We start from the raw sequence: 72,089 nt of genomic DNA, 5'->3' as shown, positions 1-72,089 counted from the left end.
ACACATGAACCTGACTTATGTTTTGTGCTGTTTATAAACATAAGGAACACTGCTACAATTGAGCAGAGGGGGTTAAGGGTTTTGCTAAAGGGCCAGGAGTGGCTGTTGCTTGTGGTCCTTTGTGGATGAGATTGGACAGCCCTGCCCCAGAGAGGTAAAGGTTAAACTTGACCCTGAAACACATGGAATGTGTTTATATTGAAATATTTGTGGTGTGCTTAGTGATTCTGTATTTTAGTTATTCCTATGGCTAGGATAAGAGATGACAAACATGATGATGCATGAAATTTGAAGCTCTGGAACTCTTTGTTTGAGGAAAGTGTACAGATGAGATGGTTGAGTTGGACAGAATAAAGAACGAAAGCACTGCTGCAACTTTAGGTAGAGATGAGGTAAGGGCTAAATCCCACTGACACCTTTATCAACAGATAGTTGAATGGAGTTGTGAGTAATGTGGGGAAATCGTTAACCAAACTAAAAATAGACTAAAATGTCATGAAATTACTTTAAGCTTAAAAAAAATTTTTAATTAGAAAGTAAATCTGAAGCCAGTGAGGATTATGGTTAATTTGCAAGTCATTCAGAATGGATTTTTCCTTTAAACTATTAACTGTTTATCTGAACCTACTTTAAGTCAACTCTGCTGAATTAATGAACCGTAATAGTGTCCCGCAGAGAAATCTGGAGATTATGCTAAATCACTGTAGTGGAGCTTGGTACTGCATACTGAGGCTCCAGAATCTCCTCATGTCCTTAATCAGTATTTACTCTGAGGAAATTCTCATTAAGAATTTAAACATACTTTTTTCCCCTTTTACTTTAGAATCTTGGTGCATGTACACATTTAAATGGCTTATTGTTCAAATCCTATTTTTTCTCTCAGATTGGATCTATCTGCCTTGCCAGTTCCCATTTATGTTTGTGTATTCACTGTATAAAATGACTTTGAAAGCAATTTAGATTTGAAAAGTTTTTAGAAGTCTTATAGCAGGCTTTATAAACCTCCTATAATTTGACTGCCATCTTTGTTTGTAATGTTTGATCCATGGCATGCTGGGGCTGATGTTCAGCACTTCCAGCTTCTGCAGTGTCCATCAATCTGTGTGTGTTCGGTATGCTCTGGGTTTTACAGGCCGATGCTCAATTTCTGCAGTCAACCTTCCCAAACACGTGGACTCTGTTTTAAACAAGCGTCTCTCCAAATCCTCTGCCACCCTCTGGAACTCCCCCAGCAGAAGTAAGACAACCACCTGCCTGGACTTGGTCTCTTCCCCTCGTCGTCTCTGGCTCCTCCCCTCACAGTTTATGATTTCCATTTTCCTCATTCATTTTTTTTGGCATCTAATCACCTACCTTCTCCTGGCAATCACAGAATCATTCCCCCTGCCCAACTTGTCCACCTGATTTGGGTCTTGAGTTTCATAAATCCTGACATATGCATTCTTACCCCGATTTGAAATGTATGAATTTTGATTCCCTGTGTCTTCATGTACTGTTTCTCCATGTTCCTTCGATGGATATCACATTGAGATTTCATTTTCTGAATGGTTCCTTTTTGGTGGTGGGTTTTTCTGTCTCTTTTTCATTCTTTTATGCATCATGTGCCAGATTTCATAAGTGAAGCCTATGCCAGAGTGTCCTTGTGCTCCAGATCCAATGACATTACCATTGAACCATTTGAGAGAATGGATTAGCTGCCTGCATAATTGTCTCTAAAATCACAATATGATAAGAGTAAGGATTTGTTAATTCTTGTAAACTGGTCATTGGAAAAGACAACTCCTTCATCTTTTCTGAAAATGGGCTTCTTTCTCTTCACTACACTCTTAGAAAAAAAAGGTTCCTATAATATTGTCTGGGGAAACTCTTAAAGTTTTTGTATAGATTCTTACAGTAGAGAGTTTCAAGCAGAACCTTTCAAATGGAGCCTTTCCAAGCAATAAGCCATTAATTAGTTAAAGGACCCTTGACAAACCCTGTCTTTCTAAGAGTGTACTCCGCATGGATGCAGACACATTACATTAACATGACATTAGTAAAAGTTATTATTTAAAGGTACACTTTCATTCGCATGCATATTCACACCTAGGGCGAAGTTGTGGTTTCAAATCCACTGAGGGAAGAAAGTGGAGTACTCTGAGAATGTCCAAACACATTTTTTTTGAAAGATTAAATGTTACAGAGAATGTTTTATGTCACTTAAGAAAGGAAGGTGTTATATAAAAGTCCACTTTTCAGATTAAAACTTGATTGGGATTATTTGCAGAAACCGAATCAGTCTCCAGAAGAACTCTGGCAAATTCTCCAAGATACTTTCCAATTATCCAATCCAGTAGCCAATTCTCCTTTCACAGTGTACTCAAGAGGACTGATGTAGTTTTAAAAGTGAATGTTGTTCAGACCATGTATTCATTTGATTTAGTTTTTTACCATATTGTATTATCCAGAGTAGTTTATTTAACATATAGGACCTTTTCATTTTCTTACAATGATGGTAAATGTGTTAATATTTCTGCTTTTCTGCAGCCCGTCGATTGGAGTTAAGTCCTTGGGAAAGTAGCATTGTAGACCGCCTAATGACACCCACCCTGTCCTTCCTGGCACGAAGTCGCAGTGCTGTCAGTGTGCAGAGCGGTGGCAAAGACTCTCGTGAGTAATGAACTGATATTTACTTCGAACTAGGGTTATTAATGTAAGAGCTTCTGAGTGGTGTTCCCTGATGTTGGCCTAAATCATTAAATCTGTATATGACACTTATTTATTTTTTTACATATTTATTTGTAGTTTCATGTGTGTTTTGTTGAGTGACCAGTTTAATTTTCTATGCAAAGTGTTGGAACTTAATTCATTCATTTAAAAAAAGGAAAAAAAAAATCATTGTAACCATGGAGACGCAGAAATAGGATCCATGTGTGTGAGGTTTATTCACAGAACTTTTCACAGATTCAGCATGATTGATGCACAAATTTTATCAACATAGCCAGAAATGGTTTTCCAACATACACAAAATTACAAACACTAGGTAGTTGGCAAAGCTTCGCAATGACACAAATGGTTTCATGTGTATTTATAAACTCAACAAAAAAAAAAGAAACTTCATCTCACATTCACCTGCTTTTATTTCCAGCAGATTTAACATGTGTAAATATTTGTATTAACATAAAAAGATTCCACAAGACAGACATAAACTGAACAAGTTTCACAGACATTTGTCGAACAGAAATGGAATAATGAGTCCCTGAACAAAGGGGGATTCAATATCAAAAGCCACAGTCAGTATCTGGTGGCCTCCAGCTGCTTTAAGAACTACAGAGCATCTCATCCTCATGGACTGCACCAGATTTGTCAGTTCTTCCTGTGAGATGTTACTCCACTCTTCCACCAAGGCATTTACGAGTTCTCGATCATGTCTGGGGGGGGTACACATGGTTACCCCCCAGACATGTAATTTCACATGTAATTCACATGTAAAAAATCACATGTAATTTTGCACTGCAAGGACGATCAGCTGTCCTTCCTGTCTCCCTGTAGCACTGTCTTAGGTGTCTTACGTTACAGACATTGCAGTTTATTACTCTGAACACATCTGCAGTCCTCATACCTCCCTGCAGCAGGTCTATGGCATGTTCATGCAGGTGAGCAGGAACCCTAGACATGTTTTTCAGAGTCAGTAGAAATGTCTCTTTAGTGTCCTAAGTTATTGTAACTGTGACCTTAACTGCCTGCCTCCTGTAAACTGTTCATGTCATAAAGACTGTTCCACGGGTGCATGTGCAATAATTGTTTATGGTTCATTGAACAAGCATGAAAAACATTATTTAAACCCTGTCCAATAAAGATCTGTAAAGCTTATTTGGATTTTACAAAATTATATTTAAAATACATTCTCCTGAAAAAGGGGCGTTTTTTCCCCTCTTTTTTTCTGCTGAGTATATGGTGAGAACAGGAATAGATGTGATTGAAGAACTGCTTTACTATTCAGGATGTGGTGTTTCTCTGGGAGTTGCTGTAAAAATATCTTCACAACAAAACTTTTTAAACTGTGTTTACTATTATTATAAAGACAAAAAAACAACAACAAAAAGACACCTGCTATCAATCAGTATTAGGCATTGGGTGATTACTGCTATCACTAGTTTTAAATGGCAATGGAACTAGTACATTCCATAACAAATGGAGAGACTCTGCAAAATGGTTGTAATTCCTAAACGGTTAATGCAATGTTTTTGTTAAACCCCTTGAAATAAAGCCGAAAATCCTAGGTTTTAATCGCATCTTGATTTCTTCATTTCAAATCCATTGTGGTGGTGTACAGAGGCAAAATTATGTATATTGTGTCACTGTCCAAATACTTATGGACCTGACTGTCTATGCAGACAGTATTACTTTTTTTTTTCTCATTATGGCACACTGTAATTAATGTACAGTATGGTCAGAAGCTTTAAAATGGAGAGGTAATAGCAAAAATAAAAGTTGATAAATAAACAACAAACAAAATGGAAACTTCATGAGTCATCAATCTGTGTGTACATGTATAGCATTCAGAAGAATTCTTTTAAGAAGATGATGTTTAAATACATGTGTCTGTGTAAATGAACTCCTACCCCACAGAGTCACCACTGTGCCCTCGTTCAGCCTCGGCGAGTCCGCTCGCAGTGTGCTCTCACCGGCCCCATCGATGCTCTGAACGCTGGAGGGTCACAGCCAGCACCCCAGACATCACCGAGCGCCCACGCAGACGGGACATCACTCCTGTACGCTGCAAAACTAGCGCCACAGCTTGTTCTTTGATACAATGTTCAATAATTTCTCTTCTTTAACTCTCTGGGGTTTCTTGACAGATGGATAAGAATAAGAAAGAGAAAAAGGACAAGGAGCGGGAGAACGAAAAGGAAAAGAGCGCCATCACCAAAGAGAAGGTGCTAAAGAAGAGACAGTTGTTACCATCAATGCCAACCAGATGTGAGCCCAGGTAACCTGGCCATTACTTACTGATGTCTAATTCAGATGAAGAATGGCTCTATTATGGGAGGTTTTTCATGTTAAGATTTGTTTTTTTTCCTTCTTTCAGTCCCAGTGCATTGATGAAACATCAGGCTTCCTCACCCAAACCTCCATTAGCCCTTGTCAGCCCCAACCCCCCAAAATCTCGACCTAAGAGGGCACGAACGCCAATCCGTTTGGAGGCAAAAACCAAAACACCCACTGCTACAAAACAAGCCCGAGAGCGCCACAGTGAGTATCTCGGCATGCACAAATGCTCAGAAGCTTCAGCAGTTTACCTGGAGAGCAGATTGCTGATTATATGCAAAGGCTTATTAAGAGAATGACTGTGCTTTCTGCGCTCCACTTGAATTATGGCAATTATGAGTCATTGCACATTAATCACAGTGCTGTTCACTAGCCCACTCACGTTCCAGCTGTCCAGCAACAGCATCTTGGCATTGCCTGAGGATCTTTTCTTCTCTTTAATAGTGTGATATTATAGGTAGATTTTTATGCAGGATAGGATATACAAGATAAAAATGTTGACATTTGAAAGCTAATCTCATGAATGAGTCTCTTTGTCCATGATCATTTAGAGTGTACTTCCTTTATTCAACTATTATAGATTTGCATGTTGTTTTTTTGTTTGTTTTGAGCAAAAATTATAAATAGGTCACGTTTAAGTGGAAATAAGTACACTCAGTCTCTTATCTACAAACTACAAGCACATGACCCTCCCCAATTGATCATATCATATATCTTTATAAAGAAAGATAGGCTACAACTACCAAACACTGATATAGAAGGAAGGAGAGAAAAATAAAAGAACATAACAATGTGCCTGGTCCACACTAGAGGATAATCAGGCTGATTTTGAGGCCAGGTTGCTCCTACTAATGATCGCAAAATGTATTTCGATGTTAGGCTGATTTTAAACAGTTAAGATGATTTTGTGGTGTAAATTCTAAAATAAAATTTCAAAAAACAGTTCAGGCGTATGCAAGCATGTTCGATATTTACAATTCATCATCATGTATTGGTTTCTGAGGTAAAGATGTTGCCAGTTTGATGTGTCTGTCATACTGTCTATCATATTTTATACCATGGTCTGACTGACCACTTGTATTCTGATTGGCTGGAAGGTGTGCATTCAAACCACTGAATGCCCAGGTAGTTCCAGTCAGTTTAAACACCGTTCTAAATTAATATTGCATGCCTATAAACAATTGTAACATACAGTTACATACAGTAGTTAAACGCTTCATTATTAGTAGACTCTGCACAGAAGCAGGTAATTCTCTCTCTCTCTCTCTCTCTCTCTCTCTTTAAGTACTTAAAGTGCTTTAAGTTCTTCTATCTTTAATTAATCTACTTGATTCAGTTGGATTTAGATTCTCGATTTCTTCTTTACAACTTCAGAGGGATTCGTCCGTTTCTATCCATACAGGCCACTCAGGTGCTGGTTCAGTTTCTTGTCATTTTGAGACTGGACTACTGCAATTCACTCTTGGCAGGTCTTCCTCTGAGCGCCATCCGACCTCTGCAACTGATCCAGATTGCAGCTGCTTGACTTCCAACCTTCCTAAGTTCTCCCACACCACCCCGTTGCTTCGCTCCCTCCACTGGCTTCCTCTAGCTGCCCGCATCAGATTTAAAACTCTGATCCTTGCCTACAAAGCCAAAAATGGACCAGCACCCACTTACCTCAAATCACTTATCACACGCCCGCACTGCCCCACGCTCCCTCCGATCCTCTAGCACTGCTAGACTGGTGCCAGCATCTCTCATGGTACAAGGAAGGCATGCATCAAGACTCTTCTCAGTTCTGGCACCTAGGTCGTAGAACGAACTTCTCCTAGATGTCTGAACAGCTGAGTCACTGGCAGTCTTCAAGCATGTCTAAAGACCTACCTCTTCCTAAAGTACTTAAATTAGCACTTTTCATTAAAAATAAAATTAATTCTGTGTTTTCTTCTATATTGCCTCCAAACAGAGTTTTAAGACTGATTGTATTCTTAGTCCATGACCTAGTGAACCTGTATCGGGATGTATTTATTGATGGAGACTTCAAAGCACTTCTCTAAGTCGCTCTGGATAAGGGCATCTGCCGAATGCCGTAAATGTCTCTAATAACAATTTTTTTAATTAATTCAAAGAAACGTAATCTTATCACACTACTTTATATCTGTGTATGATTTAGACCAGGCAGAATTCTAGATCTAACAACCCATATATAAAATAACTTTTTTTTTTTTTTTTTTTTTTTTTTTTTAAATCCTTTCAGTCAAATTTTGCACTGCATGTGTCAGTGACATCTTTAACTTGGTGCTGGCAGGTGACCACGATATAAGCAGGATAATCCACAACTGGGTGTGGAGGCAACCACGCCGTGCATTAAAACTGTGTAATGCACACCTATCCATAGATTATACCTTACATATAATATATTGACTCTAATTTGTTAGCATAATCTGAATGCTTGTAGTGTATTAGTCCTGGGGGTTTGCTATCCAAAGACTGAATTTCTCTTCATCTGTGGCCTCCAACAATTTCAACTTTGGTTAGGAAAGTATAAATCTTGTTGTGGTCCGGGTATAAAATAATAATTAATAATAATAATTAATTACCATTCTATTGGCAATATTTAATTTTCTGCTTTTATTCATGTAATATTCATATAATAAAAGTAAGTGTATCAGATTTGGTTGTTTGTGCCTTTGATGAATAATGTTCATTGTCTCTGTCTTTCTTGCGTTCTCTCTCTGTCGGTCTTTTTTTCTCTTTCCCATTTAGTCTCGTCTCCCATCCCTCCAGTTGTCATGCTGTCCACCCCTGGCACGCCCCCTCGTGCAAATACACCAACCACAGCCATCTGTCCCTCCTCTGTTCCTGAACACTCCTCGCCCAATTCCAGCATTCCACTAGCTTCTCCAGCCCCGTCCCCTGCCAAGCCCATGGCTGGAACAACTAATCCAGAGGAAGCCGCCCGCATCTTGGCTGAGAGGAGACGACAGGCCCGAGAACAGAGGGAGAGGGAGGAGCAGGAACGGAGGGAGCAGGAAGAGAAAGAGAGGTCAGCTTCACAGCTTAAGTCGTTAAGTTGCTTCGGAAGTTTGGTATTTCATGCAGTAACATTTCAAGCACAACTGAGAGGCTTGCATGTCACACACATGCTCTGCGATGCAGCTGAACAAGATGTGCTCCATCTCTATGTGTGCAATGTAATTGCATTTGGTGAGGAGCTGTCGACATTATAAGCAAGCAGCCCAATCCTGCGTGATGGCGTTTATAAGCTGGGAAGACCTTTGGCAGGAATGACGGTGCCAGTCAGGCCTGTAGCTATCTACTGATGACTGCCCAGTTATTTTAGACCCATCAACTGAATGGCATATTGTGTGCATCTAGTTATTCCTCTTTATAATGCCCTCCGTGTATGTGTGGTTCCACTTAGTTTTTCATTATTGGATGTTCAACGAGATTTTCATTTCACTCATGATCTGAGTATGGTAATACTGATGATCAGGTGCATGTGTAGGGTGGAGCGGATGGTGCGGGAGGCAGAAGAGAGCAGGCGTAAGGAGGAGGAGGCACGGCTCATGGCAGAGCAGCAGAGGCTGAGAGAGGAAGCTGAGCGTCTGCAGCAGGAGAAGGAGGCCCAGGAAAAAGCCAGAGCTGAACAAGAAGAGAACGAGCGCCTCCAGAGACAGGTTAGAGTCATCTCTCTGAGTCATGGAGCTGAAGTGTCCAAGTTCTGGACTTGCTTCTGTTAAACAAAAAGTTCACGGATCATAATGCTCCACTGTCCCAGAGCCTGAATGGTTTAATGTGTTAAAGCAGTGCTCACCAACACTGTTCGATGAGATCAACCTTCCTGAAGGCTTTAGCTCCAACCATAATCGTGCCCACCTGACCATCTAATCATTGCCTTAAGAAGTTCTTGATCAACTAAAACAGCTTGATCTCAGTGAAGAAGGTTGGTGACCACTGGTTTAAAGTACCATGTCATATTAAACTATTCAAATAATCTATGTAGAATAATGATTTGTTTGTTCAGCTGTTGCTGAGCTCATGGCTCTGTGTTGTGCACATACAAAATGAATGAAAATGAATTGGTTTATATTGCTTTGTCACTCGATAGTGGGTATCAAGGGTTAATTATATCCTTGATATTTATTTGGAGACACAATACATACATTTCTTTGATCTCTTTCTCTCTCATTCATTCATTCATTCATAGTTACACACTGTCTTTCTCTCTCTCTCTCACACCAACACACTGAATAATAGAATAATACTAGAATAATGGAGAATAACTCGGTGAAAACACTGATACGTCACATGATCTTCAGGTTAGCACTGTTTTATTAGCATGAGGACCACACACACACAGGAAAACCCTGACTGAGTCATTCCTCTGGCCTTTATTCTCTGAATGCAGCTGTCAGGTTGTCTCAGATGTGCCAGTATTTTTATGACACTGGCACCATCTTGTGTCCAACACAGTAACCTTAAAAAAAAATAATAAATCATCAGTGTTAACTACACAAGACACTACATTACATGCAGGAGTGAGAACTCCTGAAGTAATCGATATGTTTTGGGGTCAGCAGCAGCTCAACATCTGTTCCATCGGTCACAGCTGTGTGTTTTGCAGAAAGAGGAGGCCGAAGCCAAGGCCCGAGGGGAAGTGGAGAGGCAGCGTCTGGAGAGAGAGAAACACTTCCAGAAGGAGGAGCAAGAGAGGCTGCAGAGGAAGAAGGTAGGACCAAAGCCACTCATTTCAAAGAGTGTTTTGACCATAAACAAATGTTTAAATATGTGTTTTAGCCTCATGACACATTCATCCACTAGTGACTGGTCACATACTGTAGCACTTACGTGCCTTTTTGTGAAAATAGCTGTGCATAATTACTGGGTACGTACAGGATTTTGGGACCAGCATGCCCACACCACACACACACACACACACACACACACACACACACACACACACACACACACACACACACACAGAGTGTTTACCAGAGACAGGCTCCCTCTCTACACTGGCTCCAATGCTGTTAACCCTCATTGGAAATGCAATCTTACTCTAAAGTTCCTCTAATCGGATCCGCTCACTTTTTTGTAGCAGCTTAGCCTCCAGTCAGATTATATAAGTGTCTGCACATTGCTCTTCACTAGCCTCGGCATAGTGATTTGGAATAGAAGATAAATATTATTGTTACTTTTATAATAAATGATATTCATATTCTTCTGTTTTCTATATTATATTTAGTAATATTATTGTTCTAAATCCATGTAAATTTGAAACTGCCTTATAAGAGTAATATAACACAAGAATGAATGATTTTGGTTGAATTTGGTGGTTTTTTTTGTTTTTGTTTTTTTGGTCAACCTCCCCCCCAGCGCCTGGAGGAAATCATGAAAAGGACACGCAAAACAGACACCCCAGAAAAGGTAGACTTCTGATTCAAATCTATTACTCTGTATGATGTGGCCATTGAGTCAAAAATTCACAATTTAATTAAACTTTCTACTTCCTTTTCCCTCTTTGCACAGAAGGACGTAAAATCTTCTGCTCCTCCGCAAGTTAACGGTGGAAGTTCGAAACCCGAATCAGAGAGCAATAAAGGTAAAAGAGTGAAATGTTTGCTTAACAATAATGCCATTATTGCTTATTGAAAAAAAGAAGTTGGAAGGCTTTTCCTCCAATACAATTGAAAAGTGCCTTTATTTCATTGTCTAATGTATTTTTTTTTTCCCCTCTCAGCACAGTTTTCTGTTCTTTGGCAGGCTGGTCTATGAGAGCAGCTTTTTATTTATTTGTTTGTTACACAACATGAAATTACTGAGAACAAGAGTTGCTATTGTGAGGGAACTGACCACATGGTGTGTGTTCTCTGAAAAGCCAAACCTCCATTATACACATCCTCGATGGCCACAGAGGCTGTATAATACAGAGTGTATCTGCAGTAGTGGATCTCTGCTCAGTTATTGGTTATTTAGTCAATATGATGTTGTACACATCTAAAATTTTACAGAAGCACACCAGATGTTATTAAAGTTTATCAAAGAAATCAATTCGCAAACAACCAGCACCACATGTTTATTATCTTCGTGTTTAAGCTAATAAGTTTAAGTTCTACATTTTCCAGTGGTGTGTAATGGTCTTATTGGTGTCTCACATCCTATATCATTATGTGGGGGTAGAAATAATTTCAAATAGTTGCTTCTAAACTTTTGGTAGTGTACTCTAGTTGTTTTCAAACCAGTCCTCAGGGCCTCCAGATGGTCCCAAGTTTTTGCCCTGTCCCTCTGTTGTGTAGGTTGGTATAGAGCAAAAATCTGGACCAGCATGTTTAGCTATTATTACTGGTTATGACTGCCAGTGAAAAATCAGTGCAAAAGATTTCATTTTGTTAATCAATACCCTTTTGAAAATAACCTGCCATCTGTCAGTGTAGCGCATCCATATAGTTGCCTAGATGTGAGCCTTTCAGCACTGTCCTTATTATGGGTTTACTGTCACCTAGTTGTTACAATCTGACACTACATCATCTTTATTGTTCATCAGGTTCATATTATTTTCAGTTTGTCTCTATGCTTGTGCAAGTGCTGCCCATGAGTGATGCCATGAGCCAGAACAGACTTCACCAATCAAGCAACAGTATCTCTGTCTTAGCCTGCGTCCATGTGTTTGGAGTAAACGGGAATGAATGGTTCCAGTTAATTACGGTTGTATACTAATATCCGTCTTCAGTCTGAAACTACAGCAAACGCAGAATATCATAAAAGAAACCAGATGGTGGAAATGCTTATAACAAACTGGCACAGTAGTGCAGTTCATTTTGGGAAGTGTAATTATATGGTATTTTCTCTCACAGCATCTGAGGACTACCTTCCAAGCACAGAGCTGAAACAAGATAGCCAGTCACAAAGTGGAAGGAAAGAGAGGTGAATAACAATACACTTTTTTTTGTTGAAACTTTTATGTAATACAAGAAGAAATGGCAGTGGAGTGTCTTTGGACTGTCACTGTGAAGCGATTTCTACATGGTGATTGGCAAAATAAAACTACAGCACAGTATGGCTTATTAATGAAATCCTTATGGGTTATACTTCTAATTCTCTGGAACAAAGGATCCTCTACTGAGTTACAAATGCCACTTGCTATGGTTCTGATGTACACTGCCAGTATTTGTTTTTTTTTTCTGACTATTTGTTAGATTAAACAATTTAATTTTAAATACTCTCAAATTTGAAAATCTAACCAAAGAAAAGGTATACAGTGTTGTGAAATAGTAGAAATTAAAACAAAATCTAAGATAAAACAAATTCTTTTTCACAGCACTGTAAGTGAATAGAATAGTCTTTTTTTTTAAAAAAAAGAAAAAAGCCAAGATCTCTGTAATTAGATACTTGTAGCTCACCATATATTTATGTGTTGAAGTTAGTTCCTTGTTTAATTGCTATTTTTTGCTCGGTCTATGGCAGTAGTGATTTATGTAAGCCCTGTAGATTATTTTCCAATAACAGCAGATCCTGAAGTGTTGCATTCGTCTTGTACCACAGAAATTAGTCAATTATTACGTTTTCTAATAATTAAAGAGCAGCCTGTCATACTTTTTATCACTTTCTAATTATATTTAAGGTTGTGGAATGTGCAGAACACAAGTTACTTCCTGTTATGACTAATGTTTTAGCAGTTATTCCTTCATCAGCCTCTGTTTTTGTTTGTATTAACTTCTCTCTTGAAGTTCATACAATGCAAAAAAAAATGCAACTTGTCATGTTACAGTGAAACCAGCCGAGAAGTGCAAACTCCTCTGTCCTGAAGTCTTGTGGCAGCAAACATACTGGTTGACACACTGGAGACTCCTTACAGAGATGTTAAACAAATGTCTTCATTCAGAAACTTATCCAAATCAATGATAATACTTTTTGTTGATGTTAAATAAAGTCTTTTTAATCCGTTTATTATTAGTCTTAGATTAGTCTTAGATTATGTGGCACGACCGCCCCATGAATGATCTGTTATATTATATTAGAACGAGTGCATTAAGATAAATCAGTGATTATCTGGCACGCAACTTTTATAGAGCTGTAAAACAATAAAAATGCAGGAGGAAGCACTGATTTGATAACGGCTGTCTAGCTGTGTAACTCGTACTATTAACTCATTTGTGTTGTGTTTTTAGTTCTTCAGTCCTTGTGATCAATGGTATCCAGGCTCCTACACACAAGAATGGACTACCAGGTGGTGAAGCGTCCCATTTTGAAGAGATCATTCAGCTGTCCAATCATGGTGGTGCTAATGGCAGTGGGCTGGAGAGGTCAGAGTCTGACATCCCTAATGAGCCAATCGTGGCCTTTGATGGTGGGAGCACTTTTCTGAAAAAAGCAGGCCCCATGAAGCCTCAGCATGTTGCAGGTGAGCTCAGAGGTGATATAACCTTATATATGAGGTGAAGAAAAGAAACAAAAATTAAAAATGTAAATATTTGTGTGATTTTAATGCAAAAGATGAAGCTTGATTGCAGATGGTTAATCTTGCTGCATCAGCATTAAGATGTTCTTTGTCAGCTTGTATCTGTATGAATTGCGACAAGGGGGGGTATAAGGCAACTATTGTTGTGCCCAAAAATGTTATTGTTCTTGCAAATTGATGAAGTGTTGAATATGAATAGTCTTTATTGTGGTCAATATGATAATACGATGACTCAATAATAGGACACTTAGCTGTTTGAATAAGAGGTCACGAATACTAATATGCATATATATGCCGGGTGCAAAATAAAGGGAAACTAATGACTGTTAATTCCTGGGAAGCGGGTGACAGTGTAGCTATTGTCCTAAGCCTCTCCTGAAGTTTATGGGTCTGACCTCAACATGTTAACTGTGAAATTCTTGCTTGTTGTTAAACTTAATAGTCCACTGGGCAACTATGAAGAAAAAACAATTAGTGTGGACATTGTTTCTCCTTGGCACTCGGGATACTAAGTTGTCCACCTCTCACTCTACTGAAATGAGTTGTAGAGATTTTATTTCTTAATTAACCGCTCAATTTGATAATCATCAATGTGAACTACTTTCAGGCCTTTTCACATAGGGCAATCTTTTAATTCCTTTGACTTCTGATAGTAGAGGCACACGTGCGCGCGCACACATACACATGCACTCTTTTTTGCCTCTGTCTTTGTGCTGCATTTGTGCAGGGTCATTTTCTTGCTCCACCACATTTCTTTGCAGATCTCGGGTGAACACAGCAGGTCAACATATACAGGCTTAATCCTCTGTCACTTGGGACTTTTCCTGAGTGAAGGGGTGAAGTGCCTGGCAGACGTTCACTGCAGGATCTGGCATGTGCTGAATTCCCTGAGGGGTGCTGAAGAGGCCCAATCTTTCCTTTCTTGTAGGCGAGGCCAGAAACTAGAGCCTGGCTCTCCATGTGCCCCCTCTCATTGGCCTGGTCAGCAATAGTGACGGCCATTTCCATGCTCCCTGCAGCACACAGCTCCACCTGCTACCCTGTAGACAGGCATAGACCATAAATTATTTCCAAAACAAACATGAAGAGGTCACACCAGCTCTACATTTCCAATCAACATTTATATGTGGTGTGTGCATTGCTATACTGGTTTTTGTATGTTCTTGTTAAGCCAGCCCAGGCTTAATGAGAACAGATAAAAACCAATATAATTGCCGGGATATTAACTTCATAGCAAGAGCATTAGCCTAAAAAATGATCGCACATTTTGCTATAATTTGAAATTATGTCCTGTATGCTTGCTTTTTCCCTATGTTTTTTTTTAGTGTAACTGTTTTGGAATGAATGGACCATGCCCAACAGGCTGTGGTACTTTTTTTTAGTGCTATGCTCAGAGTACTTTCTGGCACTTGTTAAATGCTGCTTTTGTCCAATAAAGTTTCTCCTCTAACCACAGTGCTATCCATTTCTTTCTCCTCTAGAGGTGCTGTGAGAATCAGGGCTGTTAAACAGAGGTGATGTCAGATGTCTGCCTCACTCCCAGCTCTCTGCCGGAGGGTATTGTGTGATGAAGCACAGCCTGACCAGACCTGTGCCAACCCAATCACTGACTGCTGTTTAGATTGTCCAGAGCATCATCATGGTTAGAACCTGCCCTGTGCAAAAGGGTGTGATTACAAGAAGCCACACTGCTGTCAAGCTTAACTAAACAAACCCTCACCACCCTCCAAGGTGCATTCTGTCACTATTTATCCAAAGCCCACTCAGCAGTCTGACCTCACACCTTAAGGCAGACCACTCCATGCGTCTCCGTGATCACCAGAGCAAACACAAACGTGAAAAAAAACATGGTTTATGGCTGTATTTCTTATCATGAGTTAAAAAGAGAAGTGCTTTTGGCTAGTTTGTTTTTAATGTTTAGTTATTTAATGTGATGAAAATTGTAACTACTGGGTACAGCTATATGTGAATAGTGTAAATTGGAATACAGGTGGGAGATCTTTGTGAAATTAAAGTGAATGAAGGGGAGTAGCATGTCTCTGTTTTTTTAATCTTATCTTTTTTTTCCCCCCATTAATGATTAACTTGGGGTGCAAGGATGTTCTCCATCATGGGTATTCACTTAAACATTTACAAAGGCCTTGTTACATAAAATTCTGGATAGCAACCAACACTACTGAATGGAGACAACAGTTATCTTTTAATACATAGACATTAATTAGTTTGTGTGATAAATAAGACAATTCGAAGTGGTTGTTTCATTTCATAGTGCTTCCATTTACCACTTTTGACTAGCGACATGGACTCTGAACTGATTTTGTCTTCTCTGAATTTCACATATGCTTTGTGCACTTTAAACATTCTATTTTTGTTGTCAGCTTTATTTTACCCAAGCCACGTTGTGTTGGTTTGCTAATCAGACCGGACGGGTCAAATAAAATGGAAAAATCTATCAAAATCTGTGAAAACCTACCCCTTTCTGAACTAATGACTTTAACCATGCCTGGTCTGATGAGCTGCTTTCAGCTGCAACAGGGGATCTGCTACGGAAGTCGCTAAATGTTGGCCATTTTTCCCCCCAAATGTTGATTGGCTCTACTACAGTACTTTTTGCAGGTACATGGTTTAGTCCTCTGAAATACGTTGCTGGGTCTGCATCTGGACTGCGGTCTGCCAGTTGACAATCCTTGTTCCATCCACCCATACCGCTTATCCTACACAGGCTCACGGGAAGCCTGAAGCCTATCCCAGGGAACTTGGGGCACAAGGCACACACATTCACACACCACGGATAATTTTGAAATGCCAGTCGGCCTACAACACGTCTTTGACATGACTGGAGGAAACTGGAGTACCTGGAGAAAGCTCCACAAGCATGTAAGCTCCACACACACACACAGGGCGAACACACAGGATTCAAACCCCCAACCCCAGAGGCGCGAGGCAAACATGCCAACCACTAAGCCACCGTGCCCCCTGACCCCTTGTTCTTGATACCTTTATCAAAGTCTGGTTTTCTCTGTTAATCAGTTCACCTGATGAAGTGATGTCTTCTGCCCTGTTTTTTTTTGTTGGAGAAAGTAGGCAGCATATCACACTCACAAGGCTGTTTTGAAAATACAAAAGCAATAATATAAATGATTAACTTGTGTAGAACTAGGCTTAGTGTAACAATGTACCACATGCACATGAAATGCACAGATGATTTTTAAACGGAATGTGATTGTAACATTCTGCTATTAACACATCAGTGGTGGGTCCATACCTGTCTCAGGCCCTGCGTTCTGAATACAGATATAGACAGCAGCCTGTGAAAGACCGCTATACCATCATCATTACTGTCACAGTGTATGTCTACAGTGTGTGTGTTTCTGGCTCTTAAAGCCACACGCGGTCATCTCACTGAAGTGACTTACAACCACTTTCATCACATTAGTTCCTTATGTGTGGGATATATCCACAAGACACCCTTATCGACATTCCACTGCAATCATTTACACCAATGCTATATAACATTTTGGTAGATTTAGTATCATAGTCATGTTCCCACATCAACCCGTTTAAAGGAGGAAATAAATTTCAAATGTCCTATGGATGCATAGTGGTCCTTTATGAAAAGTGTTCAGGCCTGCTCAATCAGACGCAGCTTTATGTCAGTAGTTATTAATGTATTAAAGTGACTTCTCACACAGTAGAGGGCAGTACTACCATAACACCACTACTTCCTGGATCAAGTCAAATCTTTTATTGTAGCTAGTATTTAATTTTCTTTGTTTTGTAGAATATTATGTATTTTTATAGTTCACATTTTGCATGACTTTCCTGTATGTTCATTTCTGTCATTTCTTTGTGTCAGCTTCGTGTCAGTAGTAGGTACCAGTAGAGACATGAGTGGGAAGGTAAAAGCAGGGTTTATATTTAGGAAGGTGTCTGTCACTATGCGATGGTGATGAAACACTGCCAAGACACTGGATTACTTCACAAAGAATGAATGGGGGGGTTGTACAATTTACAAGGCTCTGATGTATATACAGCAGGACAAAGAGCCTGCCAATCTAGAAAGGTCCTGTCACTCAAGCAGCCCTGGAATTGTTGGGTGTTGGGTGATGGGACATGCCGGCAGTTTGGTGCACAGTTTATCTCTTCAGGGCAGCCGAGCTCACAGATCACTTTATTTATTATCCTATGAAGCTTGCGGTCAAGCCAAGCCAAGCTGACTTTATGTGAATATATATTTTTTTAATTTCCACACTGTAACTGCTGACCAAGCACTACAGTGTGAGAGAATGTGGAGGTTTATTTTGGTTTGAAGTTTGCTTGGATGTTTTCTTTACCCCATGAACATCCTGGGTGCAAATAATCCTTTTGAACTTCATATGCCTTGTCTCCGTGGCTCAGCTGTTTGCCTTTCTTAAAAAAAAAAAAAAGTATTATAAACTGAGTCAGCCTTGAAACTCCTGGATTCTTTGACCTTGTGGAATCCCAAGCATTGTGTAATTTAATCATGACAATTCTTTTGGCCATGCATGCTCTAGTAAAAGGAGATGGTGAAGTCACTCTATAGATTGAGACGGTTGGATACTCAGGCACAGAGCTGCACTGAACATCGGCACCATCAAAAGGCTTCAGCCAAAATGCTGCCCCTTTTCAACACCAACCTCTCCCTCTCCTTCACACTCACTCTTGCTCTTATCTCCCAAGCAACAGGCCCCTTTTTCACAAATGTTATCTGATGACGGCACATTAATAGGACTCCACAGCCTAGCTGAAACTCTAAATAAACCTGCTGGAAGTTGTTGGTTTTCTGTCTGTGGAGGGTTCTTTCCGACTGAGTGTTTTCTATCTGTGCTGGAGAGGTTGTGTTCAAAGATTTGTCCCTGAACATGCTGGCTATCACTCTTTATCTGTTGTGTTGAAACCTTAAGGAGATTACTAGTTGTGACTGAGAAGGTGGTCACAGTTTGTAGGGGATGACCATTAATATTGCCATCAAGAAGATGGTGTTGGATTGGAAGAAGCTGGGCAGTAAATTGGACTTGTTGAAATTTGTGTCCTTTTCACAAAGAACCATGAGGCCTAATGTAATTTAAGCTTCATATGCTGTTCGAAGCTCTAAATAAAGATGTGCTCATATGACAAATCAGTCTTGTTGATTTGTTTTCCATCTGCAGATGCAGAAATACAAAATTTGTGATGCATTCTGTTTGTGTTCTTGCTTGCATAAATCATCCTATATCCAAATAATATGTGGTCAGTGGTGGTCACTTCCTTGTGATGGATAAAGTAGTGGGGGATTGTACAGAGTAAAAGATGGGCTACACTTAGTATAACAATGTATACCTACTGTGTGAACCTACAGTCTTAAGTTCTGAGCTTCTTAAAGAGATTCTGCTTGGTACATTTTCTGATAAGGGAACATCATTTATATGGCTATTTGAGGGTTCCCTCAGAGAGAGACAAGGTTGTATGAGTGTAAATGGTTTGCATACCTAATAGAATGGCCAAGGTACCATATAAACTGGCAAGGCTGTGTTTGTTAAATCTCAATTTCAACCAGTGTAGATAAAAAATGAGCCAACTATCCAACGAATTGGCAGTTTTTTTAATTAAATGTTTTCATGGAAAACTCAAAACAAGCCTCTTTCAAAGAAGAGGAATTGGAGTGGGGGGGGGGAATTGAAATGAAAAAGAAGAAAAAGAAAACAGCAGTGGATTAGAAAGAGGAAATTGAATGGGGCCATCAGGGATGTGTGTACAGAATGTGAGTGGCTTTCTCTCGCTTGCATGTAAATGAAATACAGTATGTGGCTTCCTGTACCCCTTGATGCATGTCTTTGCTATTTGCCACACAACTCTAAAGCAGATAATATAGTATGTTGTACAGCTTTTATTGGTTGTTTGTATTTGTCTCATAATTTTGCACCTAACAGTAAAGTTTTTTGAGCAAGCCACTGGCCAGTGATGCTTTTGCCAGTTTTCCGTTTGGCTATTTTCAGAACAGGATGATTGTCTTCTGAACAGCATCACTGCACACCATTAATACTGTAGCACAACTTTCATAATAAATCTCAACTTAGTCTCCACTAAGAAGAGGTTATGCCTTTGGAGAAACCTCAGATGCAATGAAGAGTGTCAGTTTATTGGAACCCAGGGTAACTTCTGAGCAACTGAAGGCCTCTCTCACATTGGCTAATGTTCATGAGTCTACCATCAGGAGAACACTGAGCAACAATGGTGTGCAAGTCAGGGTTGCAAGGACAAAGCCACTGCTCTCCAAAAAGAACGTTGCTGCCCGACTGCATTTGCTAAAGATCACATGGACCAGAAGGCTACTGGACAAATGTTTTGTGGATGGATGAGACCAAAATAGAACATTTTGGTTTAAATGAGAAGCGTTATGTTTGGAGAAAGAAGAACACTGCATTGCAGCATAAGAACCTTATCTCATCTGTGAAACATGCTGGTGGTAGTATCATGGTTTGGGCCTGTTTTCCTGCATCTGGGCTGGGACGACTTGCCATCATTAATAGAACAATGAATTCTGCAAATTCTAAAGGTAACTGTAGGACATCTGTTCTCGAACCGAATCTCAAGAGAAAGTGGGTCATGCAGCAAGTCAATGACCTAAGCACAAAAGTCGTTCTACCAAAGAATGGTTAAAGAAGAATAAAGTTCATGTTTTGGACTGGCCAAGACAGTCCTGACCTTAATCCAATAGAAATGCTGTGGAAGGACTTGAAGCAAACAGTTCATGTGAAGAAACCCACCAACATCCCAAGGTTGAAGCGGATCTGTACTAAGGAATGGGCTAAAATTCCACCAAGCTGGTGTGCAGGATCAACAATCTATACTAATCAACAATTGCACATACATTTGCACTCACAGATATGTAATATTGGATCATTTTCCTCAATAAATAAATAATATTTTTGTCTCATTTGTTTGTGTTCACTTGGTCTACTTTTAGGACTTAGGAAAATCTGATGGTTTTAGCTCATATTTATGCAGGAATATAGAAAGTTTTAAAAGGTTCACAAACTTTCAAGAAAAAGTGTGTGTGTGTATGTATATATGTGTATATATGAATATATATATATAATATATATATTACTTACTTTTTTTTCAAATCCACAGAGAGTTCTTTGCCATGAGGTGCCATGTTGAACTTCCAGTGACCAGTATGAGGGAGTGTGAGAGCAATGACACCAAATTTAACACACCTGATCCCCATTCACACCTGAGACCTTGTAACACTAACAAGTCACATGACACCAGGGAGGGAAAATGACAAATTGGGCCCAATTTGGACATTTTCACTTAGGGGTGTACTCACTTTTGTTGCCAGCAGTTTAGACATTAATGGCTGTGTGTTGAGTTATTTTGAGGGGACAGCAAATTTACACTGTTATACAAGCTGTACACTCACTACTTTACATTGTAGCAAAGTGTCATTTCTTCAGTGTTGTCACATGAAAAGATATAATCAAATATTAACAAAAATGTGAGGGGTGTACTCACTTTTGTGAGATACTGTATATATATGTTGTGTGTGTGTGTGTGTGTGTGTGTGTGTGTGTGTGTGTATATATACATGTGTGAAGAAACCAGAGAAAACCCATATGGACACTTCAAGAACATGCGAAAGAACAGACAGTAACCCGAGCTCGGGATCGAACTGGGGACCTGCCAGTGCTACGCCTGTACCACCATGCTGCCTACGTAATATTTTATATAAATGTTTATAATTATTATATAAATAATAGTCCATACATTTATAAAGCTCAGTGTACTATTACCCTTTCTTTTCACTCTTGAATTTGGATTAACTGTTTAAAAGAGATTTTACAGATGTTTTTGGTTATCCATTCTTGCACCATGTTTCTCTCTCTTTTTTGCCAACCTTCTTTCTCTATGAGAGGAGGCCATTACAATAATTAATGTTTCTCAGATATCTGAGCCTTGGGATGTGCAGTTATCTGCCAAGTATAAGAATTTCTCAAAATCCAAATATTAAATAAATGCCACCTGTATGATCTTGATAATTTACTGCCTGGAAAGACAGTAAAAGATGCATCAAATGGCCACGACTACAGAATATTCAGGTCTCAGTGATATTTTTTACTTTTCAGTTTACTCAGCATGCTAAACACACTTTACACTGGCTGGTTTGGGGGCATCTTGCCTTTTTTTTCCCACTTTTGAAATAATGTTTGATACTTAACCTCAGACACAACTCAGAGTTCTTCAAGAGACATTTGGAAAGGAGAGGAAGGAGACCGAGCTGTGTGTAATAGAACATCATGTCCTGCCATCTAACATTCCTCCCAGAGCAACTTGGGTTAAATGGTCTGTGAGTTTGCCAACCAGTTACACAAACCACTGCTAATAGAAATCATTGCCAAAATATTTATGTGATGATCTTTCTTAAAATAAACATGATTAGTCCTTAACATAAGTTAAGTGTAAACCAGTAGGAAATATTGTTTATTAAAAACAGGTAGATGTGTAATGTTATATATATATATATATATATATATATATATATATATATATATATATATATAAAATATATATAGCCATACATCAGGCTTACTTTGTAACTTGGAGACCTTGTTCTGACCTTTTGTATATTAGAATAGATAATGATTTCTTGCTGAATTGACACCCAGTAGAAGAGTAATATGAGCTTATCATTCCAGGTTATAGTCAGACAATGTATTATATTGTCGTTTTATCTTTTTAGGCAAATGTGAGAGTCTTCTTGTTTTATTAAAGGAAAGCTCTACAGTGAAGGACTTTCCTATTAATCCTTTAATTAACATATGATCTTAAATAGCCTTAAAGATTTATTTTGACTTTTTTTTGCTTAAACTTTGTTGGTCTATTTCACTTTCCTACATTACCCCACCATGCCATTCAACTACCTGCTGATAGTGGTGCCAGTGGGAACGAGACCAGTCAAAGTGAATCCTACTTAAAGAGACCAATGCTGCAGCACTAATACTTTAGTGTGTTCACCTCTCTCATCTGTTCACCCTTTTAAACAGGTTCCAAAGCTTCAACTTTCATGCTAATACTGCTGTCAGCTCCATTGTGCTCGTCACCACGCAAATTGCGAATCTGACAAACCAAGTCTTCTGTAACTCAGCGCAACTGTCATGTAGCTGCATCTCTGTCCAACATTTGCTGTCTCCAACAGTTTTACATTGGATTTCTCATTAATATGACATTGAATGTTGCTGGAAAATGTGAAGTTGAGAAAGAATCTCTTGCTCTTTTTTCCTTAGGTGCTCCCCCCACCCCTGGTCTAGTTTGGGGTTGCCACAGCAGTTCACCTGTCTGCATATTTGTGATTCTGGCACAAATTTTATGCCGGATGCCCTTCCTGACACAACCCTCCCCATTTTCCGGGCTTGGGACCGGCACTGAGAGTTCACTGGCTTGTGCAACCCTCCAGTGGCTGGGGTTGGTTCCCTGACTAGGAATCAAACCTGGGCCACAGGGGTGAGAGCGCCACATGCTTGCCACTAGTCCAAACTTTTGTTCTTAAGAGCTAACAGAAATTTAATTGCTACCATCTTTAAGATCATTGAAATATTTTCGCCCCCTGTGATAGTACAGTGGCAGACAACTGCTAACTTCTTTTGGGAATAATGAAAATTAATTGAAGAGCATCAACCAACCAATTAGCACCAGAATCACTAAGCACATAATAACTAATTTAATGTTTAATCTAAACATGTATACTGTGTTTTTGGGTGGACTTTTATGCACCCTAATGGCTGCCTCTTTGGTCAGTTATTGTTGAGTAAAAAGTTATTGTTGACTAAACATACATTAGTCATATATTAATTCCTTTTTTCTTAAATGTGATAAACTATATTATATTAAGATAACATTTATATTTTTAAGCCATACTGTATCAAAACCAAATCTTAAGTTTTTACTAGCATTAATACACATAATCTCAGAGAGGGTTTGTGTTTGCCTATGTCATGATTTCCCCTTGAGTCAGTGCTGCAATGTTGCAGCGTGCTCGGAAAACCGAAGAGCATGCACAAGCCAGATGCTTGAGTGCTTGGCGCCTGGTGAACGCACGTTTTTCGGCCTTCAAAGACAGTGACTTTGTGGATTGTGTGACTACCGGAGGCAGTTCTTGTTCCACAGCCAAATGTTCTTTTCTAGCCTAGTGCACCCCAAGCCGGACAACAGACATTGGCTTGGGTTCATGGTGTCCCGGTTTTATGGCCCGGCCCGTGACTGGGCGAAGCATCTGGCCAGTACAGGGTCCAGTGCCCTCAATAACGTAACTCAGTTTGTGGAACTATTCTTAAAGGAGCTTGGGCATCCAGGGCAGAGCAACGACCCAGATCAACTTTTGGGGGAGTCAGTGTGACGAACAAGGCTGACCTGCCATTCCACACCTATTATGAGTGGATTGACAGGGCAGCCTCCACAGCTCAGCTTCAGGCCCTGGCCGACAGGGCAATGGTGGAGGTGACGCCGACCTGCAAGACCGAGGGCTGCTATAAAGAGGCCCAGCTACAGTGTCCCACATGCAGGAAACTTGGGATACATTAATCATATTACTGCTCTCAAGGATGTTTCAAGAGCAGCTGGCGTACTCACAAATGGCTCCACAAGAGATCACCTACCGAGCTCCAGCTGGAGGTCAATGTGGTGACCTCCTCTCCAGAGCTCCAACCTCAGACCCATGAGGTGGTCTCACCTGCCGAGCTCCAGCCAGAGGTCAATGTAGCGGCCTCATCTCCAGAGCTCCAGCATAAGTTGCTCAAGGCGGTCTCATCTCGAGAGCTTCAGCATAAGACCCACGAGGCGGTCTCATTCCCAGAGTTTTAACCTGAGACCCTCAAGGTGATCTCACCTGCTGAGCTCCAGCCAGAGGTCAACGTAGCGACCTCGGTTCCAGAGCTCCAGCTCGAGACCTACGAGGTGGTCTCACTTGTAGAGCTCCAGCTTAAAGTCAGGTCCCTGCTAGAGGTCAACGAGGTGACCTCTCAAGCCAAGTTCCTGTCCAAGGTCAAAGAGATGACCTCTCAAGTCAAGTTCCTGTCAGAGATCGAAGAGGCGACCTCTCAAGCCCAGTTCCTGTCCGAGGTCACAGAGGAGACCTCTCAAACCCAGTTCCTGTCTGAGGCCGAAAAGGCGACCTCTCAAGCCCAGTTCCTGTCCGAGGTCGAAAAGACGGCAAACCCAAGCTCTGCTCATGCCAAGTTCCTGTCCGAGGTCGAAGAGACGACCTCCCAAGACAAGTTCCTGTCTGAGGTCGAGGTGGCGACCTCCCACGGCAAGTTCCCATCTGAGATCGATGATGTGACCTTTCACGTCACATTCCAGTCTGAGATTGAAGATGTGACCTTCCAAGCCACATTCCAGTCTGAGATTGACGATGTGACCTTCAACGCCACGTTCCAGTCTGAGACCGACGTCACGACCAACCAAGTTATGCTCACACCAGAGTCTGTTAATATGACCAACCAAATTTTCCTTATGCCTAAAATCCTGCTCATGCCTGAAGCCAATGTCACGAAAAACCAAGTTCTGATCACACCCGCGTCTGCTGACCCGGACAACCAAGTTCTGCTCACGCCCGAGTCTGCTGACAAGGAAGACCAAGTTCTGCTCACGCCCGAGTCTGCTGACATGGACAACCAAGTTATGCTCACGCCAGAGTCTGTTGATACGACCAACCAAGTTCTTCTTATGCCTGAGGACATTGCTCTGCCTTCCTGCTCCACTGAGGACGCCGTTCAGTCTTCCGTTTCAGTTGAAGACATTTTGGCCAAGGGGCCAGGACTGCCAGGGGAAGGGAGTGTGTTCTGGTGCTCCGGGAGGAGCGCCCTTTGGGGGGGGGTTTCTGTCTTGATTTCCCCATGAGTCAACGCTGCAATATTGCAGTGTGCTCAGAAAACCGAAGAGCATGCGTGTGCACGAGCCAGATGTGCGAACGCATGCTTTTCGGCCTTCAAGGACAGTGACTTTGTTTATGATGGACACGTGCCTTTGTTATGGTTATATTCGGACTCCACCCCGCTTGGTCATTGGTTGTTTCCCGAGTGTGTGCCATTATTGTTTTCAGCTGCACGTGTTTAACTTATGATTACGTTTGTCATTTAAACCCCTTGTGTCTCTGTGCAAACTGCATAGTATTGAGTTTATCTCCTTACCAAGCGGTTCTTAGTTTCTTGTTTCTCGTTTCAATTCTTGCTATTTGACCTTGTTTCTCGTTTTGATTCTAGCCTCGCCACATTTATGCCTGTTTGTAGATCGCCTGACCTTTTGCATGTAATTCAACCACGCTTTAGATTACTGTTTTGGATTTGTGTGCCTATCGCTCTAATAAAGTCTTTTACTGCAATTGCATCCGTCCTCAACTCCATCACATTCTGGAACGTGACAGCCTAGAACAGTCACTCAAATTAAGGGCGCAAAAACAATCCATTAATTTTCAGATGTCAGCACAAGATAATCAAAGAGAATTAATCTCACTCCCACATAAAACTTTAGATATCCCACTATGCACTGTGTTTTCAGGTATTTTACTGTAAACCAATACACTGCTCTAATTGCCTAATTGTTTATAATACAGTCCTGTAAAATATTTAAACAGTATTTTGCTGTAAAACAAGTACTGTAAACTTATAGCAATTTTATAGTGCTTTTATTGCACCCATTGAGGCTTCAAGAACATATTCATTCAGTGTGCAGTTACAGCATAACACTACCATGTGGTATATAACCAAGCCCAGGAGATTTTCTCCCCTTTCCAGGTCTGGCCTGCAATGCTTTATTACAAATAATCTGAATATGCACTGCAGTAACAAGGTGTCAGGCCACAAGCCATTTTTTTCCCACATTGCCTGGAGAAGTGCTGTGTCCGCCGTGTTATGCAAATGCTATTTCAATCAATGAGAAGAACTTTTGAACAGAAATGTCAACATGTTTCCTTGACCCATGACCCTGGGATTCAGTGTCCTTGCTTTTTTTTTTAAATAGAAAATTGCACCTGTTGTCTTTTTTTATTCTTTGGAGATTTACAGAGACAGTTAAATGAAGATCATTGCTGCATTCTGGGAATCTTTACAGCTTTAGTCCATTGTGTGATAGCTGTTGTCTAGACTGGAGGAGTAAACAGCTTAAATCTAGCATTGCAAAAAGAAACCTAAGCACAATATTTAGTCTTAAGCATTTAAAACAGCACCTTGCTTTCTATGGCCTGCCCTGTGGATAGCTTAGCCAAGTGCTAGCTATAGCACAGTTTGGCATGGGCTAAGAAAGGATTTGATGGCATTTGTTTCTGATTTCTGAGTGAGCAAAATACATCAAAAACTATAGCCAGGTTACTGACCCCAAATGATTTCCAAATGTTTGCGGTCACCAAACATGAGATTAAATAATATAAAGATATTTTTGCATTAACAGAAGTGAAGCTCAGTGTGATTTTTATGCATTTCACCAAAACTCATAGAGAGCACCGAGAAACACACAAGACATCAGAACCATGTAGCTGAAATCCTACATAAAATAGTATATTTCACTAGACATGTTTCACAGACCTTCTATACGACTATAACTATATAATAGCTATAAAAGTCCATTTTAGTTCAGTTGTGTAAACCTTCCATGAAATAATCTCATGTTCCTGAAGGACTGATGTGAAATTTGTACATTTACTATACATTTCCAGCATTTGGCAGATGCCAATATCCTTACAAAATTGTTCTGTAATCTCCATCAAAAATGTCTTCATGCTGGTACAAATAAGTCAGGCTCTAAAATACTATCAAATAAAAACCCTGTTAGAGTTAGTACAACTATGCTAGCATTAATATTCTCATTATGACCATAAAAAACATTTTAACCAAATGCCTGCTTATTTAGACCCATCAAAAATGTGGGGTGTGTACTTAGAGAAAGTGCTTGTATGAGGATCTAGGAGACTGCATTAGTGCATGTGTGCGTTAGTAAAAAGGATGAGAATGAACTTGCATAGCCAGCAACCTTTTTTTCTGACCCTTGGAGGCAAGTTAAAAGCCAAAAAAAAAGCAAAAAAAAAACTCGTCTGCAACTAGCATTTTGGACTAATTATAGAGCAGACTGAAACAGAACACTGGGTCTATTCAGACTAATAGTTTTCTCTGGCACAATAGGTAAATGCTAAAGAATGATATCACTCAGTGTAAAAAAAGAAACGAGCAGAACATGCTTCTCTCTCCAAGACAGCAGCAGAGGTTAGTGTGCCTTTTATTTCGATTTAATATTCAGTGGGCTATAAGTTCCTCCCCTGGCCCATTCATCCATTAATGCATTTTATTCATGCCTCCTTGGTTCATTCTTCAGTATATGAGACAATAACATCAGCTATGTAATTTTTTAAAATGTCTCATCCTTCATCACATTTGAACATTCCAAACACGTGTTTGCAAGAAAATGCTGTATGTGTTATTTTTCACCCTGTCCCTGTCTGGTCTCCATAAGTTCCTCTACAGGTGCATCTCAGAAAATTAGAATATTGTGGAAAAGTAATTTTTTTTCCGTAGTTTAATTCAAAAAGTGGAACTTTCATATATTCTCGATTCATTATACAGAAAGTGAAGTATTCAAGCCTTTTTTGTTGTTGTTTTAATCTTGGTGATTACAGCCTACTGCTCATGGAAATCAAAAATCCAGTATCTCAAAATATTAGAATAAATAATTTATAATACAGAAATGTTGACCTGAGAAGAGCTCTAACTCAAAACGCCTGCAAAGGTTTCCTGAGCCTTTAATCTCTCAGTCTGGTTCAGTACACACAACCACAATCATGTAGAAGAGGAAAGTAAATTTTGCATTTCATTTGGAAATCAAGGTCCCAGAGTCTGGAGGAAGAGTGGAGAGGCACAGAATCCAAGTTGCTTGAAGTCCAGTGTGAAGTTTCCACAGTCAGTGATGATTTTGGGTGCCATGTCATCTGCTGTTGTTTGTCCACTGTGTTTTCTCAAGTCGAGAGTTAATGCAGTGTCTACCAGGAGATTTTAGAGCACTTCATGCTTCCATCTGCTGACAAGCTTTATGGAGATGCTGATTTCCTTTTCCAGCAGGACTTGGCACCTGCCCACAGTGCCAAAACTACTAGTAACTGGTTTGCTGACCATGGTATTACTGTGCTTGGTTGGCCAGCCAACTCATCTGACCTGAACCCCATAGAGAGTCTATGAGAGACACCCGACCCGACAATACAGACGAGCTGAAGGCCGCTATCAAAGCAACCTGGGCTTCCATAACACCTCAGCAGTGCCACAGGCTGATCGTCTCCATGTCACGCCGCATTAATGCAGTAATTCATACAAAAGGATTCCCAAACAAGTATTCAGTGCATAAATTAACATACTTTTCAGAAATTCAACATTTCTGTAGTATAAATTCTTTATTCTAATATTTTGAGATACTAGATTTTTGATTTCCATGACCTGTAAGCTGTAATCATCAAGATTGAAACAAAAAAGGCTTGAAATATTTCAATTTATGTGTAATGAATCTAGAATATAATAAAGTTCCACTTTTTGAATTAAATTACGGAAAAAATTTACTTTTCCACGATATTCTATTTTTTTGAGAGGCATTGATAAATGACAAGAAAATTTACATGTAAATTCATACTTTTAACAAAAGGCAACAGTCAGTATGTATCGACATCATATGACAATCAAGTAAAACTAATGTTTCTTGGTAATGTGTGGATATATTGCATAATCTGATATAAAGATTCCATATTAGATCTTGAACAAGAGCTCCAGCTAGAGTAGCTTTGCGGAAATTATTATTTTCTGGTTAAGTAACTGAATGTGGCCATGAATAAAATCCAGATGTCTGCTGGTTACTGGTGCCAGAGTTGGGTTTTGGCTATCCAGTGAGCATATTAAAGGAGCTAAAAAAAAATGTGATGTTTCATCTGTTGCAGGCATCTTCTTATGATGTGCCATTATATGCAGATCTGTACAGAGCAGTAAGATTCAATTTAAGTGAAAGCTGAACAGACTTTGTCTAAAGTGCTTATTTAATGAAGCAAATAATACGTGTTTGGCTATAATATTTGCAATAGGTTGGCCTGTTTTGTGTTTTCCTCAATACACAATAGGGTGTATGGTTCTCTATTTGCTCCTCCTTTTTTGTCAATAGAAAGAGTCAATAAAGTCTACATAGATGCAAACACTCCACTCTGTTCTATACTGAATCTCTGCCTCCTTAAGAGCATTTAAGATATGAACTCTGTCTATTTTATTAGAGAGAGAGAACACCTCACACAGCATATTTGATTTCAGCATATTTCCTGAATTTTATGTTACTGAAAATGAGATGTGCATTTTTGGGATTCCAAAAGTCACAAATATGGAAGCTATAGTTTTCTAAATTCTAATCGGCATTGTGGTGCAGTGGGTAGCATTGACACCTCACGGCTCCAGGGTTCCAGGTTTGATCCTGTGTTTGAGTTAATGTCTATGTGGAGTTTTGCATGTTCTTCCTGCGTTCGTGTGAGTTTCCTCCAACTGTCCAAATACATACAGGTTTGGTTATTCTAATACACTAATTCACAGATCCCACTGCAACCCTGAGCAGGATGGAATTGTTACTGAATATGAATGAGTGAAAATAGCAAATAAATGTCCATTCAACTTGGTTATTGTGAATTCTGAATGTAGCTTACTGTACAACAGTACTCTAGATATTAAGTAGTTCATGCCTCATTTGTCTTCATGGGTAGCACAATCTTTATTATCTGACAGCCTTATGACATTGTAAAGTGACTGTATATGCTTGGAGAAGAAGGCAGGAAGGTTTCTTCGTGTGACCGTGCATATTGTAATGCACATTGTGTCAGTTAATCAAAGACTCTTTAATTAACTTACATGTCCTTGCCACAAATTACATCTGTGTGAGTCTGTGTTTCTGATGCATATTCCCTGATATGGTGTTGCCTTTCATAGTTTTTCTATCATTTTCCTAGTGTGGATGCAGTCATTTTCACATATGTATTTGCTGGTTCATGATAGTTATAGTTTGTTTGTGATCTGTTTAGATATTTTTTGATTAAGCGTAACATTCCTCTTGTCTTTAAATTAGTTTTTGTTCTGTTAGTTCATTCTTAATTAATTTTTTTTTAATTAAAGAAGGCCTGTTATGACTGTTTGTAATGCTCAATGTGGTTGGATGTGTTTTTGTCTATTTCTTTTCACAACAGTATGTGGAATGTCATCATTGGTTGAATAGGGTGCTGTGCCTATAAGTTGAGGGAGAAGCTATGCTAGAGAGGAGAGATAAAGAGGAGAAACCAAACTGACCCTCCCTTATTTTGTGTTTGAGAATAACAGTTAAAGAGTAACTGTAATTTTCTGATATATAATAAATTATGTGAAACAGGTTTGAGGTTTGCCCTCTGACAGACTGGTGTCCCAGTCCCGCTTTGCACCCAGGGATCCTGGGATAGGCATTGGGGTCCACGGCACCCTGATCAGGATAAACCAGTCACTGAAAGTGAATGAGAGTGAAGTTTGAGGACAAGCACCATTTATTTTGATTACTTTTCTTCTCCTGTGTTGGGGCTAAGGAGGCTGGGTAGAATATTATTATTTACTTTTATTTTAGGTTAGACAACTAAACTCTTGGTTCAAACTATTTTTGTTTGTTATTTAGCTTGTTATATACTTGACCTTGGAGTGAATATCCACCATGGGTTGTTTAAACTTAATATGAGAATAAAACTTTATAAATAAAATTTCACTGATATAATAAGGATTTTAGATTAATGGCAGGTTTTGGGCATGAGGGGAATTCACTCTAGATTAGCAGTGCTCACTGTGTCCTACGAATTTCTTAGCATACAGATCATTTATACTGCTTGATTGGCAAAATGCTACAGTTTGTGTTTTATGGTGCTTGTGTACTTTGGGTGCTTAATTGTATTGTTTTATATTTTCAGAGTTATAATATACAAGGTACAATCCTCTTTTCTCTCTGTAAACACTCCCAACAAATCAGTTACCAGATGTAGCAGAAGGCAAAAAATTATAACAAATGAACAATATCTCAGAGGGAATCTGCAAACATCCTGAACCTAATATCCTTTAATGATGTCAGACCACTATTATCATTTGCGGTAAGCAGTAATGCCATTCAGAAATGTGATTCTGAAAAGCATCCCAGGGCTGAGGTCATTAGTAAAGATGCTACTACTACAATTAAGTCTAATCAGAAAGCCTGTTTGCCCACATGTATATAGTGCTGCACCAAGCACACATGGTTATTCAACTTGAGTGACACAATGAGTTAGACACTTCTTGATAGCAAAACATAAAGTCACACAATAATAGCAATAATTAAGAATTGCCAACTATTGCCTGGAAATTGTGACTGTATGAATACCATTCAAGGACAACAACTCCAGCACCACTGCGGAACATTTGAATCCACTGAGGAACAGCCTATTTAGTAAACATGTTTATCCACTTCTCACGTCTTTAGTTATAGTTACATGATGTGCTCAGAAACCTGAAGACATGGCAGCAAACAATATTAGCATAGTACAATACCACAGTGCTAAAAGTACATTCTTAACACATTAAATGTAAACCTGATTTCTCACTTACATACCATAGCTGTAAACACAGCCATGTATTTTCTGTAGTGGGGTGAAAGTTAAATCATTATTTTCTTAGCAATATACACTATATGGCCAAAAGTATGGGGAAAAAGTATGGCCACACCCATTCCTAACAGGTGCATAAAACCAAGCACATAGCCAGGCAATCTCCACAGATAAACACTGGTAGTAGAATGGGTCATACTGAAGAGCTCAGTGACTTTCAACGTGACCCTGTCATAGGGTGCCACCTTTGCCACAAGTGAGTTTGTGAAATTTCTGCTTAATTGTTAGTGTCATTATTGTGAAACGGAAGCGCTTGCGAGCACCAACAGCTGAGGCAGTAGACCACACAAACTCACAGAGCGGGTCCACAGAGTGTTGAAGCGTATAGCATGTAAAAATTGCTCTGGAGCAGTGGAAGCATGTTCTCTGGAATAATTAATCATGTTTCACTATCCGGCATTCTGATGGATGAATCTGGGTTTAGTGGATGCAAAGAGAACACTACCTACTGGAATGCATAGTGCCAACAGTAGAGTTTAGTGGAGGAGGAATAATGGTCTGGGCTGTTTTTCAGGCTTTGGGCCCCTTAGTTCCAGTGAAGGGTAATTTTAATGCTACAGCATACAAAGACATTTTAGACGACTGTATGCTTTCAACTTTGTGGCATCAGTTTGGAGAAGGCCCTTTCTTGTTCCAGCATGACAATGCCCCTGTGCACAAAGCCAGGTCCATAAACACATAGTTTCATGAGTTTGGTGTAGAGGAACTCTAGTAGCCTACACAGAGCCCAGACCTCATCCCCACTGAACACCTTTGGGATGAATTGGAAAGTTGATTGCAAGCCAGGCCTTCTCATCCATCATCAGTGCCTGACCTCACAACTACTCTTTTGACTGAACGGGCACAAATTCCCACAGAAACTCCATATTAATGGTTTGGAATGGGATGTCAAACAAATTCATATAGGTTTGTGATGTTCAGGTACCCACATACTTTTGGCCATATACTGTATGTATAATATTAATATAGTTTAAGTTAATTTCATGCATTTATGCCCATATAACTGTCTGTGGTTTTGTGAATCTTGGAAGAGGAAACTGAACTACTATGTTCCATGTCTGAGGTTTGGTCTTGGCCTTCCTCTCCTTGTCTCTTCATCATCTTCATGTCATACATATTAGTTCTTATTATAACTATGGTTTAAGCTCTGAGGGTCTGTCTGGCTCTAAGGGCCTGTGCAGCCTGAGCAGATTTTAGGAGAAACCAAACTCCTACCGTATGCCATCTCAAAGCAGAAGTGCCATGAACAGCCTCCTTCCAAAACAACACATCCTGCCACTAATATAATGACTGGCTAAGGCCTTAGGCTAAATCACAAAGCCAGATGTTCCTTGGACAAGCTACTAAGGTCAATGACCACTCATCAAAAATGAAATAAAGATGGTCTCTAGACATTCTTAGTTTCTCATGGAACTGAAGGGGCAGGTCCCATGCTATGGTGAGAAGGGCTGGTTTTATTTTCTTCACATCATCATTATGGCTCAGCTTCTGTGGCTCTGCCTGGGATAGTGTCTTTGTCTGAGCACATGCACATGGTGGTTGGCTTTGTGAGAACAACCAGCAATGACTCATTGTGGTTTCTAACAGCATTCCTCTCAGAAGCTCCTGAGTGAAAATACACTCTCATATATCAGATTAAGGGTCGGAGAAAGAGGGGAGTAACATTGAGTCTAAATGTTTGATGCAAGAAATCTATTTTGAGGTTGGCTCTTGACTAAATTTGTGCCAAGCATGGTTAAACATATCTGTATCTTGTTAGCCATAACAGTCGCCGATGCCATTTGTTGCTCTTTATTTACCTTGAACATTAGTTATCTTGAACTTTTGCTTTTATTTAGTTTGTCTCTTTGTTTTATACTATAATAAGGTACATCTAAAACAATTTATGAATGAAGAAAAAAAATTCTGCCTTTGGTTTAACTTTGAATTCTGAACTATAAGAACTTTCATTATTAGGCATTATGTTTTGTGCAAGGCAGGAATACACCCTTGAAGGAATGCCAGTACATTGCAGGGCACCCTGCACATGCACTTTCACACACTCTTTCACACCTAGGGGCAATATAGCAATTTAGCATAGCTGAGCCACCTACTGACATGTTTGGGAAGGTGAGAGGAAACAGGAGAACCCAGAGAAAACCCTCACAGACACAGTAAAATCATGTGAAACGCTACACAGTCAGTAACCCGAGCTCAGGATTGAGCCTGACATCCTGGAGCTGTGAGGTTGTAATGCTACCCACCGTGCCATCTGCAAGGTATATTTATATTTAAAATAAGGAAATGCAGGTGTGGATGTATGAGCACCAACAGAAATCCTGTCTAGAACATATGGGAAGTATATTTCAAAGTAGAAAATTAAGGACACAATAGCTCAAGAAGGTATATACTCTATATTTAGGGTTTACAAGAGCTATAGATATATACACCGATCAGCCATAACATAAAAATCACTGACAGGTGAAGCAAATAACATTGATTATCTTATTAAAATGGTACCTGCCAAGGGGTTGGATATATTAATCAATAAGTGAACAGTCAGTTCTCAATGTTGGGGTGTTCGCAGTGTGCAGTAATTAGTACCTACCAAAAGTGGTACAAGGAAGGACAACCAGTGAACTGCGACAGGGTCATGGGCGCACAAGACTCACTGATGTGCATGGGGAGTGCAGGCTAGCCCATCTGGTCCAATCCTACATAGCTACTGGAGCAGAAATTGTTAATGCAGGCTATGATATAAAGGTGTCAGAACACACAGTGCATTGCAGCTTGCAGCATATGGGGCTGCGTAACTGCAGACTTGTCAGAGTGCCCATGCTGACCCTTGTCCACCGCTGAAAGCTCCTACTATGGGTACATGAGCATCAGAACTGGACCATGGAGCAATAGAAGAAGGTGGTCTGGTCTGATGAGTCAGGTTTTCTTTTAAATCGTGTGGACAGCCAGGTGTGTGCGCATCTGTGTTGTTTACCTGGGGAAGAGATGGCACCAGGATGCACTATGGGAAGAAGGCAAGCTAATGGAGGAAGTGTGATGATCTGGGTAATGTTCTGCTGGGAAACATCGGGTCCCACCTAAACAATGTTGCAGACTATGTACACCCCTTCATGGCAATGGTATTCCCTAATGGCAGTGGCCTCCTTGGAGGACCCACTTCACAACTTAAAGGACTTAAAGGATCTGCTGCTAATGTCTTGGTGCCAGATACCACAGCATGCCTAGAGAGGTCAGAGCTGTTTTGGCAGCAAAGGGGAACCTACACAATATTAGGCGCTTTTACACACACACACACACACACACACACACACACACACACACATATGTGTGGTATATACTCTATATATTTATCAGCACTGACAGGCTGACCCCCCACCCCTTCAACCTCTGCAGCAATGCTGGCAGCACTCATACGCCAATTTCCCAAAGACAACCTCTGAATATGACGCTGAGCATGTGCACTCAACTTCTTTGGTCGACCATGGCGAAGCCTGTTCTGAGTGGAACCTGTCCTGTTAAACTGCTGTATGGTCTTGGCCACCGTGCTGCAGCTCAGTGTCAGGGTCTTGGCAATCTTCTTATAGCCTAGGCCGTCTTTATGTAGAGCAACAATTCTTTTTTTCAGATCCTCAGAGAGTTCTTTGCCATGAGGGGCCATGTTGAACTTCCAGTGACCAGTATAAGGGAGTGTGAGAGTGATGACACCAAATTTAACACACCTGCTCCCCATTCACACCTGAGACCTTGTAACCCTCACAAGTCACATGACACCGGCTAATTGGGCCCAATTTGGACATTTTCACTTAGGGGTGTACTCACTTTTGTTGCCAGCAGTTTAGACATTAATGGCTGTGTGTTGAGTTATTTTGAGGGGACAGCAAATTTACACTGTTTCACAAGCTGTACACTCACTACTTTACATTGTAGCAAAGTGTCATTTCTTCAGTGTTGTCACATGAAAATATATAATCAAATATTTAGAAAAATGTGAGGGGTGTACTTACTTTTGTGAGATACTGTATGTATGTATGTATGTATGTGTGTGTATATGTATATGTGTATATATATATATACACACACCGATCAGCCATAAAATTAAAACCACTGACAGGTGAAGTGAATAACATTGATTATCTTATTACAATGGCACCTGCCCAGGGTATATATATTTTAATGAGAGATTGGGTTACTTAATTAGCACTGGTGAAATATGGCCGAAATGAGCATTGCTGTAAAGAGACACCATGACTATGAAGCTGGTGAATAAAATCAAGCCCAAGAGTTAGTGACACTGACATAAATAACAGTCCACAAAATGTGAATACTGATATTATGTTACAAACTAGCAGATGACCTATGGCAGAATCCAGGATATAAAGAAAATATGAAGAGTATGAACAGCTTGATAAATAAACATGATTTAGTCAACACATCTGCTCACCTTAAGGTAACTTTAAGCAACATCCCTATCGTGGGATTTACTATATTTTAATGATAGAGCTTGTAGGAATGCACTCAAATGCTCCTTCTCATGTTGACTCATATTTAAGTGAGTCATCTAAACCACCTAACCTTAATTTTGGACATATAAAACACATAACCTTCTTAAAACAATAATTAGTAGACTGAGTAAGGACCACCACAATATGGGAGAAAAGTAAGGTTGTGGGAGCCATGTGTGTGTGTTTTAAGATAGAAACCCAATCAACACTAAACCTTTTCCACTGGACAACCCTTCGGGCCTTCTCTCATTACCAGTGATATGCTGGAACGCTAACGTTAAGCGAGACTGATAACAGTTTGCAATGCTGAGTGACAGTGCAGGGAGAGGGCAACAGTGGATCAGGCACTAAATTTACCCATCACACAGGGGATTGAAATTGAGAGCCACCTGTGCAAAGATCTCAGATGTGCTTGAAAGGTTACGTGTCTAGTGCAGCGGTCCAGAGAGAGCATGTTCTTGTGATTTCACGTCAACTGTAGAGAACCTTGTTATTGTAACCGTTACAGAGATTCTGTTTGCAATTCTTTTTATTGAAATAACAGATCACATACTCCCCGCCATGGGATTGAGGAACAGGTTTATTTTGTAGCTTGTTGAGTTAGACTCTTATCTGGGGAGCAGAGAGCAGCTGCTGTCCTCACTCATTAATAATTTGCTTTCAGCATCTATCGCTCTTTGAGAGTTCCCAGTGGAGAGAGGCAGCTGTGATTCATGTCATGCCTACAGGCACATACATCACTGTTCCAAGCACACTACTTGTTTTCTGTACAACAACAGGCTATGACTATATCACACTCAATAATAATATCTTAGTCCTCAGTGGAGGTATCTAGTCTCCTAGATACCTCCATAGGAGACATAGGAGCCTTCTAGTATCCTTGCACTGCTGATTGAATGTTATACAGTATTTAAAATGATTTTCTTTGAGCACCTGATTTCCTGGCTTTATACAAATCAGAACAAATTAGTACAAGCTTGCTATCATTTTTAAATTAGTTTCCTATCAGTAGCAGCCTTAGCTGCATCATGTCCAAACTAGAATTGATTGTAGAAAGAGGAAAGACTGAACTATAAACTTCCACATATAAAAAAATCTGAACAACAGGTTCATTTAGGAATTTAAAAAGGCACCCAATACCTAAAAGGCACCTGTTATCAACATGTTTTTCATTGTAGCTAAACATTAGCCAATCCTTATCTTTGCTAGCTTCCTATGTAGAGTATTTTTTTGTGCGTGAAGCCTATGCAAAGGAACACAGTTGTCCATTTACATAACTATTTATCTAAGTCTGACAGAGCCAGTTGAGTTTCTTTCTTTCTTTCTAATAATCTTTCTGCTACTTGGAAATATGCCCTTGTCTTAGTCTATTTGTCCTGGATAATGTAGACGTGTGTCTTCTGCGGTAATCAGAAAGATTGTCATACATTCATCCCAAGACTCTTCTTCACACTATGCTCATACGGAATATCACTTCAACACACTTAGTACTGTTTGTTTTTATTCTCCTACAACTGTAAATATTTACAATCCCACTATCTGGTGTGACCCAGAAGAAAACTGATTCCCTTTTGTATCTGATTCCTATCAATGTTTCTACCTCATGCCTCACTGTCACCTCTGGCTTGCACATTCGGGATCTAAATGTACACCTGATTTTTATAAAGCTGCTCTTTGATAATATCTATTATTAAATGTGCTATTCAAATGTAAATGAATTAAATTGAAACATGAAAAATTTTATATTGTCAAGCTACAAACTACCCTTTCTATAAAGTAGCTAGGTACTCTACAAGTTACTTAGAAAAACTACACTGAAGGTACACTATATGGCTTAAAGTTTGTGGACACCTGGTCATCACACCCATATGTCAGCCTTCCCCAAACTGTTGCAACAACCTTGGAAGCAAAGAATTGTCTATAATTACTAAGAATGTTGTAGCATTACAATTTCCCTTCACTGGAACTAAGAGGCCCAAATTAGTTCTAGCATGACAATGTCCCTGTGCTCAAAGCAAGCTCCATGAAGGCACAGTTTGCTAAGGCTTGTGTAGAACTTGAATGACCTGCACAGAGCCCTGACTTGACCACCTTTGGGATGAATTGCAAAGCCAACTGTACCCCAGGCCTCCTCGCCTGACATGAGTGCCTGATCTCACTAATGCACTACCATAGCTGAATGTGCAAATTCTCACAGCCACACTCCAAAATCTATAGGAAAGCCAGAAGAGTGGAGGTTATTATGACAGCAGTGGGGAGCTAAATCTGGAATGGGATGTTCAAAAAGCACATATGAGTGTGATGGTAGGTATCTACAAACTTTTTGGCCATATAGTGTACTTCAATCTGTGGAAAATTAACTATGACATTTTCTATGGACACACACTACGGACAATTTCGAGATGCCAATTAGCCTACAATGCATGTCTTTGGACTAGGGAAGGAAAACAGAGTACCCGGAGGAAACCCCTAAAGCACAGGGAGAACATGCAAACTCTGCACACACAGGGCAGAGGTGGGAATCAAACCCCCAACCCTGGAGGTGCAAGGCAAACATGCCCCCCTGTAAAACAACAATAATTAAAAAAGCAAGAGATACAGAGAGCACTCATTCCTCTACTCTTGGTTCAGTTAGTTTCTGATAATCGCTGCTAACTAGTTTTGTCATGCTATGTTGTTACCTAGTGTCAAAAGTAGCTAGGTACTGGCAAAGCTAAATTTAGTTAAGCTAGTAGCTTGCCTGTACTCATAGTTGGAAATCAGATTGTGTGGCTATTATATAATGACTCTGACATTACAGTGGCCAAATTTAAATTGAAGTGCCTGCTATTTGAAAATATTGTTAAAATTTTGTCAAATCTATGCATTTATAAACTTCACTGTAATTTTAACATTTCATATCACATCTTCATTATTATTTTTGTACTGGAATAACTGAATGAATGCTTTGAGTGGATAAACCCAACACTATACATCAATCAATGCATTTCATGACATTTGTAGGAAAAGGTTATAAACAAGAAAATTGATGTTTCTCTGTTGAATTGCTTTTTTTTTTTTTAATTATTTATTTTTATTTATTATTTTCTTATTATAAATGTGTGCTATAGTAGTGTACTCTATTGACATTTCATGCTAGTTTGTCATCAGTATTTGTTCCAGTGATGGCACCAGTTGCTTTTGTTTCCTGCTGACATGAATTATGACCCAATCAAAGTCATAAGCATTATAAATATAACTGCAGTGGTGGAGAGTTACCTGACTCACAACGTTCCCTACTGCCTCTCTCATGCTCTCAACCGCTTGGAATTTTATCCATCCGATATTTTAAGTTTAATTTTAACTTAAAGCTTTTCCACATAAATGCTATAGGTATGCCAGTATCAAAAAAGTAATTTAACAGTCCCTTTAACACAAAGGCTCTTTAGCAGTAACTCCACCTCACCCAGCTGCTTGGAGTAAATTTCATAGAGAGCTTTTATGAGTATCCCACATTGCATTATATGAAGATTCTATTTAGGTCTGGACAGTTGGCAAGGAGCTGTAAGTAGGGGATTAGAAACTAAAGTTGGCCAAGGCCAGAGTCTAGCTAGGAGAGGATTTTCTAAACAGAGCAGGAACTACAATGTTCACTGCTGTTTTCTCTTTTAAATAAAATGTCTTTTTTTTTTTTTATTAGACTTGGACATTAAGAAGGTGATATAATTTGTATTTAGTATTGCACGGAAGCCTCACAGGAAGTGTATTAGCAGCATTAAAGCATTGTAAACCATAATGTTTAATTAAGCTAGTATGATAAAGACTATGTACAATATAACATTTTAGATAATTGAAAAAAAGCCCTATTTCTATCTTTCTTTTTCTTTTGCAGTGTTTCCAACAACTTCCTTATATTATAACAACAACTTTTACACATGTAGGAATATATGCAAAAACCCCAGACCACAAACAGAAGTAGCATGTTCCACACAAATAATCACATAAAGAGAGTCAAACTTTCATTACAGAAACACTGTTCATGGCTGCTGACCGGGGGTTGCACTCATTATTTTCCTGGTACCTCAAACCTCACAGCAGCACAACTACTCAAGATATTCTATCAAGCACACTAAAACAAAACATTATCAGAATAGTCTGCGTTGTCAAAGTTTGCGTCAAAGCCCTAATGCTCAGATCATTTACACTGTTCAACCCAATGAGTCATTGAGACCACACCAGTAGTGCTCAATGTCCACACCACCAACTTCCTGGTACTATCTATATCTATATCTATATATCTATATCTCTATATCTATCTATATCTATATCTATATATATATATATATATATATATATATATATATATATATATATATATATATATATATATATATAATGTGTATATGTATGTATGTATGTGTGTGTGTGTGTGTGTGTGTGTGTGTGTGTATATAATATATATATATATATATATATCAATCATATGGGGACAGGTGAGCACTAAGCCAGGGGGATATCGCAGTTTATACTTCTATTATGTAACAAAACCTACAAGTGATTGTACCTTATGTTCTAAATAGTGTTTGTCCTGTATATAGCATTAGTTTAGAATGCAACACAGTAGGGGAACATCTTCCAGGCTTTTCTGAATTTGAAAGTCCAGTGCAATACTGATAAAGATACTTGACAGGCACTTTTTTGAAAGCATTCACAGATTCACAGAATTCTCTGTGGTGCATTTTGCATTTGGCAGTGAACTTTGTTGTTCTCAAATGATTGAACATGAGTCCCACCCAGGAAGCAAACAGATATTCTGAAACTAGAAGTGTTGTTGGGGTTTGTGAACCATTCAAGCCTATGTCAAACTTTTTTGAAAGGCCAAGAACGTTTTAGTGAGTTACCACATAATGATTTTCATCATTATGACAAGACACAGTATGTACTAGAACCTGAATCTGAAATGCAGTTTCCTGTATATTTACATCATAAGATAAAGTATACTTTTTCACCTATATTATACTATAGATGTAATACATTTTACTTAATTTAATTACCTCACTTATTGTCCATGGCAATGATGCAATGTACCTGAATGTTTGAAATGTTAATCCCTTTAGTTAACACTTGAGTTTGATTATTCTAATTAAAATCTGATAAAATCCTCCAGACTGTTACCTTTCTGGTTTCCACTCCCAGTCAGTGCTGACACAAGCTGGTGTGGACTTGTGAGGTCTATGACATGGAAACATGTGGCAATACACTAAGAATAGCTGTGTGAAGCCGTTCTGATGTTGTGAGCAGCCAACCAGAGTCTTTTGCACTAACTGGAAGTTTGCATGAAACATATAATATACTACAAAAAGTGGTTTAATGACATCCACATATCTCCATGCTACTACCTGTAATTGATTAATCTAGCTATAGTTCAGTACTATGCAATTGTGTCTACTAAAAGGCTTTATAATACATTTAAAAAAGATAATTGGATTACTATATTAAAATCACAAAACAACTATCAGCTAATTAATATTTTGTAATTAAAGCTGACCAAAAAAAATAGCCAGTTTTTTTTGCTTGCATGAATGTGATGTTTAAAACTTGTGTTACTTTTGACTCACAGAGCATAATATTTTACTATGCAAATGTTTCATGTTTGAATATTACTCAGCCAGATATAAAGCATGTAAAACATGAGCAGGGTTTAACAGAATTCAACAAAAATATTATAAATATACCACATTTGTATGTTAAACTCATGTAGATGGTTGTAGTAATATTATAAACCAAACTTCTACAAATACAGTTTACGTGTTACATTTTACTTTTTTAAATGTATTATTATTTTTTATTTTGTTTTGTTTCTTACGCAAGTTAGTTTTCCTGCATTCACCTCTTTTGTTCCTCACAGATACTGTTTAAATTGGGTGACAGCCAATTTGAGTAAGGGTTGTTGTCCCTTTGGGCTCTATGATGAGTCACATTTTTGTGCTCCTAAATGTGAATCCATTGAGACCTTTTTATTTTCAAAGTCAGCTGTTTGAAGCAGCTGTGGGGGTTGTTCAGATGGGAAGGCTTGTATAGGAATATCAGAATTTCGAGCGAAGGGGAAAAGATGGCATGAATGCTGGGCTCATGAAGGTGCACTTATAGCAACAAACAGTGGTTACACAAACTGAAAGTTAGTTAAACACTGAACAAAGGATCCTAGATTGCCTTGACTTATTATGTTGAACAAAAACAAACCTAAAACATGTTGCAATGTAATGAGAGTTTTATGATCAATGTGATATAATTATATCTGACATTTGCTTTAACAGATACATTTTATGAAACATTTTATGTTTTAGCTTTGATTCTTTTCCAGTGACATTGCATAGTTTTTTAGTTAGTGCAATCGGTTTTACAATGTTGGACCACTCTCACGAGTCCTGTCCAAAGAAAGATAATAAAAATCTTTTAAAAATGCCTTTACAATGTTTACAGTGCAGATACCAAACACACATAATGTGATTGACATACTTGCATTGCACATATGCACAATCCTAAATCCCTTCAAATAATCAAAGACTACAAATAATCCAAAATTTTTGTTAAGTGTAATAGACCTCAGTCGTGTATTAATAATGTGAACGAGGCTTATATAAAGGCACAAAGAAAGAAGGACAACAGAGGGATGCTGTGTCTTCTTATATTTAATACTACTACACTCTGACATAACAATTATGATGTTTATTTCCTCTTGAAGATGCCTTCTCCAATAAAATGTTGTGAAATCACATAGGCAAATGTCCGAAAGATGATGAAGAACATACTGTTATTGCCAGCAATAATATGTGTCTATTGGAATAGCAAATGGTCTGCACTTATATAGCTATTTTAACCAAAGCACTTTACACTGTGTCTCATTCACACACACACACCAATGGTAGCAGAGCTGCCATGCAAAGTGCTAACTTGCCATCAGTAGCAAATTGGGGTTCAGTGTCTTGCGCAAGGACACTTCGGCATGTGGACTCATGTGGGCCAGGAATCGAACTGCCAACCCCATGATTAGTGGGCAACCCGCTGTACCACCTGAGCCACGGACGCCCACACTTTGTATTGAACTTTGTATTGAAAGTGTTTTCTCATATTGTCATTGATCTTACTTAAATATTAGTCAAGCTTGAATTTTGCCTGAAATTCACAGGTATATAAAATTACCGCTTCCCATGTAGATGCAAGCCACTGTGTAACTACTGTACAGTAACGTAAAGTACCAATGCGTGTGTGAGTGTGTGCATTCTGGAGAGTGTAGTTTGAGGTGGCCATATTTGTAGGCCGCGGAGGTTGTTGGGTTATGGAGTCAGCGGAGCACTGTAATGACTCTTATGCATATCTTGCCATGTATAAACCATTTCATTCATAGTTCTCCACTATGTATATAGGGTTGATAGATTTCAGGAAAATGGAAAAGCAATAATAACACAACTGGGCCACAGTGGTGATATAAATAATAAAGTACTTCATTGAGTAGATATAGAGCATATACATACATACATACAGTAGTTCAAAAACATTGTGGTATTGGGCAGTGTCACAATGTCAACTTCGAGAGTTCAGTTTGCATTAAATCATCTTAGTTGAGAACAAACTACACCCAAAGTCATCAGTAAATTTCATTATATTACAGTAACAATTACAGTGAGACATTACAGTGAGACAATTTTAGTAATTTTGCCTTTGTACACCACCATAATGGGTTGAAATGAAGCAATCAAGATGTGACTGAAGTGTAGACTTTCAGTTTGAATTCAAGGAGTTTAACAAAAATATTGCATTAACTGTTTAGGAATTGACTGTAAATCTGTGTACATGTGCACTATTTTCAGTTTAAACCACATTTGTTTATTCAAACCTCTGACGCTGTGTTGCAGGCATTCAAATTTACATAATGTTTTTTACACCAGTCTTATTACAATCATGCTCATGTTCTATTGCTGGAAAGTTTGTTTTAATGCAGACTTTTTACATTATTATTTTTGAATTGTGTGTTAATATGCTGAATGTTAGTAAGGGTGTAAAGATTAGAGCCTGCCACACAAATTAGGTCCCAGAGTCACATCAATTGTCCAGTTATCCACTAGCTATATTGAAAATAACTAAAAAGGTATTATGGTATATACACTCACTATCCACCCTAATATTAACACTTGTCCACCTGCTCATTTATGCAGTTATCCAATCAGCCAATCATGTGGCAGCAGCACAATGCATAAAATCATGCAGATACAGGTCAAGATCTTCAGTTAATGTTCACATCAAACATCAGAATGGGGAAAAAGTGTGACTTCTCTGCCTTTAACCGTGGCATAGTTGTTGGGGCCAGATGGGCTGGTTTGAGTATTTCAGAAACTGCTGATCTCCTGGGATTTTCACACACAACATTCTCTAGAGTTTACACAGAATGGTGCATAAAACTAAAACACTGATTGAGCGACAGTTCTGTTGATGGAAACACATTGTTAATAACAGAGGTCAGAGGGTCATGGTGGAGCCAAAACATTTCCATTTATGAAAAGACTTGAACATCCCATTCCAAAACCATGGGCATCTATATAGAGTTGTTCCCCTGTTGCTGCTGTAACAGCTTCCACTCTCCTGGGAAAGCTTTCCACTGGATTTTGGAAGATGCCTGTGAGGATTTACCCATTCAGCCACATTAAGCGACATTTCTGAAAATCACAAAGATGTTCAATGGGGTTGAGGTCAGGGTTCTGTGCAGGCCATTTGAGTTCCATAATTCCTTACCAACCATGTCATTATGGAGCTTGCTTTGTGCATAGGTACATTGTCATGCTGGAACATGTTTGAGCTAGGCACCTTGATTCATATGAAGGGAAATCTTTACGCTACAGCATACAAAGACATTCTAGACAACTGTGGTTGTTCCAACCACATTCTTCCAACTTTGTGGTTGCTAACATGCAGTTTGGGGAAGAACCACATATGAGTGTGATGATCAGGTGTCCATATACTTTTGGCTATATAGTTTATATATTACCAGCATGTTAATAGTTTAACTCAATTACATTTTGACATTTTTTTTTAAGACTATATATAACTATTTCAACTCAGGTGAAAGGGTTGTATAGCTACAGGACTTCTTTCCTGACTGAAATTATTAGCCTTTTTAAATAGCTCTTTACAAATAGGAATTTAGTGTTCGCTGAAAAAGAGTTAAGCAAGCGTGAAGAGACAGGGAAGCTGTTAGCTACGTGTTTGACAGACTGGAATGTAGAAGCGAAACTTGGACCCCGTCCAACCCCATCCCCATAATACTGGACTAAATAGTATGTCAAAATAGTACGCCACCTACGGTACATGCTTTGGTTGCGTAGTGTTTTGGCTTACTATCGAGTGCTGGGAGTTCGCGATTTGGGACCTCACCTCAGTAGGGGGGGAGGAGGCAAACTGAACATGTGCGGCGCCTTTGAGTAATTCTGCACTTATACTCCAGTCTATACGCGGTTCATAACGCAGCCGTGGATCAAGGCGCATGCCATTTAGTAAGCGATATTGCAAGTACATTACGCTGAAGTTTAAACTGTTGAAAGAGGATATTTGGATGTTACCGAATTCGATTCTACGTTTGATGTCTTCATTATTATTCTTATAATAATAATAATAATAATAATAATAATAATAATAAAAGATATATATATATATATGTATATAACCAAGCGTCATCGAGGACTCTGAATGAACGACAAGCAAAGACGATTGTAGCCTTTCGAAGAACATCCGATTCGGGCATCTGGCAAAGTCGGTGAGTGATTTCTAAGAAATATAGAGATGTTTTTATAGCACTAACGTCCACTGATTGTATTAACAAGTAGTACTTATAAGATTCATAACTTACTTAGATCATACGTATACAAAGTTATCAACAACACCAATCTTTAATTATAAGGATTTAGCAGTGAAACTTTATTTGGTATGTGCATTGCGCCATGGCTCCTTTTCTGAGGTATTGAGAATATGAGGATCTGTCTTACTGATGACTTCTTAACTATTATTTAAATGTCTATGCTGATTAAGTACACTATAGGTACATACTGCTCATTTACAGCTATGCAGACACATATTGGTTCAAATGTTCTGTATCTTTGTGTTTATCATACTTTTGTTTTGTTTTATTGTTATGAGGAGGTTATAACACTGCTAGCATAAATCACAACTCGATAAATAAATGTTGTCTTTTGGTAGTAAACTAGTAGGTAATTACCCGATCAGGGAAAAAAAGGGTACTAAAGTGCACCTTTCCTAGTCACTGGTGTGGTACCACTACCTTTAATCTTTTGCCTGGACACATGGATATTGTGCACCTTTAAAAATGATTTAAAGTACTTAATTAAGTCATAGTAGCGTTTTAAAGTAAAGCTTTAATGGTACACAATATGCGCCTTTTTATGCAAAATATATATGCCAAAGGTAATAAATATGTACCTGTAAGTGTACCACCCCAGGAACAAGGAAAGATACATAATATCTTTCTTATCTAATTTAATATTTTTATTTTTGAGAGTGTATGCTATTGTAAACGCAATGTTTATGTTTCAGATTTTGAAAACACTGGACAAATAAAAGTTACAGAGTATACAGTATTGAGTACCACCCTGTGGTAGTAGAAGAGTAAACTTTTCATAGACGCGCTACTTTTCATTTGCATAATATCTGAGTAATATCCTCACAAATATATTTATATAATCAGATTCTGGTGTCTATTTTTATTTATCTGTCTTTGTTTAGTTTATGGAGGCTTGTGTCTGGGTTTTTGTGTGTTTAACCATCTGTACTTAACATCCGACTTAACATAAACATAAAGCTTGGGTTTAGCAGTAAAACAGTGATGTAAATGTCGGTATAAGTTAATATTTTAACTTATTTTTAACTTATGGTAGCATATCCAGAAATATCCTCAGCAGCCTACCTCAACTTTCTGTCAGACTTATATACTAAGTTGTACCAGTTCCACAAGAACACTCACCACCTGTGGTCCACTCTGCTTTAGATATTTTGGAATAAAGTCCAACTACCAATTGTGGACTTTAAAATAGCTTGCTAAAACAATCTGTGATAATAATACAAAGAAAAACTGCATTGTGTGTGGGGTTATGGAGTTTTGTTTTTCTCCATCATGCTGTAAACAGAATGTTCTCACCAGGGTTGTGGGAGGAAAGCCATGTGTTGTCCATCATGAATGTACTGGGGGCATTGCTGCTCAGTAAATCTGATTGCACCATATCTCAATTCAGTATCATAATAACTAAATAATTTTTACAGATTCACGTTTTATGTAATTCTACATAAGCTTGATATTGAAAACCCAGCAGTTAATCAAGATCTTGGAGATGAACACAAAGGATTAAACCATAAAGCATTATAACCAAACATTTCTTTAATATACTATGACAAGAAAGAAAATCTAATCAGTTATACATACAATACTGTGCAAATGTCTTAGGCAAATGCGAAGAAATGCTGTAGAACAAAGATGTCTTCAAAAATAATGAAATTCAATGTTTCTACATAAAAAAAACTATAAAGAGCAGAAAAAGTAATAAATGAAACAAAGTCAATATTTGTTATGTTGTTGCTTAAAAAAATAAATAAATTAGTAGTCTTAGGTACAATTTGTGCAGTTTTATAAGGAAATTAGCTGGGAAGTTTTATTGAGCATCTTACAGAACCAGCCACAGTTCTTCAGGAGACTTTGACTGTCGTACTTGCTTCTTACTTTTGCAGCAAAACCCAGCAGCCTTCACTATATTTTTTGTCTGAAAAGTGTCTCTTACATAATATACTGCTTTCTTTTAAAAACGCAAATGTTTTTTAAACATTAAGAAATGTTTGACTTACAAACATTTTTCTGTTACATTTAATTTTGTGTTGGAAAACAAATGATTGGAAATGTTTTTGTACTGACTCGATAATGTAGAAGTTGTCAATTAAAAATCTATAGCAAAGTTTGTACTAAAAATAATAGGGTGCCTAAAACTTTTGCACAGTACTGTATGTTCTATTAATGTTTATCTTTGTATTGACTGAAAGCTAAAAAAAAAGTTTGACCACATTAGTTACATTAATGGAACAAAAGCTTTTTTTGTTATTACCTTGGCCGTAGGAGCTGATACCCCATTTGTCTTACATAGATAGCAAATGTGACTGGGGCTGCCTATGTGATATCCATGGCCTTAATGGTGGAGCAGTTGATTGAGTGGTGGGTGCTTAGTGCTGCCATATCAGGTTTCTTTACAATTGTTTGCATCAGCTTGAACCCCCTCAATTGAACAGGTGATAAGGCTTAAGCTGCCATTTTCAGGAGGCATTTGTTAGCATGTGTGTGCATGTGTGTGTGTTTTAGAGATAGAGAGCAAGAACATGAAGGACATGGGGAGGAGGTGGTGTGTGTTTTTGTGGGTAACAAATGCACAAGAATTTATTTGTTGCAGTATTATTATTAATTTTCATTTTTATTTATTTATTTATTTATTTATTTTACATCAAATCAGGGTCATGGAGCACATTCTGTGTTGGGAACAGCTGCTCTTTACTAATCTCCTGCTTTGAAAAGCATCTCATTGTTTCTTCCACCCCTAGAATACATAAGCTTATATTCACCTAGCATAAACTCAAGTTTTCACAACTTCACACCATTTATGTTAACATACATTTCCTGTCTATACAATTACAGATTTTCAGTGGGTCAAATGTGTACATACACGTTGCTAATATTTGGAGGCATTGCCATTGAATTGCTTAACTTCAGACAACTGGGGTTCCACAGACTTCTCACAATTCCAGACAGAACAGGTGTAACTCAGTCAGGTTTGTGGACCTTCTTGCATGAACGTGTTTTTTTAGTTCAGTCCACAAAATTTTTTTACAAAGCCATTTTGTTACAGCTTTGGAGTTATAATTAGGATCATTGCTAGAAGACCGAGTTGCGACCAAGTTTCAACTTTCTGGCTGATGTCTTGAGGTTTTTCCTCAGTATTTCTAGATAATCCTCTTTTTGTATAATGCCATCTATTTTATGAAGCGTACAATCCAATCCACTTTCCAGCAAAACACCACCACAACATGATGCTCTTCAGATTAAAAGCCTCACCCTTTTCCTCCATATGGAACACTGATCATTATATCTACACAGTGCAGTTTTTGTCCCCCAAAAGTCTAGGCCTTCATCCTGGTGATCACTTGCAAACTTTAGTCTGTTTAAAAAAAAAAATTCCTGGTCTTAGACTAGGGGCTTCTTTCTTGCACAACAGCCTTCAGCCCATGGTGATGTAGGACTCTTTTAATGATGGATGTACATTCTTTTGTACCTGACGCCTCCAAATCCTTCACAAGTTCATTTATTGTTGTCTTGGTGTTCAGTTGAACCTTTTGGACCAAAGTTTGTTTATCCTTATGAGTTAATTTGTGCCTCTGTCCTGAATAATGCAGTGCCTGTGTGTCCCAAGAGTTTTATATTTGCATTCAACTATTTGTTCAGATGCATATGGTACCTTCAGTTGTTCAGAACCTTCCTTAAGGAGGAACCGGACTTGTGGAGGTCCACAATTTGTTTTCTGAGGTCTTGGCTGAGTTGCTGGGATTTTTCCATAGTATCAAGAGCAAAAGGCACTGGCCCTTAAGTCCAACCACAGGTAAACTCCTAATTAACTACTATTTATGACAATTGGCCAATCAGAAGCTTCTGAAAGTCATTACATCAATTTCTGGAATCTTCCAGACTGGTGAAAGAGACAGGCAACTTAATGCATGTAAATATTTGATCCACTAGAATTCTAATATAGTGAATTAATGCAGAAATAAGTCTGCTTCTAATCAATTGTTTCAAAAATTCTGAATTCTGAATAAAAAAAGCTGTCCTAATTGACAAAATTTGTGAGTTCTGAATCAGTGAGATGGTATATATTTAGCCTAGATTCATTTAAACTTTTGGCCTCAACTGTTCAATAAATAAGGGATAGAGATAGTGAAATAATAATAAAGATATAATAATGAAATAATAAAAAAAGAACCAGTCATTAAAAAAAATTGTAATGTTATTTTATTGAGTATTTTTATTGAGTTATTTAACCGAGAATTTTCTTTGTTTTTTTTTTCCATATAGAGATTTGATGCACTATTGAACCCAATTCAATAAATTTTCACATTTTCAACACTGTTGCAAACAGTTTGCATAGTTAGCAAATAGCCTCCCTGTCTGGAAGCTGAAGGAAATTATGTCCTATGAGCCAAAATCAACAGCTACCCAAAATTAAAAATTCTTGCGCTTTATAAATGGGCGGCTCTACAGCGAATCTGTACTGTGTGCTGAACAAAGATGGCACGTGGACTTTCAGTGTTTGGTCTGCAGTTTTTTTTATCCAGATGGGCCTCAATATAAACAATATATCTAGCAGTGAATTAGTCTAAAATGTTAACTCTTAGCAATGGTAAGGTCATGTGTGTGATGTAGGTCTCCTGTGGATGAATGATAATCATGTATAATCTATGATCAGAATATAAACTTATATGAGGTTAAAAATAAAAAACAAAATAGCAGTTTTGTTGAGTGGTAAGATCTTTCACCCTGGACTAACTGCCATGTGTATGTATAATCATAATTTTTAGCAAATTAAAAAATGAGCATTTTTTTAACAAATTTAATACACCTCAGTTCTTATTTATTTTATATGGTTGCTATTGATAGTACATAGTCTAGATTAAAAGTGTCCTTTATTTTTATGGTGAGAAAATGTTTAATTGCTGAGTGGCTATGGTTAGTAATAATTAATCAAAGAAATGTTCAAGCAGCCCCAAATAAGCTTGTCATCCTTTAAGAAACTTAACATTGTTTCACTTTATTACGCATTTTCACTTTTCACTGCTTTATCACATGCTAAGTACCAGGGCACTTAAACCTGAGACGACAATGACAATGATAGACAACTGCTCCACATGCCCTTTCAGCACCTCTAAAAATACCTAAATCCATAGTTGACAAAAAAGATTGGCAAGTTATTTTTTTCCCCCATTCAAGCTGTTAATGGATGGCAAGGTTGCCCTAAAAATAATAGTAATAATTGTAATAGTAATAATTGTAATAGTACAATGGGCGCATGGTGGCTTAGTGGTTAGCACATTCGCCTCACACCTCTAGGGGTTCGGGGTTCGATTCCAGGGCCAGGTGTGTGCGGAGTTTGCATGTTCTCCATGCTGCGGGGGTTTCCTCCCCAAGTCCAAAGACATGCGTGGTAGACTGGCGTGTCTAAAGTGTCCGTAGTGTATGAATGGGTGTGTGAGTGTGTATGTGATTGTGCCCTGTGATCCAGCCTTGTGCCCGATGCTCCATGGGATTGGCTCCAGGTTCCGCTGTGACCCTGAAGAAGGAGTAAGTGGTAGAAGATGGGTGGATGGAACTATGATTTACAACATAAATCATACAAACTAAAGGACAAAATACAACATACATGGACTTATTAATGTGTGACTTGGCACACATTAATAATAATAATAAGTTGTTAATAATAAGTTGTTCAAAGCATCAAAGTTGTACCTGAAGTGAACTTTTCACACAAATTAATTTAAATGAATATAATTTTACATGCGAACAGGAGCGCTTTCTGCTTTGTTATCGGTCCGAGTAGGTCAGATTTGACTGCTGGGGCACAATTTGTCAAACCCTACCATAAATAAAACTAAAGCTTAATTTATATATATGGAAACTACTTCCTCAGTTTTAGCCACCTATCTTTCCAATGCAACTGACATAAAAGTGTGGTTCCTTTCTAATAGAAAGTACCAGAGTATCCTTAACAGAAGTATCCTTATGATTTAGTATAATCTCAATGATATTTTCTGTTGCCCTTAAACCTATGTTTAGTCAAAAATCCATTAACACCAACTTAGTAAGTAAATCTAGAGTACCATCAGTATGTGTTTTTCAGTGGCTGATTTCTGTTGCATTCTCTGACAGGAACCTGTAAGCAAGCTCTCCAGCAGTGATGTCTAAGACACCAAAATCTTCTTCCAGAACTCACTCACGCTCAGCCTCCAGATCGAGATCAGGTTCTGACTCACACTCCTACTCCAGGTCTCGAAGCAGCTCACAGTCTCGGTCGAGGAAGCACCACTATGGGTAAATTCCTATTCAAACATACCAAAAAGCCTGTGGTTAGGGATTGCAGCCTTTACAGTTACAAGTTGTTATGCACAAATACTCACACAGGTGGTCCTTAATTTTGGTCTTAAAATGAGCAAATAAGTTATAGTATCAGGTATAGGTTTCAAGCCACAGTTTCAATGAAAAACAGTTTCAGTAACAACTGAGAGCACAGTACATTTACATTAAACAAATGAATGGATTTTTCCTTCCTGCTTACATGCTTGTTGAAAATTTTGCTCAAGGTATTTATTTACAAAAGTGAATACTGTGCCTCAATGCATTATAAAACATAAGACAGGGTAGCAAGCCATTTAACTGAAGGGCTTCACTGCTTTCTAGTCTTGTAGTATCTGTTGTGAAAAGAATAATCAGCTTCCCATTTTGAAATAGTTGTCCTTTGAGAATTGATTTAAATGAAAACATTTAAAAACAACCTCAAGATCTCAGTGCCTTACAAAGCACTCCATAAATGTTTCAACTATGTAATAGATGTTCTGAAGAATACAGAGACAGAACAGAGGTCATATGCAAAGCTGATGTGTAACTTCATTTGAATGACATATTCCATAGTAAAAACAAAATCATGGTGTGGAAGAGCTATCTCTCAGACCAGGTCACCTTATGTACACTCAGCAAAAAAAGGAGAAACATCCTCTCACATTGAACTGCTTTTATTTCCAGCAAATTTCTTAACGTGTAAATATTTGCTTTAACATAAAAATATTCAACAACTAAACATGTTCCACAGACATTTAACAAACAGAAATGGAATAATGAGTCCCTAAAAAGGGTGTGTGTGGGGGGGGGGGGGGGGGGGGAGAGATCAGTATTAAAAGTAACAGTCAGTATGTGGTGTGTCCACCAGCTTCTTTAAGTACCACAGTGCATCTCATCCTCATGGACTGCACCAGATTCGTCAGTTCTTGCTGTGAGATGTTACCCCACTCTTCTTACATGTAATTTTCCACTGCAAGGATGATCAGCTGTCCTTCCTGTCTCCCTGTAGCACTGTCTAAAGCCGGGTGCAGACTGTGTGATTTTTAATTGTCCTTTGTGACTGTTGCTTGTCAGACTGTACCAACATGATCCCCACAGTAAGCCATGTCACACTGTAGGATCTCAGTTGTCATTAATGTTAGACTGTACGACAGTCAAGACACGAAAAACGGAGGCACTCAAGAAGACTCGTAAAGAGTAGTAGAAGCCACACTACATGTCTGTGCCTCAAATCTTCTGACACTGCCAGAAATTAATTGGAGGAAAAATTGATCGCAATGGCCATTAATCGGCTGTCAGGAAACATGTCAAACTAGCAATCAAAGACTACAGATTTTGGCCTAGGTTTATAGGAATCTTTTAGGATTCTCAAAATTTGTCTCAGACGACCAAATTGTGGCCAAAATTGTACAGTATGAACTCGACTTTAGATGTCTTACAGTACAGACATTGCAGTTTACTGCTCTGGCCACATCTGCAGTCCTCATGCCTTCCTGCAGCAGGCCTATGGCATGTTCACGCAGGTGAGCAGGAACCCTAGGAACCCTTCTTCTGGTGTTTTTCAGAGTCAGTAGAAAGGTCTCTTTAGTGTCCTAAGTTATTGTAACTGTGACCTTAATTGTCTACCTCCTGTAAACTGTTAGTGTCTTAAGGACTGTTCCACAGGTGCATGTGCAATAATTGTTTCAAAAATAATCATAATTTTAAAATCGACACGGAACCTGGCCAGGAGCCAGTGCAAGGACTCCAAAACAGGAGTAATATGATTGTATTTCCTGGTCCCTGCCAGGATCCTGACTGGGACCAGGAAATACAATCATATTACTCCTGTTTTGGAGTCCTTGCACTGGCTCCCGGTCAGGTTCCGTGTCAATTTTAAAATGATGATGTTGACATACAAAGCATTACATGGCTTGGCTCCTCATTACATATCTGCTTTATTAATTCCTTACACCCCAAATCGCAGACTGCACTCCTCACAGTGTAATCTGTTAACTGTTCCACAAACACACTTAAAATCTATGGGTGACAGGGCTTTTTCTGTCATTGCTCCTTCACTTTGGAACTCTCTTCCTCCTGAACTTAGGGAAGCTCAGAACTCAAGACATACTTTTTAAAATGTAATTATTATTATTATTATTACTGTTGTTGTTGTTGTTTTTATTCTTATTAACTTTAATAAAAAAATATATATATATATAATTTTTTTGTGTACAGCGCTTTGAGAAGCTGCTTTTAAAGGCGCTCTACAAAATAACGTTTATTATTATTATTATTATTATTATTATTATTAGTTATGGTTCATTGAACAAGCATGAAAAACATTGTTTAAACCCTTTCCAATAAAGATCTGCAAAGCTTACGTGGATTTTAAAATACAGTCTCCTGAAAAAGGGAGGTTTCTTTTTTTGCTGAGTATATAAGGATGTCCAAATGACCCAAATAACTTAGATTTAGCTTAAAGTTTCAGGTTTGTCAGCAAAACATATCCTATTTGTACCATTAAAAAAAATCGTGGGTTTATGAGGGCTTACTATGATTTTCAGTTTGAATAGGATAATTTCCAGATTTCTCTCCAGCTGCTATATTATACTATGAATATAAATAGATCTGTTTTGCCTTTTCCAAAATGCTCAACAAGGTGGTGGTGCCACATGATTCTTTGCAGATTCATGTGACATCTTGTTCAATTTGTAAATAAGTAACTAAGTAAGTAAGTAAGTAAATAAATAAATAAATAAATAATTTCAATAATTGAAGGATGCACAGCCACCAATGTAATTTAGTTTGAGATTTACTTTACGTAGGAATATTTATTGGCCTTTAGTAATGCAGTAATTTTCATTTTCTAAGAAAGCTCTAGAGTCTGAAATGCCCAAAACATTTATCCTCAGTATGAAGGCATATGAATTCAGTGAAACCAGTCTGTTAAATTCACTCAAGAGCTGAATCAAATTCACATTGTTTTTAAATATAAAAAGGACTTCTTATATTTATACCCTTAGCTCTATTTTCTGGGTAAGAATAGTGTGGCGTAACTGGCAGTCAAAAAACCTCCTCCTGCTTGGCAGTATAAGAGTGGAAATCTTTCCCAGATGACCCATGTGACTGACTCTTTCCATACACACTCAGCACAAGAGATGCAGAACCTCTCTCACTTTCTATAAAAGTGTTGTGCTGCTCTGAGTATCTCTTTTCTCTTTATTCCAATGAAAAAACTCACTGGGTGAGTACAAATGTGTATTAAAATGATTAACAAGACTATTTACAGGCAGTTAATGAGCCAATTTAACTTGCAGCTAAAGAATTGTTATTGTGTTGTGTATATGTGTTTTGCATCTACTTAAAAAAAGCTAATTTCTAACAAATTAAAATAGTAGTTAAAATTAATTTCTGTTTCATTACATTGTTGTTCAAAATCAGTTGCAAATATTAGATAAGTGGCATGTGAGTAAAGAAGCGCATGCGATTTGAATAATTGTAATACATTCTGCATATGCTCCATGAAAAGAAGTTTTCATATTTGAATGTGCACATAATCATGGGTAAATATTTGTATTTATGAGAATTCTGAGGGCATTGTAGTTAATGCAGTTTAGCAGCTGTTTATCATGTATGAATTAGTGTGCGAGTGATAATACAGCAACAGAGAAAAAGGTGACCAGTGTTTGTGTTTTGGGTTATGTGGTGCTCTAGGGCCACCTTGTGAACAAAATACTCCCTGCAGCTACAACTGCATACTCAAACTGATGCTGATTTGTAATTTCTATTACAATATTTGATTGTAATAGATTCTAAATGTAACTCATACATTGGAATAGTTAGCTTTTGATGACCTAAACTGTTCTCTGTGTGTATCAATCCCTTCTTGAAATATTAATGAGCATGCAAATTTGGCCCAACTATATACTCAGTCAAGTTGTGTTCTTGTCATCTTCAAGCTCTAGATCTCGCTCTCGGTCCAGATCCCATTCTCCATTCCAGAACCGGGGACGGAAACATCCACGGGAATATCAGAACCATCGGGAGTTCAGAGGTTACCACAGAGGCTTCCGGAGGCCTTATTACTTCCGGGGAAGAGGACGAGGCTTCTTCCGTGGCCGCTTTCAGCGTGGTGGGGGCGGATACAATAACTACAATAACTATAGATCACACAACTGGCAAAACTTTGGCCCATATCCACAGCAAAAGCAGCAGAAACAGCAGAAACAGCCGCAGACACAGCAACAGCAACAGCAACAGCAACAGCAAAAGCGTCATTCTCACAGCCCCAAGAGGGGGCGCTCTCGCACCCCCAAGAAACGTTCAAGCAGCCCGCAGTCCCAAAGTCAATCACACCGCTCTGACAGATCTTCATCACTGCATTCACACCACTCCTCTTCCTCCAGCTCATCTCGACAGATAACTGCGTCTGGTAAGCAGAATTGTAAGGCAGGAATAGAGATTCTGTCTGCCTCCAAGGACAGCCAGAAAGCTGGAGGTGGAGATGCTACACTGTCAGTGCAAGGAGGGCACCACCCAGAGGCAGATGGAAGTACAAGTGGAGAGAAGGCCCCTAAAACATGGCTGTTTGCTATAAATCATGACAGCAGCCCAAAGAGGGCCAGTCCACATACTCACTCTGCTGTCAGTGCTGTCCAGGATGATCCAGCCTCCAGTGAATCAGGTCCTGTGCCTGGAAATTCAGGAGCAACTAGCAATGGTGCCACCTACAGCCAGACTTTGGCTTCTACTCCCTCTAACAGTAGCCCTCAAAAGAAAAGTCCGACAACAGTTTTCTCAGGCTTTGGGCTTTTTTCAAACGCTGACCAGGAAGAGGATACGGTTGCCATCTCTATAGCTTTTAAAAAGTAAGCTAGTTACTCAGCACATAATTTGATCCTATTTTGCTTGTACTTGTAAGTTAGGTGTTGTGGGTACAGAGATTTTAGCTGCATTGAATACCCAGAGAGAATGATTCACTCAGTGATTCAGCCATATATGGCAGCTACAGGTATTTTTTTCTACCAAACTGATACGGTGATCGGAAGAATTCTTGACCCTGTAATTTGGGTCGGAGTATAAACTAAAAAATAACCCATTGCAAACCCTTTGTGGTTTTGTGAGACAGGGAAAAGCAGTGGACACTGTTGGATATAGATTTTAGGAGAACAGTCATGCATTTAAATTATACTGTAACTGTAAAACAACAAAGTGGCAGTTTCTGAGAAAGTTCTCTGAGAAATTCACAAAAATCTCTAAACAAACATTCACAGAAATCCAATCATTAATTTCTGGGAAGGTTTGTAGTCAGGGAAGCTCATGTCATATTTGGGTCAGATGGTTAATCATAGTACACATAGTATACTATGTATACAGTAGTTATAGTTATGATGTGAATAATTATTTTCGACATACATGACAAATATATAATTCCCAAAGACTTCCTTCCTGGAGTTAATGTATTTTTTCTTTTGATACTATTTTGTGACAGGCATAATTAACTGCCAAAGTCTCTTTCTTTTGCTTCTCAGATTCTTAGAGGAGCAGAAGAATAAAAAGCAGGCTCTTGCAGATAAAAGCATGAAGAATATGGCAGACAATGAAAATGAATTTCCTGAAAATAGAAATAGCAAATGTGAGGCTACTTTTGATCGGTCATCTGGTCCAAGACTCTCCAAGCCTGCAGAACAAAACAACAAAAAGGAGAGTGAAAAGTACAAATACATAGACAGTTTCAAGGGGAGCACATCATCCAATAATTTCAGGCCAGCAATCCTCTTGGAAGATGGGGAGGAGGAAGATGGTGAGGACACTGAACGCCATTTACAGATGAAGGTTGAGGAGAATGAAGTTCCTAACCGTAAAAGTAAAGTCGCAATGTCGGTTCGTGAACTGTTTGAGGAACATATGAGGAGGTTGGATGACAGAACATGGGACGATGAGCTTGAGGCCTTTCTAATAAACCGAGAGAAGGAGAGGGCTGCAAGCATTCTATCGGCTCTGACTAAGAGGGAGAAGTTTGCACGTAAGTTTGAGCACCTTTCCCCCGAAAGACCTTCAAAGGTGAAACGAAAGGACAAAATGACATTGAGCCCCTCTCCCACATACAAGGCTCCTTCACGAAGGAGCTCAGAGACCCAAGAACAAGATGTGTTCATGAATTTGGGTGATGAATCCTCACCCAGGGCTTCAGGGAAAAGGGAACGAGAGTTTAGTCTGAGGATGGATTCCCTTAGTGAAGATCTGGCAAGGTAAATAATTCCCTATTTTCATAGTGCTTTTCCACTGGCTGCATGGTACAACATGGCTAATAAATTAAGCATGATCCCACATTGCTATTACTTCCATTACTAAGTCAGCCAGTACCATAAGTAGATACCCATTTTGCATTTGGTTACCCTTACTTCCCGGCATACCAAACAGTGATATATGGGTGGAATTTGAATAAGTGAAGACCACTGGTAAATGCAGTGTTCACAGAATTGTCCTGATTAATGTCTCTGGCTAGAATCACTGCACAGTAATCTTTAGTAGTATAATTATTGTAAAGTTTTTCTCTTCTCAAATGTCTGGGTTTGGTTTTTTTTCCAGATTTGGAAGGTGTTTTCACAACTTTATCATAGAATTTAATGCTTCACAGTTATTAGTTATTTACAGACATTATGTTCCCTTTCAAAGGGAACGTCGACGTTGCATTTAGCATAACACTGTGGGAGCGCCTCTCGCGCGTGACTGGCATCTGAAGCTTGTGTAAAATCATGCCTATTTATAGGCCTGCCATGATCAGGTGACGTGGCAATTAAGCGCGTCGTGTGATATAAATATGGCACATGTGAACCGCGCCATCAGCCTTTATTATCTTCAGCGAAAGACTGCATGTCAGTTGTTTGTGTAAAGAAACAAAAAGACGCTTCATTTCCTCGCTATCTTTTCTCAAAATCTCAGAACTTTTCTATCCCTTTAAAAAAAAGAGAAGAAAAAAAAAAGGAATGAGCGAGAGAGAAAAATATGAGAGAGAGAATCCAGGAAGTGTGTTACAGCTTGCTCCCGTTTCATCACAGGAAATAGTGCACACTTTCTGGGTGAAGTGTCTAGGGATGCAGCATGTGATGGCAGCCTCGAGAAACTGCGCATGGTAATGCCTACATGAAGCAGCACGGCTCATGACTCGTGCTCTTCTCGGAAGCCAAAGCAAGTTGAGTTTCAGAGCCTCGCGGATCTGGGCTGGCCGTCTCAGGTCCGGGGGATCTCTTATGGATCCGAAAGAGGAGCCGGAGACAAGCACTGCTCTATCTCTTTCTCTGTCTTCTGGGTTCGGCTCTCCGCTGGACTTTGGAGCTCGCATTGCGACTCCTCCTTCCGCTATAGAAAGCCAAAATGGAAAAAAAACACACACACAAAAATAATAGTAATAATTCCTCTCTGACTCTGAGGAGCCAGAAGGATGTGCTAAAAACTGAGAGCAGCATATAAAGAGCTGCTTGAAGTGATTACTAAGGCTGGATGAGCCTTTTTCTCCCCAGTGAAAGTAAATCCCTCACACTGCAGAAACTCTCCTTTCTTCCAGAAGTGCATGACAAAATATCAGGCTTCTGGGGGAAAACCATGCATAAGCCGTATTTATAACCCCACGATGTTGGATTATTCGGCCATTGTGGGGAATGAACAGCATGGCTATTTAGCTATGCTGAAGGTGGAGGAGGCGCTTGCGAGCTACCTCTCTCCATCGACGGCAGGTAATTAGGGGGGCCGGCTTTGCCATCCAAGCCTTCGTGTAGGGCCACCGTGGCATTGGTGGGCAAGGCCTATGCGGTAGTAGTCTTGCTTGTGGGTCACTGCAGTCAATGACAGTGTGTCGGCATTCAGCCAGTTCCTTCCCTGTTGTCTTGAGTTCACCCAGGCATCCACGAGTGGAGCCCGGGCCAGCACTAGTGCGAGGGAGACCCAGAAGTCAAGTATGGCAGCCCGCCAACCCCCGCAGATAGCCAGGGGAACTGGGTGGCCACAGTCGCGGCCTGCTACTAAGCCTGATCTGAGAATGGTCATAAAGGCCAAGTAGGCAAATAAGAGCGGTCCTGAGGGGCCATGGAGGGACGTATCAGGGGACATGAGGTTGTTAGGGCAGTTAGCCCCCAGTGCTACTGTAGGGCCTCCCCTAGCCAAGGTGGTCCCCAAGTTTTCAGTGTTCTCTGGTCAGCGAGCTGTCACAGGGCAACGAAAATCTGATGCTTTCCCTCCAATAGAATGTGGAATAGTTAACGTCACTAAAAGACCATCTGGCAGCATGGAAACTACTGCCAAATGTTTCTCCATGGGTTCTGTCTACCGTAGAAAAGAGTTACTGGGTCCAGTTTATAGCTCGACCCCCCGGTTCAGAGGTGTGCTCACCACAGTAGTCAGCACAGACCAGAACCCGACATTAGCGCAGGAAATAAGATCCCTCTTGGACAAAGGGGCCATAGAACATGTATCCCATTCCCTGAGGGAGGGAGGTTTTTACAGCCGTTATTTCCTGGTCCACAAAAAATAGGAGTATGCGGCCAATTTTAGATCTGCGTCATCTGAACTGTACTCTTCGGACATACAGGTTCAAGATGCTGACACCCAAACTTATCGTTCCACAGATTCAGTTTGAGGACTGGTTTGTGATCATAGATCTAAAAGGTGCATATTTCCACATAGAAATATCGCTAGCTTTATCCCCTCGCACCTTCATAAAGTGCATGGATGTCACTCTGGCTCCATTGTGACTCCAGGGCATCCGTGTACTAAACTACCTGGATGACTGGTTAATTCTAGCACGATCCAGGGAACTAGCAGTTCAACATAGAGATGTTATTCTTGCCCACATGAAGAGCTTGGGGCTCAGGTTGAACCTCAGAAAAGTATGCTTTCTCCAGTGCAGTGGACAACTTTTCTATGGGTTATAAGGATTCTACTATGATGAGGGCGTTTCTATCCCCAACATGTGTAGGGTCAACCCTATCAACACTGAGCAAGATAAAGCTGGATCTTGGGAGACTATTGGCGCTTATGGGCCTATTGCACAGGAGACCGTTCAGTGGTGGCTGAGAAGTTGGGGGTTTCGTCTAAGGCCAAAACCTCTGAGAATAATCAGTGTCATGCGGTGATGCCTACGTGCTCTGAGAATTTGCGTGTCCCCGGTTTCTAGCCTTGGCGTACGACGGTAATGACAGACACCTCCCTCACGGGCTGGAGCACGGTCTTAGACAGCTGTCCAGCTCACGGCCTCTGGTGCGGCCCTCATCTGGAACGGCATATAAATTGCCTAGAAATGTGGGTCATATTTCTAGCACTGAAATTCCTTTTTCCTCAATTGAGAGGTCACCATGTGTTTACAGATAACACACGAGTGGTCTCATATATTGACCACCAGGGAGGATTATGTCCGTGCCCCCTGTTCAGGCAGGCGCAACTAATTCTTCTCTGGGCAGAAGGAAAGTTTGTCAGTGAGTGCAATGTACATTCTGGGAATATGGGGGAAGACATCCTGTTGAGGCAGGGGCTGAGGCACAGGAATTGTCTATGTCTGCTGCTAGTAGCACCTTACTGGCCAGCTCGAATATGGTTCTCAGAGATAATATCCCTGTAGATGGCACTCCTTGGGAGATTCCCATCCACAGGGATCCACTGTAGACCCAGTGAACTGCGCAGTAGCTATAGTCCTGGAGTTCTTACAAGAACATTTCTCAGCAGGGTGGGCTCCTTCTACAATCAGTGTTTACGTGGCCGCCATTTCGGCCAGGCATGCCCCTGTTGATGGAGCCTCTGTGGGGCAACATCCTCTAACTTCGAGGTTTATGCGTGGTGTCAGGTGGCTGAGGCCCATCTGCAGGACACGCATACTTTCCTGGGACCTTTCTGTGGTCCAGGAAGGTCTGTCAGGGACCCCATTTGAGCCCTTAAAGTCAGCCTCTGAGAAGCTTCTGACTCTAAAGCTAGCTCTTCTGCTCGCCCTGACATCTCTCAAGCTAGTAGGAGATATACAATCTGCTGCAGCTTCCTGCCTTGACTTTGCCCCTGGATTAGCCCAGGCCTTCCTGTATCCTATGCCGGATTATATGCCTAAAGTGCCTACATCGGCTGCCCACCCTGTGGTGTTGCAGGCTTTCTGCCCTCCTCCATTCCCCACACCAGAACAAGAGAGAATGCACCTGCTGTGTCCAGTAAGGGCTCTCTGTACTTATGTCCAGTGGCGTAAGTTGGATCAGCTGCTGGTCTGCTTTGGTGGCGACAGAAGAGGTGATGCTGTGTCAAAGCAGCGCATCTCTAATTGGATAATGGAAGCAATCTCTATTGCTAATGAGGTGCGCGGTCTCGCGACGCCTCTAGGCATAAAGGCTCATTCCACTAGGGCGTTCGCCTCCGCGAAGGCTTTGTCCAAGGCAGCACACACATCCTTACAGGATGTGTGTGCTGCTGCAGGGTGGTCTATGCCACACACATTCATTCGTTATTACAGCCTGGATATTCATTTCACCCCGGGCTCGAGTGTCTTGCAGTAACCCTCAGGCTTGAGTCTTTTTTAACAGGGCGTACCCTCGGTATGATGGAGTGGGTATTCTCGTTCCCATAGTATTATGCTATACGCACCGTCGAAGTTCCCTTTGAAAGGTAACATCTGTGTTACGCATGTAACCCTGTTCCCTGCGAAGGGAATGGAACGTCGTGTAACTTTGTCATACCAGGGCAGGCCTGTGAATTGCGTCTTCGCTTCAGATAATAGAGGCTGATGGCGCGGTTCACAGGTGCCATGTTTATATCATGCTTAATTGCCACGTCACCTGATCAAGGCAGTCCTATAAATAGGCATGATTTTACACAAGCTTCAGATGCCGGTCATGCGCGAGAGGCGCTCCCATACTGTTATGCTAAACGCAACGTCTCGTTCCCTTCTCAGGGAACAGGGTTACATGTGTAACCCAGACATTTTCACTGATATTCTGCTTGATTTCTTATATGCGATCCATGTAAAATCTGCGATCACCAAGTAAGGCCAATCCCAAATGGCTTTATATGCACTGTTTATTTGTATATGCTCCATTATAGCACTATTTGGTGACATGTCCACATAGCTATACCTAAACATCTTTCACAGATCTTTCAGCTTTCACATTAACGTCGCTAACTATTGCCAAAGTGAAAAGATTTTGTAACTGGAAAGACAGAACCAAAATATCCATAAAACCTTGACTTAACCTCTTAGGAAATCATTTAAACTCTGCAAAATGCAGAAACAGTATTAGTAGTTGAGGAAACTTGGCCTCTCTTTTTACAATACCTTGAGCTAATCCTTCTATCCATGCTGAAGCATAGCTTTTGATTTCTAACTTACTATTCTCTTCTTTTATGTCTTTTTCTTTATATAAGTTCTAATCATGCAATGAAATGTACAGCCTCCAATCCCTGTTGGTTAAAATGTGCAATTCTGTGATGATTCCCATTTTTATTTCTGTCTGTGTATTTGTTCCTGATTTTTTGTTTTGCTTTTGGGTGTGACATTGTGGAAAAGGAATAGAAGGGGAAAAGGAGGAATACTATTTTTTCCCCAGATTAAGTATGAGTACAAATACATGTTTTACTGATATCAATACTGCTGCAGAAAGATTAATTCATTAGGGATGTCCTAGACCATTTAATTTAGCTCTGTTTATCCTTCCTCACTTTAAATAGTGCTCATGAAAAGCACATTAAGGCTACTGGGCTAACTCTGTTTTCCTTTGGTTGCCAATATTAATCATGTCCAGATTGCTGTCATTTCAGGTTGTCTGTTCATTAGCACAACATTGTACACTAGACTTACATCACATAGTATCATGTGGTATCAGATGTTGGAATCAGACCATTTTTAGCAGTAAAATTATGAATAAACTAAGACATTATCAGACCGATACACAATACCAGTATAAATGTATTGATTTATCCTAGCTAATCATATTGCAGATATAATTAGTATGATAGATTGTAACAGATATTGACAATATCAGCAGATAAGACAAACCTGATATTCAATAATTTTTGCTCACTCCTAAAACATTTTGCAGAACAGTGAAGACTTGTGTGAATAACTCAATTACCAAAGAAACAAAGTGCACATACAGAAAGTATTTATATTTTGAAGACAGAAATGACCATTCAACTTGTTTTCACCTTTTCTTTCATCATGATGAGACACTGCAGACACTTAAATATTTTATCCAAAATCCAGTGCACAGCAATGATCTTCTGGATAAAATAAATGGTGAAATTCTCCTGTCACATTTGGTTTGTACAGCATGTTTAGTCTTACAGCATATGTTGTTTTTGCCTATTTGTTCTTTGCAGAGAAATTATGCACTGTTTACTAATTGTTGTTTATGTCTTGCAGATCATCTGTTTTGTCTAATGATTGGAGGAATACTATGAATCTTGTGCATTGCGATAAAAAGGGACTTCAGCACCGTTGGTGTAATAACTTATGCAGGAGCCCAAAAGAGCTGTTTGCACAGCATGTCATTTCAATTGTCCATTATATAACAGGTGATTAAAATCTTTATGATATAATGAACACTGTGGTTATGGTTTTCAGATTCCATCTTTAACAATGCATTGTTTTATATGTGGTTCAACAGATAAATAAGCACTCTTCTTAACTCTTCATGGGTGATGCAAAAAAAAAAAGGTTCAGCAAACTATAAATTATTTGAACTGTATTATTAAAACTATACTCATCCCCATATCCACAGCCAAGGGTCAATTATTTAAAGTGCAATCATATTCAATCAGATCTGAACAAATAATTTAATAAAAATGTGCAGATTATAGAAGGTGGTCAGTGGCCACTGGAATACTGGGATACTATTATACTGTGACTTGATATGTCACTTTATCTCAAAACTCATATGGAAACTCATAAGGAATCATCTGTATTGTGCAAGTGGTATAATTTTTTTTTTAAATAGTAATAATAATAATAATTATTATTATTGTGTGTGGGTTAGTTGTGTCAGTGTTCATATTTATTTGATCAAACATTAGACACAAATTGATTATTATCATTAACCAGATACATCTATTTCCCATAGAGCAACATTTCTCTTCTTCTGGAATGACTCTAAGTGATCGGTTTACCATGTACCAAAGACTAGCAGCTGAGAAAGAAATCATGAAGCCAAGAAAGAGTCCAGAGATACACAGGTATTGAAAAATAAATGTATCTTTATATTGAGAAATTGCAGTAGCCCAATCTTTAGCATCTTTATTTCCATGAAAACTTGCAAGGAGCCTAGATGTTTGTAAAAATTACAAAATTCTTTCTTTCTTTGACCTTTTTTCACAGGAGAATTGATGTTTCTCCCAGTGCTTTTATGAGGCACTCATTCCTGTTTGATGAGTTGAAAGGCTCCGGGGAGAGCAGCTCCAAGGTGACAGAAAATTTTGAAATATGCCATGTTTTGGAAAAGAATGCTGCAAGAGTGGGCCAGCCAGAGCATCATTAGCATCCCCCCCTTCTCTCGCTAAGCCCCTGCTTTTCTCTTGCAAGAGAGACATATTCTCACTACTAAATGAAAGTGAGATGTGAAAAGGGGGACATTCAGTTAATTATGTTGTAAATTTCCCCACAACATTTGATGGTTATGATTTACTGTGGGTACAAGCCTTCCTAAGGCAGTTGAGTCAAGAAATGAGCAGTCATAAATGGAAGTGACCAGTTGCTCCCATGGCAAAGCCAGTCAAGGGACTCTTATCAAACATCATAGTAAGTATTCTTCTTCAAAGCCTGAACAGAGCAAAACAAGCCAAAAAAACCTTAAAATACTTTCATGTCCACTGAAAGTATTGTGATGTGGTAATTTGATCTTTCTCAATCTGCCATTGCTTGTTCTCTACAATGTTTCAAAACTGTTAAGCTGTGGAAGGACTCCTGAATTGAAGATGAAGCCTTTAAGGTCCTGATGGCTTTAATCTTTTCAAAGATGAATGATCCTTTTTCTAAAGATGAATGAAAGCTCTCTGTTAGTGCAAAAATGGGTTTCAAGTGTCCTGTTAAACCTGAGGAAAATTCACTTAGTTGTTCCATTTGCATGATTAAATCATTTGTGAAGTCTTGTGTCTCGGTCCCTTCCCATATAATGTTGAAGGACGCCACTAGAATACACCACTAATCTTTAGTCTGGCCACAACATCTTTTTGTCTCCTCAACACAGGCTGAAGTTAAACAGTTTAAAGGAGATGCAATGGATCTTCCAATGAATGTTGAGCAGTGCAAAAAATATTTAAGCAGAGAGACAAATGAGAAACAGGAAGAGCGAGGGGAATTAGGGCAATCTCCTGAATCAAGCATGGAAAGCTTAACTGAGAAATCATCCAAATGCCACAAAAAGTCAAAGTAAGTTCTATAGCATTATATATTGTATATATAAGACACTGAGGAATATTGCCCCAGCATGATCATTAAGAATATTGGATTACTACCCAATTAAAATTTTAGCCATATGATTATATAGATTAATATTATATTCCACATTGTCTTTAAATATTCATCAAACATATCTCTTCTCTAGAAAGAAAAGATGTTTCTGCTTTTTTCCCCAGAATATTGTATGCACTTGTGCTTGATGCTAATTCCATTAAGCATAGACCAGCTATTTCAGCCAATTGCTCTTATTTTATCTTCCAGAAAAAGCAAGAAAAAAAGAGAACGTTCTAATTCCTCTTCCTCCTCCTCCTCCTCTTCCTTTGTTCGTGATGAGGAGACGAAGTCTACAGAGAAAAGCTTGGCCCAGCTGCAGGGCAGAAAATGTGTTGAATCCACAGAGATGGGACAGGCACATGGAGGATTTGTAAGCCTTCATTAGTGTTATAGCTTTCTCCATGAGCATACTGTAATGTATTTATATTATTTGGTGACCTAACCATATTTGGACACCTGACCATCACACAGACATATGCTTGCTGGATATCCCATTGCAGATTTAGCCCCCCTTTTGCTGTTATAGTAAACTCTGCTGTTTTGGGAAGGCTTTCCACTAGATTTTGGAACATAACTGTGGGGATTTGCCCATTCAGCCACTAAAGTTGGGTCTGGGGTGCAGTTGGGATTTAGAGCTCTGGGCAGACCACTCAAGTTCTTCCAGTTCTCCAACAGTGGCAAAGCATGTCTTTATGGACCTTGCTTTGTGCACAGGGACATTGTCATGCTGAAACAAGTCTGGGCCATTTAGTTCCAGTGAAGGAAAATGTGAATGCTAAAGCATACAAAGAGAATAAATAAAATTGCATTTCTGAGTGGGCATTTGTTTTAAATGACCTTTAAATTAGTTTTTTTAATTGCCTCTGGGAAACAATTACTTACTTTTAAGACCTGGCAAAAGTCTAAACACCAAATCCAAGTAAGAAATAACTGAGACACACCTCTGTTTTGGGCAAAATTATATACAAAATTATCAGAAAAGTATTTATTAAGTTTTTCACAATTGCTAACAGACATTAATAACTACTTTGTTCATATCTATTTCTGTAAAAAAAAAAAAAAACACACACAAAGTGTTGTACATAAGTTTCTTCCATGACTAAAATGCACTGCAGCTATTAAAACACCATAAACAACATGACCATTTTTTCAAAAAGCACACAATAGCCAAAAACATTAACAATTGATGTCATTACAATAGATGTACTATATAGCATGCATTAATGTAGCACATATTCTTTTCTTTAGTATGTTTTGCATTGTAGTAGTTGATTTTCCCATGGTTTGTAGAAGCTATTTTTTTTAAAAACTTTAAATTGCAAACACAATAGCATTATATACTCAGCAAAAAAAGAAACGTCCTCTCACATTCAACTGCTTTTATTTCAAGCAAATTTCTTAACATGTGTAAAAATTTGTATTAACATAAAAATAATGAACACTGAGACATAAACTGAACAAGTTTCACAGACATTTGACAAACAGAAATGGAATAATGAGTCCCTGAACAAAGGGTGGGGGGGGGGGGGCAATATTAAAATTAACAGTCAGTATCTTGTGGCCACCAGCTGCTTTAAGTACTACAGAGCATCTCATCCTCATGGACTGCACCAGATTTGTCAGTTCTTGCTGTGAGATATTACTCCACTCTTTCACCAATTCATTTGCAAGTTCTCGATCATATCTGGGGGACACACGGTTACATGTAATTTTCCACTGCAAGGACGATCAGCTGTCCTTCCTGTCTCCCTGTAGCACTGCCTTAGTTTATTGCTCTGGTCACATCTACAGTCCTCATGCCTCCCTGCAGGAGGCCTACGGCATGTTCACGCAGGTGAGCAAGAAACCTAGGCATCTTTCTTCTGGTGTTTTTCAGAGTCAGTAGAAAGGTCTCTTTAGTGTCCTAAGTTATTTGTAATTGTGACCTTAATTACCTACTGCCTGTAAGGACTGTTCCACAGGTGCATGTGCAATAATTGTTTATGGTTCATTGAAAAACATTGCTTAAACCCTTTCCAATAAAGATCTGTAAAGCTTATTTGGATTCTACTAAATTGTCATTAAAATACAGTCTCCTGAAAACTTTCTATTTTTGCTGAGTATAGAATAGAAAGCTACAAATAACAAATTACAGTAAGTTCATAGGTAAATTGTATGTGTGCAATTTTTAAATTAACTGCTCACTATGCACACTTAACTTTGTACTTACAGTATTAACACTACTGTGTATTTTGCAGCAGTTCCGAATACGAGGTAGGGGTTGGAACAGAGTGAATTGCCTTGGAAATGATAGAAAGTCCAATAGCAATGCTCATGTTCCAGGCCATTCCAACAACATGGACTGGGATTCAGAGCAAATGGCCAAAAGCAAGAAATATTACCCGGTATGTTATGATCTGTGAAACGCTTCTTTTTCCCCCCACCATGAATCCTCCAGAGACCATCATTTCTGAAGGGTCCTTACTTGCTCTGGCAGTTATGGAAGTTAAAGAATATACATTTATTATAAAAGTATATATTTTCTATAAAACTAACATTGTCTGTATCCAAAAAACATAACAAAAATACTGTAAAGAGATATGTTTCACTTAATGAGACTTTGCGATGACAGCCTAACTTGGTACCGGGTACATAATAAAAGTACATAATAAAAGTTGAGGGGTTTGTTTGAGAAAAGCTTCATTTGAATCACACTGAAAAACAAATTCAACAGCTAATCCCAATATATGGACAAACAAAGTTCTAATCAATCTAATTACTATTAATATGACAGTGAGGTTTCCGTATAACATAATTTCTATACAATCTAATGAAATCATCCTTCCTCATTTCAAATAAGATGAGGTTGGAAATATTCTATTAATGGATTATATGAATATTAGAGACCTTTCCAGATACCTGTCAATGCTAACCACTTCTAGTTAATAATGCTAGTATTAGCTAACCAGTGAAGCTCTAATAAAAAAACATTAGGTTTTGAATGTAACCCTTTTTTAGTGTCTTAAAAAATCTTAATGGGCTTAAATTACTAACTTTACATTTTCATTTCCAAAGAAAAAATATAATTTTTAGCCAAAACCAAATTAATTGTTCTCCTTTATAATTGTATAAATATACTCCCTATCATCATATACAAAAAAAAGTTATTAAACATGACCTTTACAGACATTTTCCCACATTTTACTTCTAAATTACTGTGATGTTTATACATATTCTATAATCCCACTGCACTATTTAAAATATATTCTATGTCTTCAATTACTATTTCTTATGTCTTAATGTTCAGTTTCAATATTACATATTTACTCATTTCCATAATTTAAAGCAATGTAGTTACAACCAGTATTGAGCATAACAAATTTCTGTACTTTATGTTTTGTAGCTAGATGAAAAGGTTGTTGAAGGTGAGAGAAAGTGGGTGGACACCCAAGGGCGTGGCCAGTCTGCCATCCCTCGTGTCAAGGGTCGTTTTATCCTACGGAGGCCCACCATTTCCATCACCACTAATAACTCTAGCTGGAGCCATGACAAGTTCAAGGCCAGTGGTGATGATGGTGAACCAGGCAGCAGGGACCACAAGGAGCAAAACAGTGCATGAGTCATTGCCTAGGGAGCAGGGGCTAATGAAGATTAATTGGCAGCTTTCCCTCACTGCCTAACCCCGGGTAGGCAGAACTCTCAACCCTATCCTTTGTTGGTGGATGAGACCAGGGAACTGAATCCATACACCATACACCAATGTTAGCAGTTGCACTTATCAACAGGGTTGGGATGCTCTAGTACATCTAAGTCTACTTCATAGGAGACCATTAGAAGCCCAGCTATTTCTTTTACTTGGGATATTCTTAACCCATTTTATAAAAACCTTTAAGCACTTTTTAAGAATTTTTGTGCACCTTTGATTGTTAATTTTCATGCAGTAATTCAACATTGATCTTTAAAGCATAGTACAATACAATAGATACCTTCAGACCTGAATGTGCTGATTTGATTTTGCTTAAATGTAATAATTTGATGTTGATTTAAAGTAAACTCTTACTGGACTTGTACCATATACTACACTAGGGTATGATTTTCCATTGGACAGAGGTCTGTTCTGACCTCCCATCATGAACTCATGTCAGGTCTATCATAGATTCATGTGGGTCTACTGTGGCAGTAAAATAAATATGCAAATTATCACTGTTTGTCATGTATAATGACCATTTGCATTTAATTTTCTGCTGTGATACATATTTGTCATGAGACTAATTTTTTTTCTAAAGATTTTCTCACCATGTTGACCATGTCTTCATGTCCTTGTATGTCAGTGCTGTGTATTTATAGCTGATTGATCTCTCAGCAGATAGCTCATTGTTCATGCAATAAATATCTGCAGTACTTTATCATACCCATATTCAAGTTACTGTGTTGATTCAACTGTGGTGTCCACATTTGAAACATTGCTCACATTTAAACCCAGGCTTTCAAACAATGAAAGCCAAGGTTTGAGAAGAATAAGCATTACTTTTACATATTCAGTTACACCACAATAAAGGTACATCTTATCTTATCAACAGGGGATCCACCTATACACCTAAGCTTGTATCTTGACTGACATTGTAGAAATCTGACCTGTGATGTGTATTGTAGACTTACCCAGCCAACAGCTACAATCTTTTCCTTCTATGTACCTTTCTGGATTGGTTTCCTAACGGACAAGGACGTGCCAGTGACTCAATGATAACTCAAATGCTAATTTTTAGCAGTGCAGTTCATAAATGACCTTAGAACCAGAAAAG

At 39.0% G+C, this 72,089-nt stretch overlaps 2 protein-coding genes across 8 annotated transcripts in view; both read left to right on the top strand.

The window, feature by feature from the left end:
- map7d1a (MAP7 domain containing 1a) overlaps positions 1-15,502 on the top strand; it is a 50,859-nt gene extending 35,357 nt beyond the window's left edge. For 2 of the 5 annotated variants that reach the window (XM_053632207.1, XM_053632222.1), the window contains 13 exons: positions 1,133-1,237; positions 2,527-2,649; positions 4,612-4,754; positions 4,842-4,972; positions 5,072-5,235; positions 7,780-8,059; positions 8,522-8,693; positions 9,641-9,745; positions 10,393-10,443; positions 10,546-10,618; positions 11,871-11,940; positions 13,185-13,417; positions 14,956-15,502. In XM_053632207.1, coding sequence (XP_053488182.1) covers positions 1,133-1,237; positions 2,527-2,649; positions 4,612-4,754; positions 4,842-4,972; positions 5,072-5,235; positions 7,780-8,059; positions 8,522-8,693; positions 9,641-9,745; positions 10,393-10,443; positions 10,546-10,618; positions 11,871-11,940; positions 13,185-13,417; positions 14,956-14,966 — 1,661 coding nt within the window. In that variant the 3' untranslated portion in view covers positions 14,967-15,502. The remainder of the gene's footprint in view (positions 1-1,132; positions 1,238-2,526; positions 2,650-4,611; positions 4,755-4,841; positions 4,973-5,071; positions 5,236-7,779; positions 8,060-8,521; positions 8,694-9,640; positions 9,746-10,392; positions 10,444-10,545; positions 10,619-11,870; positions 11,941-13,184; positions 13,418-14,955) is intronic. The other 3 variants (XM_053632231.1, XM_053632240.1, XM_053632215.1) reach the window with 2 other exon arrangements.
- Positions 15,503-46,372: 30,870 nt separating this feature from the next.
- Positions 46,373-71,704, top strand: thrap3a (thyroid hormone receptor associated protein 3a). 3 transcript variants are annotated; one of them, XM_053632187.1, is made up of 11 exons: positions 46,373-46,463; positions 52,668-52,829; positions 56,795-57,703; positions 58,367-59,086; positions 65,224-65,375; positions 65,921-66,032; positions 66,175-66,259; positions 67,043-67,224; positions 67,516-67,678; positions 69,549-69,692; positions 70,691-71,704. In XM_053632187.1, the coding sequence occupies exons 2-11, from the start codon at positions 52,696-52,698 to the stop codon at positions 70,904-70,906; spliced, it is 2,817 nt and encodes a 938-aa protein (XP_053488162.1). In that variant the 5' UTR covers positions 46,373-46,463; positions 52,668-52,695; the 3' UTR covers positions 70,907-71,704. The 3 variants fall into 3 exon arrangements, with proteins under 3 accessions (XP_053488162.1, XP_053488153.1, XP_053488169.1); XM_053632178.1 differs by having other exon boundaries at positions 69,546-69,692; XM_053632194.1 differs by lacking the exons at positions 46,373-46,463; positions 52,668-52,829 and adding an exon at positions 55,985-56,079 and having other exon boundaries at positions 69,546-69,692.
- Positions 71,705-72,089: the final 385 nt, after the last annotated feature.

Source organism: Ictalurus furcatus, chromosome 1 (assembly GCF_023375685.1).
Source record: "Ictalurus furcatus strain D&B chromosome 1, Billie_1.0, whole genome shotgun sequence".
Taxonomy (NCBI): domain Eukaryota; kingdom Metazoa; phylum Chordata; class Actinopteri; order Siluriformes; family Ictaluridae; genus Ictalurus; species Ictalurus furcatus.
This window is presented reverse-complemented; position numbering and strand designations above follow the sequence as displayed.

Bases quoted from the DNA above. Each gene is read 5' to 3' on its own strand.
- thrap3a (XM_053632178.1), top strand. From the start codon at position 52,696: ATGTCTAAGACACCAAAATCTTCTTCCAGAACTCACTCACGCTCAGCC. The intron at 52,830-56,794 runs GTAAATTCCTAT...GTCATCTTCAAG, and splicing joins TCGAGGAAGCACCACTATGG to CTCTAGATCTCGCTCTCGGT. The intron at 67,679-69,545 runs GTAAGCCTTCAT...TGTATTTTGCAG, and splicing joins GACAGGCACATGGAGGATTT to CAGTTCCGAATACGAGGTAG.